Source organism: Talpa occidentalis, unplaced genomic scaffold, assembly GCF_014898055.3.
Source record: "Talpa occidentalis isolate TD23 unplaced genomic scaffold, MPIMG_talOcc4v2.1, whole genome shotgun sequence".
NCBI lineage: Eukaryota > Metazoa > Chordata > Mammalia > Eulipotyphla > Talpidae > Talpa > Talpa occidentalis.
Genome location: NW_026555331.1, coordinates 45,066,096 through 45,130,117, shown reverse-complemented (window position 1 = coordinate 45,130,117; position 64,022 = coordinate 45,066,096). Strand labels below are relative to the sequence as shown.

The following is a 64,022-nucleotide window of genomic DNA, read 5'->3' as shown; positions in this document are numbered from 1 at the left end:
ATTAGCTCCACAGATAGATATTTAAGAGATGGTAGTAACACTGCATCTCGACAATAATATCTCAGATCTGCAGCTCTGGTATGGGCACCCCCAAACTGAACTTGATCATTATATTTAAAATATATTAGATTCATGGGTACAATAGTTTACTATCATAATCAAATTCATAAGAGTGCCAATTCATTATTTTGCAACAGAACATTTATTTAGTGGGATAACCTATCTTGTTTTTGAAGAAAACTTTTTCCTAATGGGGGTATCTACATAAGAGGCCAAATTAAAGAGCAAGTTGTTGGATGAGCATATTATTAGGAATTAGAAATTATCAATAACTATCTGATTTAGTCATTCCCTTGCTTAAGCCTCATTCAGTTTCTCCATTGCTTGCAGGATAAAATCTATGCTCCTTATTGATCTCTCCCTCTCCTTTTCAAATTCCACCTCAAGTATTTCTTCTGTAATGATCCAAACATACCGAGCTACTCAAAATATTCCTATCCTTAAGATAAACTTTCTTTTATTTTGGCAAAGTTCATGTCTGTATTTCATAACCCTGCTCAAAGATCTCTATCTCCCCTAGCAATTCAATTTTTCAAACCCACAAGAATCATTCTATCCTTCATGCTTCCATAGCAATTTGTACATATGTCTATGAACACAGCCATTATAATGATTAATTTCTATCTTCAAGAATTTTTTTTAAAGATTTATTTATTTATGATACAAGAGCTGGGGTACAGGCCAGAGATGCGGGAGGTGAGAGGATTCACCAGAGACAGAGTGGGGAACAGAACAGGCAGAGTGACTGAAATACACTGCTGAGGGGAGCAGCGGGTGAGACAAGAGAGGTCTGCCTTACCATGTGGGTTTCTCTCTGGCTGGCTGGGGATCGAATTCATGCTGCAGAGGCTGCAGATTGCTTCATAGTGCAGTGCTTAACCCCTTGTGCCACCAGGGAGGCCCAAGAATGTTAGTTTCTTAGAAGTTGAAAAAAATCTTATTTGTCTATTAATTCCTAGTGTCTTGGCACACAGTAGAAACCAATATAAAAATTTTAAACTGTTCGCTGGTTTTGTCCATTAAAATGGACTGAATAGTTCGAATATTAAACAGTCATAAAAAGAAAGAAATCATACCATTTGCAACAATATAGACAGACCTTGAAGGAATTACACTAAGAGAATAAAGGCTTAGAGAAATAAATCAAAGAAAGCAAATATCCTATGAGCTCACTCATACGTGTAATCTAAAACAAATAAACAAAAACAAACTCACAGATATAGAAAACAGGTTGGGGCTTGCCAGGGGTGGGAGTGAAGGAGTAGGTGAAATGGGTCAAAGCTGGTCAAAAAATACAAACTTCGAGCTATAAAATAAATAAGTCATGGGGATGTAATGTACAGAATGGTGACTATAGTCAATAATAATATATAATATATTTGAAAGTTACTGAGGGAATAAGTCTTAAATTTCTCATTACAAGAAGAAAATTCTTATAACTATGTATAGTGATGGATGTTAACCACACTTATTATGGTGTTCATTTTGCAACACATACAAATAACAAATCATTATGTTGTAACCTAAAATCAATGTAATGTTCATGTCAATTATACCTTGATTTTTAAAAACTAAAATAAATTTTTAAAAAAGCTATCATCCATTAACATCCTAATTTCCAAAATATGTATCTGATGTCTACACTACCAGATAGGATATAATTTCAGAATATTGGACAGTCTATTAAATTAAAAAACTAACTTTCTGAAAAGTTCTCCAGATTATCTTCAATTTTCATTTCACCACTAATTGGCGAAGAATAGCATTTTGGAAACATTGAACTACAATAGTGTTGTCCCCAAAATGATTCTGAAATAGCAGGCATCCTTTCAAACATTCTTTAAGATAACACTTGAGATATTATCACTGTAAAATCAAATTGCAATGAATATCATTTCTGGAATATTGCAAATATTAATACTGCAAAATAAAGTATCTTCTAAAAAAAATCCATTAGTAGAATTTATATGCTATAATTGCTTAAAACCCCCCATCATTGATGTAAAAATACATGAACATTTGAAAATTTTACATTATTCCTTTATTTCTATTCTACTTCCTCAGTTTTAGAATGCCCTATCCATTATCAATCAATTTAAATCTAATTAAAAAATGTTTATGTCCATGTTATAAATATTCTGAGTTACCATTATAAATATTAGTACACATTTGATGAAAGCAATATATATCAATATTAAACTTAAGGGATAAACATTTATTGGAAAAACATTTCTTGGGCCTCCCAGGTGGCGCAGCGGTTGAGCGCTGGGTTGCGAAGCTGCCCGCAGCTTCTGTGGCGCCGGTTCGATCCCCGGCTGCTCCCCGGCCACCAGAGGAGGGTCCCACATGGCGCTCAGACCTCTCCTGCCGCCCGCTGCTCCCCTCAGCAGTGTGCTTCGGTCCTTCTGCCTGCTCTGCTCCCCGCTCTGGCTCTGGTGAATTCTCTCACCCTCCCGCGCTTCTGACTGTACCCAGTGCATGTATAAACAAAACAAACAAACAAACAAATAAAATAAAACATGCCTCTATTAAAAAAATAAAAAAAAAAATCTCTTAATTTGCTCATTTTTTCAACTAATTAATGTGCATTTCCTAGAATGAGAATTTGCATTCTTTTCTTTCTTCTTCTCTTTTGTATACATGTGAGAACATTTGTTCACAAAAAAATTATGGATGATGGGAATAGAAGGAGTTTTGCTTTAGCTATATAACAAAATTCCTTAAACTCCTTTCAAAGTAGGTAGTAAGAACCATTCATTAATCATATATCACTGCAAATTTTTTTTTAAGATGTATTTATTTATTTATACAAGCACTGGGTACAGTCAGAAGCGCGGGAGGGTGAGAGAATTCACCAGAGCCAGAGTGGGGAGCAGAGCAGGCAAAAGGACCGAAGTACACTGCTGAGGGGAGCAGCGGGCGGCAGGAGGGGTCTGCGCGCCATGTGGGACCCTCCTCTGGTGGCTGGGGAGCAGCCGGGGATCGAACCGGTGCTGCAGAGGCTGCGGGCAGCTTCGCAACCCAGCGTTCAACCGCTGCGCCACTGGGGAGGCCCTACTGCAAATTATTTTTAATGGTAATTGATATTTCACTTACATCAACTTCAGTTTTTTGGAAAGCAAAAGCTGGAGACTATTGGAGCTGCAAAAGTGTCGTTACCAAGTGATTAGGGACACTTTCTCTATTTGGCTCTTGACTCTGGTGCCCCTTTTGTATTCTAGGGCAGTATGTTCTTGATTGTGGCAGTGGTTTCATGGTGCATGCTCACGTCAAGATCTATCAAACTGTGCAGTGATAAAATGTCATTTATACCTCAATAAAGCTATTTAAATAAAACCAAAAAAAAGAAAAAGACTAGGGATGGGTGAAAGGTTTCATTTTTATGGTGATGGGAGAGATGGTTGATTGTGAAAGGGGAGGCAGGAAAGGGAAACAAGTTTGAGAGGAACTTTCCCCAGCAGTTCAGTGTTTGGAAAAAGAGTACATAAAGAAGTTGAAAGCCTGACAACTACTTAGGAAAGACTGATCTATATGCTTCTCTGCAATGCTTACTGCAGTGTTATTTATAATAGCTAAGATGTAGAAACAACCTATGTGCCCACTGATAGAGGATTTGATTGAGAAGACATGGTATATCCACACCATGGAATATTACTTACTCAGCTAGAAGAAAAAAACAAAACATTACCATGTACAGCAAAATGGAAGAAGTTCAAGGGAATTATAGTAAAACAAGTCAGAATGACAAATATTGGACATTTATATAGGAGATGATTTAAAAAAGCAAAATACTTATAAAAACTGGCAGACAAAAGAAAAAATCAAAATCAACAAACAACTATGAACCAGAGACACACTATGGGGGCGGCGGGAAAGGAAGGCTTGGGGTCAAAATAAGGGGGTTGCAATTGTATGGGGAATATAAAAATAAAATAAAAAAAAAACTGGCAGACACTAATAAACAAATTGACGTTTCTGTGGCTAAGAGGGAAGGATTATGGGGGAAGGTCAAAGGGGTATAATGTATGTTAGTAGGGTAAAAAAAAAAAAAATACCACACCAAGGTGCTTACATATTCCTTAGAAATTCTTTATATACCCCAGGGCTAAGCATAACCCCATTTGAAGAATACTGGACTAGAACTGTAAGTAATTGAAGCAGTTACATTCCAGTTCCCTGCTGCACCCTGAACCTTGAACATGTGGGAGAGTCAGAATCACACTAAAGACATCTGCTGGGATGGTGGGGGTTTGGGTAAATACCAATTTCATGATTTCTGCTGATCCTATTAGGCTTGTTTCAATGTGTGGTACCTCACAACTTTGATGACTATGATATTACCTACAAAACGTGGAGGAAGAGAGTAACTTACTTGAAACTTAAGTCCCCTACAAAGCTATTGTGTAGAAAGCCCTCTTTCAGGGTATTTCTTCATAGCCCTGAGCATTTATGGCGTTGCCATCATTCTCCCTTCCAAGTTTTCTCACCTAGTCCTCCTGAAGGTAGCTGCTTTGCATTTGTAAATTTTTGGAAAATGTGGATTAGTGTAAAATCTGGGGCTACTAATCAGCCTAGTTAATCAACCTCTCAGGGAAATGAATCTGTGAACCAAATGGTATCTACGAATTAAATATCAGGGATGGATGTCATACAGAAAACAGAACTGTTATGTAGTTTTAATATTTCAGTTTTTAATGAAAATAAATCTCAAATCCCTACCCCATTATTCCCATTCTTTGTAGCCTATAAATTAATATTGTAAAAAAGATCTATTTTTGTACAAGTCATATTTAAAAAGAGGTCTTTTACTTTTTACTTCGATTATATAGTGAGCTGTGATTAACTAGAATAGAGAAACTGTAATCACAAAATGGGTAGCTATCATTAAATTCAGAATTTTTATATAAAAGATACAGTAATGTTTTATTTGGATTTTTTAATCAATTTAGTAGTTTTACTGGAATTATTTTTATTCATTAGCTATAATTTTAAAATTTTTTGAAGAACAGAAAAGGCAGGTTTTTGGAAATACACTGCTCAAGTAAGTTGTGGGCAAGATGTAAGAGGTCATCTGTCTACCTATAATTTTTTAAAAGTTCATTTTATTTTTTTAAGATTTATTTATTCATGCATACAAGAACTGGGGTACAGGCCAGAAGTGTGGGGGGTGAGAGGATTCACCAGAGACAGCGTGGGGAACAGAACAGGCAGACTGACTGAAAATACACTGGTGAGGGGAGCAGTGGGCAAGGAGAGGACTGCTGTGCCATGTGGGTTGCTCCCTGGCCAGCCGAGAATTGAACTGCTGCTGCAGTGGCTGCAGACAGTTTCATAGGTTGCGTCTTAACACCCTGCACCACCAGGGAGGCCCCAATTTTTTAAAAGTTTGAAACAATCTTGTTCTACCTGTATATTTTATAGAAATGTCTTACATTTATAACAAGCAAATATCCACATCAAAACATATTTCTATTATTCAGTAAAATTCTGACCTATGTTTTAGTCTTTTTTAATATTTATTTTATTTATTTAATGCACACAAGAGCTGGGGTGTAGGCCAGAAGTACGGGGTGGGGGCTGAGAGGATTCATCAGAGACAGAGTAGGAAGCAGAACAGGCAGACTGACTGAAATACATTGCTGAGGTGCTGAGGAGAGCAGTGGGCAGGACGGGAGAAGTCTGCTGCACCATGTGAGTTGGCTCCCTGGCGGGGCAGTGGCTGCAGGTAACTTCATAGTGCTGAGACTTAGCCCTTTGCAGCACCAGGGAGGCCCTGTTTTAGTCTTTTGTTGAAAGAAATTTCAAGATTATGTGTACTTAGTGCTGGAAATTTGCACATGTAGATATATTGATTCACTCAACAAATCCTTACTACCTGCTGTCAGTCATTTTCTAGATGCTGGAAATAAAATACTGAGCAAAACCAGAAATGGTCCCTGCCCTCATGGATCTGTAAGTTTAATGGGATACACAATGAAATAATTATACACTTTTAAAAGCTGCAAATAGGCCTCCCTGGTGGCGCCAGGGGTTAAGCACAGCACTGTGACACTATCAGAAACTTTAGCAGCATGAGTTTGCTCCCAGGCCGGCCAAGGAACTACCCACATGGCACAGCAGACCTCTTGTGACTCGCCCACTGCTCCCCTCAGCAGTGTACTTTCAGTCATTCTGCCTGTTCCGTTCCCCACTCTGTCTCTGGTGAATCTTTCTCATCCCCACCCCCGCACCTCTGGCCTGTACCCCAATTCTTGTATGCATAAATAAATAAATCTTTTTTTAAAAAATAAAAGCTGCAATTACGACAAGTGCTGTAAGGAAAATTTTTAAATGCTAGGAGAATCTGAAACATGATAACTGAATGTTGAGGGTGTGGGTGGTCAGAGAAAGCTGCCCTGAGGAAGTGATCTAAGATGATGGGTTTGCTAGGAGAAGGAAGGGAAGAGCTTTACAAACAGGGAAGATTTTTTGATCAACGTGCAAAGGCCAGACAGGGATCAAAGCAAACAAGGAGGACAGAAGGAGGCTAGTTTCCAGAAGAAAGGGTTGGGGGAAGGAGAGAACCTGGTCTGGGACCAGGCTGGGCTGGTGGAGGGCAGCCAGACCATTCTGGGTTCTACAGGCATTTAAAAATTGTTTTGCCATACAGACTAACAGAAAATAATTTAAACCTTTGTAGGTGGGGTGTGGGTGGGGTGACAAGGTCAGATTTGAGTTTCGTAAAGATTATTGGCTTCACTCTGGAGAATGGATTAGAGGGCAGGGCCAGAATGCCTGGTTTATTGAGATAGATGCTTCCCTATACATATGCATGTAAACTTGAGCCTTTGAAAAATAAACAGTGTCATAAAGGGATTGGAATTTTCTAAGAAAAGAAACACTGGTTTTAAGCCTTTAAGTCTTTTGTGTTTATTGGGGGTAGGGGGTGGGGGGTGTAAAATTAGTTCACATTAAGTAAAGAAAAAGAATGAACAGAACTTCTAGTTCTGAGGAAGAACATGTCACTGAGTATCAAAGTAAACTTTTCTCCCTAAAATGAAATTACCTTTATTGATTTTTTTTATTACTCACTATAAATTATATTCTCAATATGAGACAGTACAGAGTACATATTAAGAAAAACTTTTTAGTGACTGAAATTCTGCTACTTAGATAATTATTGTCTCATTTTGGTGAACATCTTTTAAAACTCCTCTCCATAACTGTATTCACATATTGAATTTATATATGTAAATGCTCTAGGGACCATGGCTATTCTGTTCAGCAACATATAAGCCCAGTGCTTTAAGAAAGTAAATGCTCAATAACTATTAATTGGATAGTTATATAAATTATATTTATATGCTTTTTCTTTTGCCTCATCTAATAACCTCAATCAAATCAGTAAATGTTTTTGTACTTAGATTTCTTCATCTACTAAATGAGGCTAATATAACTCCCCTGACTTAACTCACAAGAATGTTGTGTAATTCACTATAAGCTATGAAATGTTTGCAATTCACTGTAAGCTACATACAAAATAGTGCTAGCATAATTCAGCTATATCATTATCATTGATTTTATTGGCTTACATCCCTTTATTAAGGTATGATAGACATACAAAAAGCTACACACATTTAATGTCCTCAATTTGATGTTTGCAGATAAGTATATACCCATAAAACTATCACAACAATCTGTATTATAAATACATTCACCACCTCCAAGTATCCTACTGCCTTTATTTTGTGTGTGGGAAGAACACCATAAAACCTACTTTCTTAGCAAAATTTTAAGTATACATTGTGGTTAACTATAGGCACTATGCCATAGTGTAGATCTCTAAGACTATTCATCTAACATAACTGAAATTTTTCCCTCTCTGACTAGTACCTCTGGTTTCCCCTTCTAGTCCGTAACAACCAGCATTCCACCAGATTGACTAATTCATGAAATCATTAGTATTTGTTCTTCTGTATCTGGCTTATTTCACTTAGCACAATGTCCTGCAGGATCATCCATGTTGTTGCAAATGGCAGGACTGACTTCTTTTTCCAAGGTTTAGCAATATTTCATTGTATGTACATGGTTTTAATTACTTTTAATATAAATGGAAACATTAGCTCAACACCTTTAAAAAGAATAATTTTTATATAAGAAAAAAAGAAGAAAAAGTTGCCTAACAAAATTGATTACAAGGAAAGATACAACAAATTATTCCACAGACAATAATTGCTCACTATGTGCCAGCTGTAGTGGGCTAGGGTAGTATCAGAGTGAATAATACGCAGTCTCTGTTCGCAGGCACTTTAGTTCTGGTGGATGACCCGTGTCAATCCCATAGACAGAATCACCTACCATTGTCCCTAGAACCTAAAGAAGCAAAGTGCTTCTACCCAGGCAGTAAAGGAAAGCCAAGCTTGACCATAAAAGAGCAGATGAACCAGGCAGAGGAGCTTAGCCTCATCAAAAAATTGTAGTTGGACAGTATTGAAATTAGTGGACAAATTGGTTGCTTAAAGTGAAATTAGTGGACAAATTGGTTGGGGATGCCCCATTCTTGAGGGGTTCCCCTGGTAAGCATAAGGGGGAATTCCCTTAAAGATGGTAGAACCCCAACAGTAAATATAGGGGCTAGAGGGGAGAACAGATCCCACTTTGCTAGCAGGAGACTAGAAGGGGTGGGGGAATTCTTAAAAACTCCATTCACAAAATAGGAGATCCCCTTCTGTACTCAAAGTTCCCTTATACAGGGTATTCTGAAACACTTGTGATTACTATCCTAATGAGTTGTGTTTGATTTTTATCTCCCTTTCGGGTTTAGAGGAATATAACTGAATATATATTTATACATATAAAATGACAAAAATATTGATAGACTCTACAGACTCACACTGTTTCGCTATCAGTTCAGTGACACCCTGCTTTGTACCATCTGAATCTGAGGTCACCCCTTTATAAGTCCACGTTTAAACATAATTTCAGACCAAAGACAGTATGAATTTTATAATATATAAGATAAATGTCTGAGAAAAATGCAGCCCTGACATAATATTATGGCTTAAAAAATTTAAAACTATACAGTGCCTATTATATAATAGGTATATAAGATGAAAAGAAGCAAAGATATGAATTTAACAGTCTGGGAATGAAAACAACCTTTAAAATTAAAATAAAAATTTTTCTGTCCATTTTCATTTCCCATCATTTTAATCCTAGCGGAGCAATTAACTTCAGTAACTCTCTCTTTGTAGGGGAGGCAGCAATGGTCAGAATATAATAAATAATGTATTTATTTGCAAAGTGCTTGGAATTTTACAAACTGCATTTAAGGACATGCCACAGTACTGTTACTACATTCTTCCATCTACTACAAGGAAGCACACATTATATGTGCCATAGGGCAAAATCTTCTCTTTTCTCCAAAGTACAATTGAGGTCAAGGTCAGAGAGTCTACTGTCCTAAACCTAACCACCAAAACAAAGCTGGACAAAAATTTTAAAACCTCACAAACTGTACCAATCTATTTCAGAATTTCAAGCTGGTGATCCCTGGTGGCCGTGTGACAATAAGGATAGGTGACAATATGATCATTAGTGGAAAAATAAAGTCAAAATCTTTTTGTGGCAGATTAGTAGCATCATTCATAATATTAAAATAATATTTCATCTGCAAGGCAGAACTATAATATTTTTTGTTTGATATACAACACTGGCCATTTATTCTGATATTGAAATTTCGGTGAATTAAGTGAGAGTTGCTTTGACTACATCGATAAAATCAATAGTATAGTGTATGTGACTATCAACGTCCATACATCTATTCAGTGCATTTAAAAATATCAAGACAGATGATACTTTATAGTATGTCTGCCAAAATTGATTTTTAAAGTTAATCTTGAAAAACAGACCATCTCCCATATCATGTATTCAAAGTTTTAAATATTTTTCTTATTTTTCAAATAGAAATTTCCGAGGCGAACAAGAATCATGAAACTAGAAGGTCTAACTATTGTCACACAAGCTCTTTATGAAACCTACATAGATTTCCAATATATACGTAGACATATAAAGTTTCTGACACCAGGTAATCTGTAACTATAAAATTTGTATTTATTTTGCTCCTGTACACCCTAATATCTATTAATGTAAAAACATACCCTCCCACATAAATATCCTTTTCCCTAGAACACATATTATGTTAGTTCGTGACTGAACTTTTAACGTATTTCTTAAAAAAGAGTAGAGCCCCTCATGGGCGACCATCTTTTTTTTTTTTTTAACTTGAAAGACATCTGAGTAAAACCAATGCAAGAGTCAATCTACATTTTAAAAGAAGGCGTCTAAACACTTCAGCATTGGCTACATTCGGCAGCTTAAAATTTTCCAAGGCGTGCAGAAGGGCTCTAAGGTGGCAAATCTGAAAAAGTCGGGACTGAGACCGTGCGTTTCAGCTTCTGCTCCAACTGTTCTCCCAGGCATTCCAAATTCCAGGCAATGCCAAGAGTGAAAATGAAGGCTTCAACAAATGAATAGCTTTCAACACACCATCTTCCGAGCCGCACACCACGACCGTAGAAGCGGACTCCTCCCCGCTCCTGGGGAAAACCCTGCCTAATATTTATAACGTTATGACATACTGTAATACTCACAAGGTGGTTGTAGAAGTATAAACACGACTGGCGTTATCTGATTGGCTGCTGGTGATGTAACACCCATGTCAATACTTCCCAGTGAACGCACGTGTTCGACCTTTTATTTAAATTTCCATTTCATCACAGCAATAAGACACTCGGGGCGGTGCATTTTCTGTGAAATGATTATTGCCTCGGGCCCGAGGTTCAGCCTCTCGCAACACAAAGCTGCAGACGAGGAGGTGTCCGCGGTTGGAACCTCCTGGCGTGAAAGGCACCGCCTGGTCCAGTCTTTGTGAAGGAACAAAATAAGTTCACTTCCTTGGCCACCGCCACCCACCCCCAACAAATGACAAGGCTGGCGCGCAGCTCTCCCGGCACAGTTATTTCCAAAGTCCCAGGTGAACTCGTGGCGAGAGAAGGAAAATGCACGTCCCGGGCGCGGGTAGGTGCGTGTGGGCAGCGGGGAGGCGGCCAGACCCTGACACTCGCCAGCTGTTTGTCCTCCGCTTAGCCCGGCCCCGGCCGCACACGCCCGCCCCCTCCCAGAGACCCCCAGCCGGCCGCCCGGCCTTTTGTCCCCCGCCCCTCCGCCGACTTCCTTCCCCGCGGCCGCACCCCCGCCCCCAGGCCGGAGGCGCGGCCCGGCCCCTTTCCCGGTCCCCTGGCGCCCCCACCCCACCCCAGCCCAGCCCCAAGCCCAGCCCCCCTCCCCCAGCCCGGCCCCACCCTTTCCCCCTCCAGCGGTTACTGCTACCCCGGTGCATTGTGGGCGCACGGTCCGTTGTTCATTTGCCATTCGACCTCCGCCAGGGCCTGGTCGGACGGAAACGCTCCGCCGGCTTTATTGTCGGTTCGTTATGTGGCGGAGCCGGGCAGTTTAGCGCGCCGCTCGCCCTCGGCGCCTCGGAAGCCGGCGGCGGAGTCGGGACTCCTCGGCGCGCCGGAGGAAGGATATCTGTTTGGAGGGTCGGTGTGTGCGCGCGCGGCTTTAAAGCGGGGGCAGCGGAGGGTCTCCCCGCACTCCGCCGCTCAACTTCGAAGGCCCCGCGCGCCCCCGGCTCGCTCCTCACCTCCCCGCCGCCCGCCCCCTTCTCCGCGCGGGACGCTGCCCGGAGCGCGGCGGGGCGGGGGTGGAGGACGAGGAGGCGGCCGGAGGCGGCGGCCCGGCGGGCGACGGCGGACGCGTGAGGCAGCCCCGGGCGCGAGCGCGAGCGGGGCGGGAGGGCGAGGCCGGGCCCCGCGAGACCGGAACGCCGGGGGCGGGGGCGGGGGCGAGGCGGAGGGGGAGCGCGCGGGACGCGGCCCGAGGCCGGGCGCGAGCCGGGGCACCGGGCGGCGGCGCGCGCCATGTCGTTCAGTGAAATGAACCGCAGGACGCTGGCGTTCCGAGGAGGCGGGTTGGTCACCGCCAGCGGCGGCTCCACGAACAATAACGCTGGCGGGGAGGCCTCGGCTTGGCCTCAGCAGCCCCAGCCGAGACAGCTCCAGCCGCCGGCGCCGCCGGCGCCTCAGCAGCTCAATGGGCGGGGGGCCGACGAGGAAGTGGAATTGGAGGGCCTGGAGCCCCAAGACCCGGAGGCCTCCGCCGGGGCGGCTGCCGCCGCCGCCGCCGAGGAAACCAAGGAGTTACTGCTCCCCCAAGACGCGGGCGGCCCCACCTCGCTGGGCGGCGGTGGCGCGGGGGGCCCCCTGTTAGCGGAAAGGAACCGTCGGACTCTGGCCTTCAGAGGAGGCGGCGGCGGCGGGGGTCTCGGCAACAATGGAAGTAGCCGCGGCCGCCCCGAGACCTCGGCGTGGCCCCTGAGGCATTTCAATGGGCGAGGGCCAGCGGCGGTGGAGCTGGAGCTGGACGCGCTGGAGGGGAAGGAGTTGATGCAGGACGGCGCGTCCCTGAGCGACAGCACCGAGGACGAGGAGGAGGGGGCGAGCCTGGGCGACGGCAGCGGGGCGGAAGGCGGCAGCTGCAGCAGCAGCAGGCGGTCGGGCGGCGATGGCGGGGACGAAGTGGAGGGCAGCGGTGTGGGAGCTGGCGAAGGAGAGACTGTCCAGCACTTCCCGCTCGCGCGGCCCAAGTCCCTAATGCAGAAGCTACAGTGCTCCTTCCAGACCTCTTGGCTCAAAGATTTTCCCTGGCTGCGGTATTCCAAGGATACTGGCCTGATGTCTTGCGGCTGGTGCCAAAAGACCCCAGAGGACGGGGGATGCGTAGACCTTCCTCAAGTGGGGCACGATGAGCTTTCGCGAGGTACCCGCAACTACAAGAAAACCCTGCTTCTGAGGCACCACGTCTCTACCGAGCATAAACTCCACGAAGCCAACGCCCAGGTACTGTATATCCTGCTCCTACTTTCTCATTTTTTTTTTTTTTTTTTTTAGGAGAGGTTTAGCCGCTACAAACCCCACTTTGCTCGGGGAAGGGCATCGTTCCAGTTGCGGAGAGGTGCAGGGAGCTTGTGCGTGGGGGGTTAGAAAAAAAGCCTGGGAACAAGTTTTCGAAAGTTATGTGTGTTGGGGGGTGGGGTGGGCTGGAAAGACAATTTTCGGATCGTAACGCAGAATTTGTGTTGGTTTTTTTGTGGCTCTATTTGTTAGGGGGTAAGGACCTATAACATGTTCTTTGCTCATCGGATGGAATTAAAAAGCTTAATAAAGCGAGGCTGAGGGGTTTAACCCTAAAAGGTTGGCTTTGTGGTCAAAAATTTTATTAGTTGTGATTTTTAGAAAAGCTGCATTATGTTCATAGTCTGTTAACAACGTGCTGGTGGCAGTCAAATCTGGCAACTCTTGGACGAATGAATTAAACAATAACCTTTGAGGCTACCTCTTTCGGGTAAACATCCAACCAAGAAAATTCTTTATGTCAGGTCAGGATAATGTGAAATAGGAGAGCTGTATATAAATGTGGAGGAAGCTGTTTGGATAACACTCCTTTCTCATGAAAAATTTCATCGAATTCCTCTCCATTGAACTTCTTTTGAACTTTCTTACCAAAGCATGCTCTTGGTAAATTACTGTAGTTTTTACTTATTTCCTTCTACCCAGATTTCTGTGCTGAGATTTTCTGTAATCCCCTTCTCTTTTCAAAAAGTTTCTTACAAATGCAGTTTACTTTAAACTTAGCATATTAGAAATGTTTAATGTGAAGTTGTATCAAGTAGTTGATTTGGACTGGTAGAGAATATATTTACCAAACTCCTTGAAATCCTAAGTCCTTAGTTACAAAACAAGTAAGCTGTACTTTTAGTTCTTAGTTCTTGTTTTAATATTTCCACTCTAAAGATAGTAGTCTTACCATTTTGATAATCCCTTTGCAAGCCAAACAGATGTTGATAAGTTCTCCTTTTAAGACTATCAGACAATGGTGGTTTGGATGGAATTCATTCTTTTGTATTGGCAACTAGTCCTTGGTTGTAAAAAGTCAGCTTTCAGATATTCCCTCCGTGAGTTTGTTTACTGGAACGATCTTGCTGTTCAGAACACTTATACGGGAGTTAATTGGGCACTATCCAATAATCCCATAGCACAGAAGTTTCTCAGAAGCTAAGGCTTTAACTTTAAAGCATGGGGTTATGTATCTCAGTGGACAATGGCAATAGTTTTTTCACAAATTTTGGTTGCCTAAGCTTTAGAAGGAAGGTCACTTAAAGATAGAAAGCCCAGAAAGGTTAAGTAAATTGTCCCAAGTCCTAGAGTCCTTGCTGACGACTGAGACTAGAGCCTATGAGGAATGTTGTAATGGAAAAAGAATGGGTCTCAGAGTAAATCTGGGTTCATATCTTGGCTTTCTACAGTTACCAGCTTTGTGAGCTTGGGCAGGGGGGTGAAGTAGAACTAACATTTCCTTCTCTTCGGTGTGTCAAATACAAATTTGCCTTAACACTGCAGAGTATTTTGTTCCCATTCTACGGAAGAAGAGTCTGAGCCGTTAGAGGGTTATGTACTGTATTGTGGAAGGTATTTAGGAAGATGATGGGGGTGGGGGACTTAACGAAAAATGAGGGTACTTTTCTAAGTAATGACAGGTTGGTTCTGTAGAAACTTACAGAAGACAGTGGATTGCATGAATGTGCAATAGACCAGTTACTCCTGATCAGCATAGTCTCTGTTGGGAAATCTGAATGGGGATGCAAATTATAATTAACTACTTAGTGAACCTGAAGTCAGGTGAAGTCAGATTTAGTTGGATAAATGTATGGTAGGACATGCATGATCTATCTCTAATAGCAGTAAGTCTGAATCAGGGAGTTGGATCCTAGGTAGAAACTTTTCTAAACTTGATCTCTAAATTAGCCTTTCTTATCCCCTTGAAAAACTCTTGTGTAGTCTGGAAGACCACTTGCTTGTAGGACTCTTTTTTTATTATCTTGAGGACTACACAATTTAGTGGGTCATGTTTGTCTGTATATTGGTTCCCTTGATCAGATTTCAGGTGATTCTGATCTGAATTGAACCTAATCATTTATCTATTTTCATGCTAAGTTTAGTTTTGAGTGATACCTTGCTATTGATTCCAGACATATGTCTTTGTTTTGTGATTGAATATGAAGCACAGGTTCAAGAACTGACTTCCATTCAAGAGTTGAGTCATTTTTTTTCCCCCATTGCCCTATTGCCTTTGATTACCTATAGGAGGCAGTACAACACAGCCTGTAAGAGCACTCTGGGGCTTATGGTTGGGGAGACCTGGTCCTAAACCTACTTTCTAGGCAGGCCAAATGAGTTAACTCTGGTTTCCTCATGCATGCAAAGTGTATTTGTCAGCACATAATCATTTAGTAAAGGATAAACATTACTTAATTTCATCACAGATAGCTAGATAGCAAGATTTTTTTGGGGTGTGACCTGGTACCACATGACTCGGTGTTACCAGTTTTATCAGTTTGGAAGTCACTTTCTCTCAGGGAATCAGTATTTGTCAGCATGAACAAATCAGTTCTCCTTTGGTATCTCCAGTTCTTTGAACATTCTGAGACTTTCTTATCATACATACAGGTTTTTTCCCCTAGTTTATAAAGAATATTTTGCATTAGATTTCTCCTGTCTTAAAATACTGAAATGAGAGTTCTGGCAGGAATTCTGTTTGTGACCTGGAGTAGTTTTTTCTTATGTCATTAAAGGTTGCTTTTCTTTGTTTTCTATAAGTAAGGAAAGTTTTTTTCTATTAATTCTATGGTGGTGACTAAAAAATTACAAAATGTTCTATAATTTTGTAAGGTTAAGGTCTGCTGATGAGAGTGTTAATGTTTTCTGAATCTGTTCTGAGCCTTCTATTTCAGAGAGATTTCTGGCTTTGTGAATACAAGGATGTAGAGGCAATATAAATTTTAGCAGTGGTTACCACGGTTATCTTGGTTTGGGCCACTTTATACCCAATTATGAAACCTGCATGGCCTACCTCACACATTCTATCAACCTTTCCAGTTTACTAAAACATGAACTCAAATCTGTTACAAATTTAGTTACCCTTCCTAGAAAGTAAACACTGAATTGAAATCAGTGATCTATTTGAAAATGCTAGTTGGAAAATGTTGATGTCAGCAACTAAAGCAAGGTAAGAGATCTACCAGACTTTGCATTGGACAAAAATAAAAGTCAACAGCTTTATTTTTTTGTTTAACAATTTAGAAAGAAAGTCTGAAAAAACTTTCATGAAGACTGAGAGAAAGATAATTGAACCTCTTATGGCTATTTTGTATAATAATATTTCCATAGGCTTCAACATTCATTTATTGTGTTTGATCCAGTAAGGATTGTTTATTTCCCCTGTGTTTTTCATCGTTTAAATAGTGTGTGTCTTTTACAGTGTGTCTTATGTTGGCGTCTTCCTCTTCAACTTACTTATATTAGGTACTCCATATAAACCTATAAATAAGACCTTTTTCTTTGCCTTTTTTGGAATTTGTAGTTTAGTATAGTAGGACAGATTACAATAAATTCATACCATGTTAGTAGAAGCATGTTCAGGTTACAGTAAAAATAATAAAAGGAGTCATCGATTATCTCTTCAAAGGTTGGGAGAAGCTTGAAGAGCTAGCTTGGAAACTTAATTGTGTTGAAAGCATAGGCGTTGAACTGGAAGGTTAGGGCATTCCAGACACTGCACCTGGAGGCAGCATGAGCAGGATGAATTCGTATCTTGATGTGTCTGAAAAGTGCATAATTTGGTTAGTCAGACAAAAAAATTTAAGTTTCCCTAGGTAACCAACACTTGTGGAATATGTTAGGCTAAATCAGTTCTGTTTTCTGTTGACAAATGGCCCAGCTGTTTAACAGTTTTATGCAGTTGAGACTAAGGGTGAAATGAGTATATATTGCTGTTTGTAGGTTCTTGAGTAGTGTGTAAGGGTTTATAATTTGAGGAGAGAGCTCGTGATAAAGCATAGCCTTGGTATCTCAAATTGACTGAGTATTAATAATCACCTGAAGATTTCCACCCCAGACCTATAGAATTAGAATTTGCAGGGGGTGGTACTTAAATTAGCAAGGGAAGATGCTATCACTCAAGATCTTAGCGGTGATTAGAAAGAAGACTGCAAAAGAGACCTTCCTGTCTTTCTCTACTGGCTATTATTTTAGCCGGTACTGACAAGTATACCACAGGCATATTTGGAATCACTTTTGCTGTGGCATTATTTGCTCTAATTCTAGAAAAGGAATTTGACTTTTCCCCTAAAATTTGGAAATTTATTTATTTATTTTTTTGCTTTCAATATACTTTTCCAGTGGGTTGCTACATGCAACAAAGGTAGTAAAGATTTTTGTTTATAATGCTTTCAGCTTTGATGTTTGTGTTGGAAATGTCTTTATTCTGCTAATCCATTTATCAAAAGGACTATAATTCTGGGTAGGGAAGTAAATACTAATTGTTGGTTTTTAAGTAAGTAGCATTTTCTTATCATTTATGGATTGACTACAGATGAGCTCACTTATTGCCACTGACATTATTATCTCCCACTCTTTCCCTTTGAAGGGGGGGGAACCAGGTGATAGTCTTGGAGTCTCTACAAGTTTGGTGGCTTTATCTAGAAGATTGATAGAATGCCATGATTCTTCTCTCAGCCTCCCTTTCAGTTCTAGTTCTGCTATAACCACTCAAGTTCTACTGACTTTATCTTCCAAATATTTTTCCAGATTCTTTCTCGCCCCTCCCCTCATTAAGATTATGGGTCTTCTCTAGTTAAGGTCCTTGTGTCTTGCAAGTATGTTGCACTATTAACAGTAACTTCCCAAACTGGTCACAGTATCTCCAGTCTTAGTCCTTTGATAGTAATCTTCCACTTGCTGCCACAGTCATCTCTTGTGTCTGCTACTCCAATCAGACCACTTCTACAGCTCTGTGAGGCAATGGTTCTTAATCTTGTGGGATGTTCAAATCTTTTGATAATCTGATGAAAGCTATAGACATATACCTTCAAATAGGTGCATATTTGCATTTCTTGTGCTTTGAATCACCTGGACTTTCTTTTCTTTGATCATGTGGACTGAGGATGCTGCAGTTCCTCTTGGTTCTTTTCCTCATGCTGTCGCATTTAGAATGCTCATCTTCCCATCCTATTCTTAGGTATTTTAAGGCTTTTCTCAGATAACACTTTTCTTCCAAAAAGCATTACCCCTACCTCAAAGTTGTGTTCTGCCCCTCCCACCCTACCCCCACCCACGCAACCATCCTATTTGCTCTCAGAACCCCCTTGTCATACTCTTCAATACTTTCACGACTTATCCTTTAGTGGTAACTTGAGATTGAGAACCTGCTTCCTTTTGTTGGGTCCCCGATGTAGAACCTGACTTAAATAGGCACTCAACAGTAAATAATGAAATAAAGTTGAGGCTGTTAGCTTTTTCCACTGTAAATAAAATACTCTTTTTCATCTTTTCTGGAAATAAATTTGAAGATGAGTATTTTAACTAAAGGAACATTTTTCTAGTCTCCTAAGTTTGGTAGAGTTAATTCTAAGGTCTCTTCCTGATCTAAAATTATAATTTTACAGGCCTCTTCCCAAATAAAAAAATGAAGACATGGTGTATTTATAGAATCACTGTTGTAGCATTGTTGGATTTTTGAAGTCAATGTCCATTTCCTTAAAATCTTCTTGTTTAGCCAGTTTAGACTAATGTCTGGGCTAAGTTGTGCTTTCCTTTTTGAGGAAGGAAATAAGTTTCCCAATATTTTCTAAAAAAACCAGTTTTAGAAATATTTATGCCTTTTCATGGTGCTTTTGCTTATTGGTTTTATCTCTTGTTATCAACATACTAAGAGTGAATGTGGAATGTTGAAGGAGGAACGAAAGTGACAACATGACCTCTTGGGACATAATTTAAGATTTTTGTCTTTAATACTAAGAATTGCTTAATTTGGTTCAGCCAAACAATAGTAATATTGGCTATTTATCTTACTGCTTGTGTGCTTGTTTTGCTTTGTTTTACCCAAATCCTCAAATCCCTTTGAGTACATGTACTTTTGACTTCTAAACCCTTCATTTTGAAGGACTTACTTAATAGCTGCAACAAAAACGCAGGCATGTGCTCTAATCAGTGGTTAAAAAAAGAAATTGCTGGTGTTACTTCTGAAAGCAGGGAACATAACTATTCTTGTATAGTAGTAATGAGAAAAAATTGGTTGAATAGTTGTTTTGATATGTGTAGTTTGTGTTACCGTAGCATGGGTGCATATTTTGGTGGCTAGGCCTTTGTCTGAGTTTTTGGTTTTTTAATTAGAATATTTGGTCTGGTGTTAGCAGAGAATTTCAGAAATTAAGACTGACCCAGTGATCATAACCTAAAATGACTGTTTCTGCTAGCTACAGCTACCTTCTTAAAGTGTGTTGGACTGCTTGATACGCAGTTCTTAACTTGTAAATGGTAATTCACTGCTTCCATAAACACTTCATGGTGTACTGCCAAATTTTGATCAGCATTTAAAATTTTTACTTCTTCAAGTATTCATACTGTTATTGAACTACCTATTTATTAGAACTGTGAACCAAATGTGCTTTGGGCAGATAAAACAAGCCTAGCAAGATTTACTTTCAGGCCTGCACCACAGAAAGATTGGAAATTCCTGTAGAGGGTAGAGAGCATAAATATTTTAGTAAAATGTTTTATTTGAATAGTCTCAAAAAAGGGAGCTCAAGTAAACAGTATGATGTTTTTACTAAAAAAAAAATACATGCTTAGTATATAGTTATTATAGGTGTTTTATTGGTATTGGTTTAGTTCTTTATATTTTCACACATTCTAAGTGTTTTCACTGCCCTTTGCTTAAACGGTTTGAAACTTCACAACACATTGGCTTATATACAGATCTTAGAACATCTGTTTTGCCTTAATTCCTTTCTCCACCCCCAAAAGCAAAAATTTGGGATTCAGTCATGAAAATATATTTTGATTATTCGTAAGTTGGCTAATACCAGTTTCAGTTGAGGATTTTGGGTATTTTATGAAAGGAGAAAGTAACTAATTAGAGCATTGGAACCTTTGGTATGATAGAATGTGGAAGAGAGTTTTGTAAGGGCTTTATGCATTTCAGACACTGTTGGGAGGGGTGGCTGGGGCTGATAGGGCAGCTGTAAAATGTCAATTGAAAGTGAAAAGTAACTTAAATACTTAGCAGTTTTCCTTTTTTAGTGATCATATTCCCCAGATTTGCAGAGTATTTGTACTGTTCCATTGTGGAAAACACTGAAAATGTCCTGAAATTTCTAATTTGGATTCTTCCAGTTGACTTCTCATACCTCAAGTATCACAGAAAATCTTAAATTGACCTTGTGACTTGGTATATTTTCAGAGAATTGGGATTATTGTAAATATGATCTCCTTTGTCAAAGATCTAGAGCTGAAGCTAATATTTTTTTTATAACTTAACCATATCCCTGATAGGTTAAAATGGGGTTTTAGGATTGTTTAGGAATCCCACCACCATTTAGAGTATAGTTTCTGTGAGAATCTTTTGCACTAACAACTGTGTTCTCTACACTCTTTATTTTCTCCTCTAATTTGCTGAGTCTCTCTAGGCCGCCTGTCTTCCCATGTTTGTCTCATACTCATAAAATAGATCTGTATTATTGCATTGTTTTATAGAAATGGCCTATTTGAAGCTAATATTTGTCCCGAAGAAAATATGACAAAAATTAACATCTAAATAAGAACAATATTTTCATTCATCTTTTATACTAGATAGAACTGTCTGAGCAGTTTTTTTATTGGCAAAAAAATGGTGAGGTTATTAAACAGTCAGGTACTAGGGAAGGTGCTGAGGTCACACATCTCTGCCTTTTATGGAGCATACCTATCCTAGTTACTCAGTGAGAAAAGTCAAGAAGTTATTAATTACAAAACATTCAAACTACCGCTTTATGGTTTAAGAAAAAGGCTCAGGAATGGTGACTTGCCCAGGATATAAAGTTACTAACAGACAGCATTTCAGAGTCTAAATCGTACTCCTTTTTTCCTTGCTGTTATATCATACAACTTTTATTGTTTCGTAGGACATTTCCTTAAGTTTAGTGATGCAAATCAGAACTATAATACTTGTAATTGATAAGAGGGGAAACTTTTCAAACTAAAATTTTTGAGTTCAGAAATTTTTACAGTTAATAGTTATGGCACTGAAGAAGTAAGACATTTTTGAAAGTTGGGAAATTAGAAAACTGGACATTTCCATTAGGTGAAGCATTATTTTCTTATTTGGGAGGGTCTTGACTTACTGTAGCTCTACTTAGATTTAATTAACTTTCTGGACCTAAACTATTTGACTCATTTGTTGCCCAGACTTGAGATGAAGTTCAATCAGAAGAGTCTACTGCATTTCTATCAGTTGAAGAGATAATAAGGCAACTAATCTGATTATTATAAATGAAACTTTTTTATAAGGAAATATATGTTCTTTTTATTTTAATTTTAATAATTCTTAATCCATGCCCTTAGCGTACATTTGAAAAGCATAACATTAACATGTGTTATTTTGTAAATCCTGATGATCTTTATTCAAATGTTTGGTTTTTCTTAATAGACTTGGACCAATCTGTTCACTCCTTTACTCTCTAACTTTGAGATTGTGAACAATTCACTTGGAAAGTACATAATGATTACTGAGAAGTTAGTATATATGACTAGTGCTTTTTAAAAATTTGTATTGATGATTTTTGTTTTCCTTGGATTGGGGGCTTTAAAAAAATAAAGTTAATAAATGTTTTCCATCCAATTACAGGAGTCAGAAATACCATCAGAGGAGGGGTACTGTGACTTTAATAGTAGGCCAAATGAGAACTCATATTGCTATCAACTTCTTCGACAACTAAATGAACAGAGAAAGAAAGGTATTCTTTGTGATGTCAGCATTGTGGTGAGCGGAAAAATCTTTAAAGCTCATAAGAACATCCTGGTTGCAGGCAGCCGTTTCTTTAAGACTTTATATTGCTTTTCAAACAAAGAAAGCCCTAACCAAAACAATACTACCCATTTAGATATTGCTGCAGTTCAAGGTTTTTCAGTCATCTTGGACTTCTTGTATTCTGGTAACCTGGTGCTCACAAGCCAAAATGCCATTGAAGTGATGACAGTGGCCAGCTATCTTCAAATGAGTGAAGTTGTTCAAACTTGCCGAAATTTCATTAAAGATGCCTTAAATATAAGCATTAAATCAGAAGCTCCGGAGTCTGTAGTTGTGGACTATAATAATAGAAAACCAGTTAATAGAGATGGTCTGTCTTCATCACGGGATCAAAAAATTGCCAGTTTTTGGGCAACACGGAATCTTACCAATTTGGCAAGTAATGTAAAAATTGAAAATGATGGTTGTAATGTCGACGAGGGCCAAATAGAAAACTACCAAATGAATGACAGTGGTTGGGTCCAGGATGGTTCTTCTGAATTGGCTGAAAATGAATCTGAAACTCAAACAAAAGTGTTTGTTTGGAATAATATGGGCGCCCAGGGAATTCAAGAAACTGGCAAAACAAGGAGGAAAAACCAGACGGCAAAGAGATTTGTTTATAATATACCACCTAATGAAACAAATTTAGAAGATTGCTCAGTGATGCAGCCACCTGTTGCCTATCCAGAAGAAGAGTTGTCATTCATCAAGGAAGAGCCAGGTAAATATTATATATACAAAGGTATCTCAGTTTTCATTCTCACTCTATTTGGGTATAATCTTGACGTGTGTTCTTAAAATTTGGTGTTTTTTTTGTTTTTTTGTTTTTTTTTAGTGTAAAAGTAATTTAGTATGTAATATTAAACTTGTTAATATATAATAGAGGGGGTAAAATCGTTGAAACAAGTAATTTTGGTGTATCTTAATAGATATGTATATGTGAGTTTTTCAAAGGCTGTGTTAATCAGGCATTGCCTATATTATTGCATGGCCCAGAGACTCTACTTCCTATATAGTTCTTTGACTTCCTTGATATTTAGTTTCTGTGCTCCATATTTTTTACCCCCAGTACTTGGAAAGATAAAATCTTCAGTTGTATATAATCTAGACAAAACAAACCATTTTTTACTGTGGGTGTTTTTTTTTTTTGTTTGTTTGTTTGTTTTTTGTATTTAAACCTTTAGATGTCTTATGGGATGTTGCGAAAAAATGATTATTTTCATTTGTCTAGAGCTACTGTTCTGGATTTACCAAAAATCTTGGAAAGAAGCTGGAATATTTGATGTTTGTCCCACTCTCACCTCATTTCCTTTCTCTATTGATTGGTTAGGAGAAGCCTTTCAAACCTTTGTCTTAATATATTATTCCCAAAGGAATGTATATAAGAATCCTAACATCATATTTGTGGTGTGAGTTTTTTAATGAATGGGGTGGTAAACCTTTGTTGTGTAAATAGAAAGATAGAAACTTTTCAGTTTAATTGCCTAATTTAATTTTATTTGAAGAAGCGAACCAGTGGGTTTGAGGTTTTCCTATGCAGATTTCAGACTTGGTGGACCACTGTGACACATGGTTTAATGATTCTTTTGTCCCAAAACATTGTTAATTGTTCAGTGTCTAATATACATGATGATGATCATCCAGGGATGGAATGCTTTCTGATAAAAAGTATTATTGGTTCCCAAAGGGCAAAATGCCATAGTAAATCTGTGAAATGGTTCCTTCTTTTTGGGTTTGGGTTTAATTTTTCATAAATTTTACTTAATGTGAAAATAAGCCTGCATGTATAATGAATACTATTTACTGTTCTTTTTCTTCATGCTAATCAAGTCTTTAGCAATAAAAATCCTGGTGCAGTTTCTTTATTAAAGTAATGGGTAGATTTTTCTCTGCAGTGTTTATTTAGGTTAATTTTTGATTTAGAAGGTCTTGAAGCAAGTCTCAGAAATTAAAGTTACATTTTCTTTCTGCTACATGGTTAATTCTTTAATACTAGGGCAGGAACCCTGTAGTGTTTTTTGTTTGTTTGTTTTTTTAAATACACATGCACATAGTTTAAGGGGTAAGCAGATTTTGGGGTAGCAGTTGATAAAATTAATCAGAGCCAATGTGCTTCCTAAAAAGTAATGCCAACTATAATAGGGAGTAGTTCACAGAAGACAAAAGCATTAATACTGAATCACAATGCATGGTCAGAAATAACATTACTAGGAATTTTCTTAGCAAGCATCTCTAGCTATGCTTATATTGGTCTAAGTCTATCCTACATTAACTTTTGGTAGTTTTAAATACTTTCAGTATGCTTCTGACATCTTAGATAACTTTGTATGTCATTGATATCATTTTTGGTTTCTTCTTGTTTTTTTTAAAGATTTATTTAAGAACTGGGGTGCAGGCCAGAGATGCGGGGGGTGAGAGGATTCACCAGAGACCGAGTCGGGAGCAGGGCAGGCAAATGGACTGAAATACACTGCTGAGGGGAGCAGCGGGTGAGGCAGGAGAGGTCTGCTGTGCCATGTGGGTCAGCTCCCTGGCTGGCTGGGAATCCACTCATGCTTCAGTGGCTGGCTATAGCTTGATAGTGCAGTGTCTTTAACCCCTGCACCACCAGGGAGGCCCCATTTTGGTTTCTGAACCTTGCTTAACTCAGATTTGGTTTGTATCAATGATATGTTTGTACATTCCAGCCATTAAGCTTTTCACAACTTTTTTTAGTATCTCTAAATCTAACTTCATTTAGTGCCAGAAAATGGGTCATATAAGAGCATTCTGGTTAGGACATAGTATGGTATAGAGTAAGGGTTGGCACTTTTTTTACTATAAAAAGACCCAAATAGTAAATATCTTGGGCTCTGCTGGTCACAGGTTACCTAACTGCCATTGTAGCTTGGAAGCCATAGGCGATATGTAAACAAAGCAACATGATGTGTTCCGATAAAACTTTATTGCTAACCCTAGGTATGAGTGGAGCAGTAGGTTTTAGTCATGGCTGCACCTGTACATCACTTACAAACTTTATTTTGTTTTTAATACTAGAGAACAAGATGGAAATTTTAGAACTGAAAACTAAATAACTACCTGATACTCACTTAGAAACTTTGCTAAAGGCCGTAATACTTGGGTCTCTCCTCTGGGGACTTCAATTTAATTGGTCTGCCTAGAAGGTGGCCTGGTGATAGGGATTTTTATAAGCTTTATAGGAGTCAAGGTTGAGATCCATTGATAAAAGTAATGAGCTCACATTGATTCAGGATTTGAAAATGGGCTCTGCCACTTATACCCACTGTGTAACTGATCAAATTAAGATGAACATTTGGCCTCAGTTTTCTCATCTTTAAAATATGGTACTTAGTTCACAGAATTATTATGAAAATTTAATGACAAACCTAAAAGCACAGCAACTGTTGTGATCATCTTTGCTCCCTCCCTTAAAGTCTGGGAGACTATTGAGTAAAATCAGTTTTCTTGTGCACTACGCTTTTTGCAAATTTCTACATAATTGGTCTGGTAGCTTCACCTTAAACTTTTTTTTTTTCACCTTAAACTTTTGTATGAATACTTAGAGTTCTTTTTTTGAGTAATCTGTTCCAATGTGTGGGGTAACTGATTATTAGGAAGCCAAAATTTGCTTCTCTTTAACTTCTTAATTCTGTCATCTTGAGTAGTTTGATCTGAGCCTTACCTAAGCTTTGTAATCTAACTTCCGATATTAGACATTAAAAAAAGAAAGGTCCCCTGCAGTCTGTTTATTCTAGGCTAAGTGCTGTACCTCCTATTTTGTGCATTTCATACCCCTTTCTTACAGTTATTGACAGTTTCTTTGATTCTGAAATTTGGTGCACAGTACTGATGATAAATCTCAGGCAAATTCTGACTAATAAAAAACATGGTGGGTCTGAGTTTAAGGTTAAGGCCTTTCCCAAGGTCATTCAGCTAGTAAAAATAGAGGCAGGTTTCATATTTAGGACTGTCTTACATTAAAACCTTGCAATTGAGCTAGTAGCCCGGTCTTTAAAAAACGAGCCCCTTTTCACTTGAAACATTTTTATGAACTCCACATCATTGGTTATGCTTTAATTTTTACTTACGGAGAAAATAGCTAATATTTTCAACGAAATAAATGCTTTAAATGAATTTAAAGCTTTATACCTAAGCACTTGAAAAGTCATAGTACATTATTAGCTTATAAGTAGTGCTTGGCATATTTGGGTTTGTGGAACTATGTTACTTCCCCAGATTCCTTTTTTTTTTTTTTTAAAGATTGATTGATTGTTTGTTTGTTTATTTATACAAGCACTGGGTACAGTCAGAAGCACGGAAGGGTGAGAGAATTCACCAGAGCCAGAGCGGGGAGCAGAGCAGGCAGAAGGACCGGAGTACACTGCTGAGGGGAGCAGCGGGCAGCAGGAGAGGTCTGCGTGCCCTGTGGGACCCTCCTCTGGTGGCTGGGGAGCAGCCGGGGATCGAACCAGTGCTGCAGAGGCTGCGGGCAGCTTCGCAAACCCAGCGCTCAACTGCTGTGCCACCAGGGAGGCCCTTCCCCAGATTCTTAAGAGCCTGTCTGTAGTAAACAACTCTAAATTATGTCTTCTTGCCATATAATGTTAAAGCTGGTGTGTGGAGTCCTTAAAAATGCTAAGATACTGTGATATGAAGGTAAAGCCGTAATAGGGTTTTTTATTCAAATCATTTTTAATAGAATGTTAGAAAGTAGAACTGAAAAAAGGGTAAAAATTGTACTTTTTTTTTCGTTTTATTGGGGTTTGTGGGATAATTCAAATTGAAAGAAAACTAAATTCTAGGAAATAAAATAGGGGGAAAAGGTGTAATTAATAAGTTGCTCTGATAATGTAAAAATTTCAAATTCTTGTGTTACTGATTCACAACCAAAATACAAATTTCAGCCAAAAAGGTTGATAAGAATTTAAGATTAGAAATTAAGTTGTAGGAGTAAAAATGCCTAAATTGTTTACAAAGTATGTTCACAATTTTTTTTTTTTTTTTTTTTAAATCAAAGCACGACAGTGGTTAGTACCACTTTTATTGTTTCTCTGGGCTCCTGGAATGTTGATTTTTCTGAATCCAGGTTTTTAAATTTCTATAAGTTACACTAGCAAGTTACACCATTGTAATAACTTTACTATGTATATATATATTCTGTTTGTGCATACAAACAAATTCATGTTGACCCTAAAGATTTTGAAACAAAAAGGAAGGTAAAAATTAGCAATAAAACCATGTAGTTATTAAGGGCATTGATATGGTTGTCCCAATTAAGTTTTTAATTGATTCTGAGATATTCAGCACCTTCTCTCAAAAAGAAGAAACACACGAGTTCTGCTGGATGACAGATTTCTGATACTGAATTCTGAAAGGAATTTCTCTAGTACAGTTTTATTGCATAGTTGACACCAAGTAGTGTAACAGTATTTTCTGGTAAATGGAAAAGATTTTGTAATTGATTTTTTTTTTTAATTTTTATTTATGCATACAAGAACTGGGGTGTAGCCCGGGGTGGGGGGAGTGAGGGGATTCACCAGAGACAGAGTGGGGAATAGAACAGGCAGATCTGCTGAAATACACTGCTGAGGGTGAGGCAGGAAAGGTCTGCTGCACCATGTGGGGTTAGCGCCTTGCCTGGGGATCTAACTCATGCTACAGTTGCTGGCAATAGCTTGGTAGTGCTTAGACTTAACGCCTTGTGCCGCCAGGAGGCCGCTAGAATTGATTTTTATTTAATAAAAATTCTGATTATTTGGTAACGATAATATTCTTTGTAGATGATTGAATTTTTCTAAATGCCATATAAATATTTAGATATAAAATTTTATTTAATCAAGAGATATAATTTAAGTTCCTTAAATGTAAAAATTCCTTTATCTCCTATGTACTTGTCATGGGAAGACAGCTTTGCAGCATGGAAATTTTTATTAATCCTTACAAGTAGAGGTGAAATCGCTTTAAGCTTTATGTTTTCCATTTATGTAATTGCCTTTTGACTGAGAGCATGTAATTTGGGCATCTATAAAACAGTTTTGAGAAAAGGACGGTCAAACATAATATACTAAGGCCTCTTAAATGATGTTTGAAGTAATGAATTAGTCTCATTACTGTAAATTCTTTAATTAGAATTATCTACTGTTTAGCACTTGATGACCTTCTGTGTTTTGGGTGAGAATTGATATTTGGCATTACCTTCAGACATTGTAGGATCCCAAAAAGTTTTCTAGATTATTTTTTTTTAATAAGCTTTTTTACAATTTTGAAAATCGGCATTTTGATTGAGTTTCCAATATTTTGACCATTCCATATAAGCTTTTTATAATCAAGTGTTGTAAAATATATTTTAAAATCATGGGAACTTACGACATTTGTAAAGGAGGCAAGGATTTTGAACTCAGTTCTGCCACTAAAGCCTTGAGTGTATCCCACAAATGCTTCTCCAGTGAAAGCTTCCTAATTCTGAAATCTTAAAAGCTGTACTTAACATCTTGGCAACAACACCTGATACTTAATTGACAGCAAGACCAGCTACTTCTTATTTCTGCCTGTTTCCTTAAATATGAACAACTGTATGTTTTGTTGGAGAGATATATTTCAATTATAGAATGCAACCCTAGACCCGCTAGGAGTGTTGTAGTTATGACTGCTAGGAAATCTGAAAGTTTCTGCATTCTCTGTCTTCAGATAATTGATTTATGGACCTTGATTAGTTTTCTTTCTCTTAGAGCAGAACATCTGGAATTCCCTTTTCAGGCTTCCTTTTGGTTAATTGTTATGAAAGATGAACAGAAAATGAAAATGTTTAGTAATTTTTCTCTAGAAATTGTTGCATTCAGGTATTAAATGGTAGTTTGAATGTCTGATCCTCACTTTGAAAAATAAATAACCAATAATAATTATGGTATGTAAAATATACTAATGCTTAAGAATCTTACATATTTACTATAGTCATTGATTTACAACACTTTGTTTTAGGGGTATGTGTTCACACCTCTGTAAATGTAAATTATCACACCACCCTCACTGCAAAAACCCCAATGTTCCACCCTAGTTCTTTGAGCCCTACTCCAACTTTGCTCCCACCCTCCCTTCTTGGTTGTCTGTTCTATAGTCAGATTTCTAGGGTTTGGTTTGTTTTTGTTTTTTTCAGTTCCTTTGCTTTTTTTTCTTATGGAATTGTAAATATTAATCTTACTAATGTTAATCTAATAGTAGGCAACTATAAGGTAGTGGGAATATTTTTTCATCTTTTATCTCCGTTGTATTTGCTCTGCCTAGTGTTTCTTTTTAAGAAAAAAAAGTTTTATTTATGCATATGAGAACTGGGGTGTAGGCCGGAGAAGAAGGGCGTGGGGATTCACAAGAGACAGTGGGGAGCAGAACAGGCAGACCTACTGAAATACACTGCTGAGGGGAGCAGCGGGCAAGACAGGAGAGGTCTGCTGTGCCATGTGGTTTTGCTCCCTGGCCGGCTGGGAATCAAACCCGCGCTGCAGAGGCTGCAGACAGCCTCAAAGCGCTGTGCTCAACCTGCTGCTTCACCAGGGAGGCCCACTAAGAGTTTTTTATAAAACTGACTTCTATTGACATGGCATTAATATTCTGGGGTGACCAGTCTTATCGCTCCAGAAAAAATTAGGTCATAAAATGCTACTTTTTGAGATTCCAAACAATATAGCTTTCTACTTCCTAATAAATTTTTACTCAAATCCCCCAAGAAACTAAGCAACATGTCAGATGATGTTGATATTGATTGATAAGAGTCCTTTACTTGGAATATGTTCACACTAGCATGGCTGTGAGGTAAAAGCTTAACCGGTACATGATAAATGTTAAAAGGAGATATACGGCAAAGTGGGTACCTAAATGCTCAAACGAGTTGGGGAAAGCTTCATAGTGAAGGCGGTAATGAAAGAGCTGGGTCTTGCATAGGAGTTTGACAGGAGACAGAAAGGTATTGACTGACTACAGGTGGCAAGAAATCGGAGTAAGTGGATAAGAGCAAAGGAGTTGTGTCATAGGGAGGGGACGTTGGGTCTCTAAATTAGGGTTATCTTTGTTTGACATGGCAAATGTAAATTTTATTTTATAGTCTCAAAGGTAATGAGAGATTTTTAACCAGAGTTTAAGTCTGTTTATTTGTCTTTAATACAAAAATATTTGGAGGGTGTTGTTCATGGGTTGGAGTGGAGAGGGACCTGGAGGGACCTGTTAGGGCCTGGTCCATGCAGAAATAACAGCCTTCTTTGAATAGTGCAAAGAAGAAACAGTGGGCCTACTCAGTATGACAGGGCAGTCAATGAAGGAGTGAAGGGAAACTACTATTTAAGTTTCTAGACTACTACAGGAACTATCAAGGGTGCTTTTATATAATATATTGGCTACTCTCCACTGAAAGGGGGGGAAAGCTCCCATCACAATGAATGAAGAGGGAAAAAAACGATGCCTATTTATGAAAACAAAAGATGTAACTTGATGCTGCTATAAATTTATATGGAAATTGAGTAGATCTTATTATCTCAAGACTTTTTATAAAGTGGGGGTGTTTAGTTATTTCTAATAGCTCAGTTGCTCATGTCCTCTAATTTCATTCTTTTCAAGAATATTTGTTTTTAGAAATATTGGATCTCTCTGTATTCCCTCATGTTTGGAATTTTGAGAACTAGAAGCAAAATAGTTGGCATGAGCTTCCCAACATAGTTGTCTTTAGCACTTAATAGGAAGGTGCTGTATGTTACTACTTACTAGATGATTTGGAAGGGTAGCTAGCTCACTGGTTCAAGTGAAATGTATAACCACAAGCATCAAGATTAACTACTATCGGGAAAGTTTGTGGAATGGGATAAATATTGCTACTGCTTTCCTTCTAAAGAAGGTAGTTATGATTGTTAAACATTTTGTTTGGCGGAGACTGAGACTTAACACCATTCTTTTAAATATCATTTGCAAAATACATTGCTTAGTAAACAGATTTTTTCAAGCCATGAATAAGATGCCTTTTAAAAAAACATGATTAATCAGTATTATATAAAAACAGGAATTCTGAGGAGGAGATTGCTTCAAATTAGATAGGCAAAAATGTGTTAACTGATGTGATAACTGATAGTAAGTACACTTTTTAGAGGTAAGGCTTATTTTTGTTCATTTGGTAAAACCTTCAGGTATCACTTAAATAATTTTAAGAGTGTACTTTTACTTTTGCATTCTCATTTTCAGATTTGCAAATTGTACTGTTTTTTGATTGCTCATGTGCCAGGGCTATAGGTTTGATGTAATACAGTTAGGTAATAAACAGTGTAGTACTCTGCCACTAGCTTACTTTAGTTTCTTCATAAAGTTGAGCCTAAGAACATTCCTTTTGTTAATGTACTGAAATTAAATGAGGCAGCATATAGAAAAGGACTTGCTGCTGCTTGATGTATAATCTTTTTTTGGTATGGATTTTGGATGGGGAGGGGTCTATTGTTTCCTGTTCACTGGGAGAAAGATATTTGTAAAAATAAGGAAATCGTGTGTGTCTTATCTTTTCATGCTTGTCATTTGAATGGTATTGCATAGCACACATATACCTGTAACCATTTAGAAAAATATTTATCTTCTGAAACAAATGTTTTAATATTAATGGCTCTTCAAAAAGGGCATTTAGCTCTTCCAGAGCCTTCGTCCTTTTTGCTAAGTTTTAAGATTTCTCTAAGAAGGTCACAAAAGCAGGTATAGTAGAGTTTATTGTTTAATCCTATAATTTTAGAGGAAAAGGTGATGGCCAAGAGTTACTGCTCTTGCTTCCTAGTGAAGCAAAGTTCATTCCTGTGTCGAGTGAGTGGTTGGTTGTCTGCCTTCTGTCCCATTGATATGGCTTCTGTCGTATCAATAAAATATAGCAGTGATACGATATATTGATTCCTACATTAAGCCTGCTATTTGTGAAAGCTTACTGTCAGCCTAACCTGAAAGAGCCTCACCTATTTTGAAATGTTACTGATGTCAAGAGCCAAGTGTTTGGTGCCTTTCAAACAAGGTTTAGTATCTGTAGCATGGATATGATTTTGTTTTTAAGAGGAAACATTGTATAACACAAGAAGAGTAAGTTTGCCATTTATTAAGAGTTTAGGGTAAGGTGTTTTAAGTGTCCATGTAGCATTAAAGATCACAAATTAAATTCTAATAATTAAATAATTGGTGTCAGAGACAGGAAATGTCTATTTTAAGAACTAGCTAAGAGGAAAGCTGTAAGCAAATGACTAAACAATGTTATGTAAATAGAAACACCCTGGATTTACAAACCGACTTTGCTGAATTTCAAGACTGTACACTTCAGAATAATAACTTTAAAAAGATGTTGGGAAACCCAGTAAATTTGTTTGGATAAATTTTAAATTTTTATTTTTGATTGTTAAAATTATTTAGTGTTTCAAAGGAAAACAGGGCCAGTAAATATCAGTGTTTAATGAAATTTCATTATTAGTAGTTACTTATTCAATTTATAGATATCTTTTAGTGTAATAATACACAAAAAAACTGAGACGGTATTCTTCAAATACCATTAATTACAACTGAAATTTAATAATATAAGAAAAATCAGAATATTCAAACCAATATTTAATATATGTTGGAAAGTCGTTTGTCATACATTGTGATAAATACAGGAAAAAATAAAACCTAACAATATCAGTACTCTTTTTTTTTTTCCCCAAAGATTTATTTATGCATACAAGAACTGGGGTACAAGCCAGAGATAAGGGCGGTGAGAGGATTCACAAAGACAGAGTGGGGAACAGAACTGGTTGATTTACTGAAATACACTGCTGAGGGGAACAGCGGGCCATTCAGGAGAAGTCTGCTGTGCCACGTGGGTCACCTCTGTGGCTGGGATCGAATTCTGTGCTTCAGTGGTTGGCAATAGCTTGATAGCACCGTCTTTAACCCCTGCGCCACCAGGGAGGCCCCAGTATCACTATTCTTGAAGAACTTTTAAGGACTCTAATTGCTGCTTTTCACATAAACTACTTGTTCATTTTCCTGATTTCCAACCCGTTTACTCTAGTCAATAAAATAACTTTGCATTCTACTATTCTACCCTAACAGAGAAAAGGAAACCGAATGTCCTTAAATGCCGATATATACTGACTGTCTTTGCTGTTTCTCTTAAGTACCCAAACGTGCTTCTAGAACCCTACAATCTTATAAAATGGATCATTCCTTCTCTTTGTGGCATACCATTTTAGTGACTTCCCTTCAGCATTCAAATGTGTTTATAATTTTTACCGTTAAACACAATAAAATTCTTTTCTTTTTCACTTCTTTTACAGCCAGATTTCTCAAAAAATTATACTGTAAATTCATCATCTTTCTTTTGCAACACAAGTCACTCATTCTTTGTACTTGGCTCACTGATCAGCCAATATCATTGTCACTAAGATCACCAGTGACTTCCCAGGTGCTCAGTCTTTATTCAATGAAATGAAAGCAATGCATATTTCAGTTCTCATCTTAATTCTTGGAGGACTTGCCAAAGTACTGCTTGAAGTAACTTTTCCTTGAAAGTCTATATCCTTCCCTAGTTCAAAATGCTAAGATTGCTCAGTATACTTGATCAAAGGTTTTTCCTCATTGTCTCATCTGTTCAGTCCCATTGCATTATTTATCATATCTATTCTGACAATTTAGACATTTTAATATCCACGTCAGATCTATAACCTTTGGTACTAACTTTCTCCACGTGGAAGCTTAAATTAAAAAAATAATAATAATTAAAATTTTGAGCATTTGCTATATGCCAGGCAGTAGCAAAGCACTTTTATTATCTCATAGGATCCTTAAACTCTTTATCTACTTTTATAATAAAATGGTCTTCAATCTTTAGCAAGCATCTGGAACACCTAGAAGGTTTATTAAAATACAGATTAGTGGGCCCTACCTCCCAAGTTCTGATTCAGTAGATTAGGGATAGGACCCCAGAATTTACTTCTAGCAAGCTCTCAGATGATATCAGTATTCTTTTTGGTCTTGGAAAACACTTTGAGGATACTGCATTAGAGAAACAAAATAACCTTTATAAATGTCATGCAGCTGTAAAGTGTAAAGCAGGAATTTGAACCAAGACAAGATCTAGATCTTACTCTCTTAGCCCAGCTCCTACCCTCCCACCTCAAACATATTATGCTGCCTTTTTTGAGGTACATCAGTCTCAGTATGTTTGTAACTAAACTTCCTAAATATCTTTTTCCCTCTAAATCTGGTTTTCATCCAGGGTTCCTTAGCTGCCATTATTACTATTAGACTAGAAACTTAACTCATTACCATCAAACACCTCCCCCCCTCCCCCATTCAGTCTGTCACCAAGTACTATCAGTTCTTCCCACACACCAAGATTAGTTTATATAAAGGCAGATGAAATAATGAGCTCTATAAAATCCTTTTACCACATTTTAGAATAAAGGCCAAAATCCTGACCATGGCTTACAAGGCTCTCTATATGACCCAACCCTCATGCCCACTTGAGGATCATTTTCAATTACTCTTTCTCTGAATCATTATGCAATTTGGTAAATTCTACTGGATTCTTAGTACTTTAGTACCAGTACTAGATCAGTTCAGTGATTTTGCTAAACTGTACTATACTCGCCATGCTGGGTAATATTCTCCTGTATAAATATGCCACAGTTTATTTGCTCACCCCAAGTATTTTACTAATAAATATCTGCTTATGTAAAAGAGGAAATTTTGTTTTGATTTTTTGCTTTTGTTTTACAATTATTAAGGAATCTAGAGATGTACAGGATGGTGGTCCCAAAGATGAATCTTTAATGGGAGGGTAGAGAAGAGATTGTTCATCAAAAGTGGCATTTTAAAAAAATCACAGATTTTTAATGTAATTGAGAGAGTAGAGTAGGTAGTATCAGTTAAATGGTACTAGATCCATAAACAGGAACCTGAATATCATGACACATTGTATTAATAAAAACATTACGGAGTTTAAATTTTATACTACAAACTGGTGAGCCATTGAAGATTTTAAGAAAAGGAGCATGTTAAGATTTTTTTTTTTAGGGAGGTGACTGGCAATGTTGGGAACACTGTATTTTAGAAGCAAGGAGATCAAGACTTTCAGTGGTTTTACTAACTAATCCAGGACAGTAGTAAATGCCTCAGTTTAACAGTGGTAGAGAAGTAGAAGGGATGGAACCAGAGAAAGGAAATTTAGAGCTTGGAACTAAAAATATTCATCTCATTAGTATAACTTTTTCTTTTATGCTCTTTCTATCCTTTCCATATTTCAAGATTAACTGAGGAATTACCTCTTAAATTATTTTATCTAGTAATTTCCACTTCTGAACCACACAGAAATAGTCATGTTGTATATCTCTAGTACTTAGTACTAGTAGTAGCAACTATCTTTTGTGTGCCAGGCATTATAATTGTAATACTTACATGATTTAATTAAATTTCTAAATCAAATATACCATATCGATATATGCATAGGCAGAAACTCAAAGGCACCTGGTCATAGACAGTAACAGATGGAGCTCAAGCACTATATTCATCTTGACTCTTAACACTCATTCCTATTCTGTACACTTCATGCTGTTGTGTGCACTTGTTTTTATGGTTGAAAACATGTCTTATGCTTCTATGCCTCACAGTGTTAAGCACATGTAAGGTATCCAATACTTAAGATATCTTTTTCTATTCAGTCTGCATAAAAATCAGTTCCGAGAAGGGGATTGTGTTTTGAATGATGGCTATGGTATGGTTGTAAATAACAAACTGTTCTACATCTCCTTTTCAGATCTGGATGGTGCTCTACTCTCAGGGCCAGATTGTGATAGAAATGTGAATGCAAATTTATTGACTGAAGCCAGCTCTGGTCAGGATGGAGGTGATGCTGGTAGGTACGGTAGGAATTTAGTAAGAATATATTTAAAAGGATTTGAGGATTGGGAAGTGTTTGTGTGCTTACGTTTATTAAGGACCTACTACAGTTTCTTTCCTGTGGAGGAGAGTGTTATATGTAAATGCTTTAAATCTGTAGTAGGTATGTTTTTGACAGTTGGAAGCTTGGTAAAATATAATGGGTAGTGTTTCTTATTTAAGGGAACCTTTTATTTAGAGGTTTTTAAACTCTTAAAGCACCTAAGTTAATAGTTTGGCTTCCTGCTAGAGTGCAGATGGAATATGAATGGTAATTGTGAATGATTGATTAATGTATGTAAATTAGCTTTAGTGTAAAATAGTATAGTTATTGATGACTATAAAACATTAATTCTAACAAGTACTATGTATCAACTGTACTTGGGGTGGGGAAGCTTTGCTGCACAATAAAAAAAAAACAAACGAATAAAATCAAATGACCTGTAATATTCCAGAGACTAATACACATGTATTATGAGTAAATTAGAGAAAGGGAGGTAACTCTCTTTCATAGAAGAATGCTAAGAATGATTCATTTAGAAAAATACCTATTTTGAAACCTCCACGGGAATTCATTCGTGATCACCAGTATTGCTGTTAATCCCACGATAGTTGGTCAGAGGGTTGTAATAACATCTTTACTTGATCTCAGTGTACTACCCCACAAGTTCCAGTTAAAAAGAGGGGGAAGACACCTTTCCAATAAATTTGAGTTCTGCTGAACATTGCCATAACCAAGTAATTAAAGTAAACTTAGTACTAGTAATAAAAGAAACTGAAATAGCATGCCTACTGACATGATGCATGAACTGGCACATTCCATCACTTAAGCATTATAGTATTTTCATATAGATTTAACCAGTCCAGACTCAAAATGTTAAAGCCATGAAGGAACAGAAGAATCACTAAACTCAAGGAGACCACAGTGTCATTGAACCAGATTCAATGCACAGTGTCATTCTTGATTATATGGAGGGTCAAAAAAAAAAAAAAGAATGTGAAGGCATTTTGGGAAATTGGTGAATGTGTTTAGTATGAGTTAAATGATAGTCTAACAATATTTAATTTTTTGGATGTGATAAAAGTAATATTTAGTTGAGGTTATGTAGAAGAAAGTTTTATGAGGAACATTGTATTTAGGGCTGACATGATTTAAGTACTCAAGTTGTTTCCAAATGGTGCATAAAAGTTTATAGTATACTTGGCCAGAAAGCCTATGTGGCAAAACATTTGTTGAAGATGCATAAAGGAATGTAGATGTTCATTGGTTGAATTTCTGTAGTTTTGAAATTGGGAGAGGTACTCTTTGAAATTGCTTTCAGGGGCTTCTGAATATGGTATACACAATTCAAACCTAAATCATAATCTCAAAAAAATTGCCATAATGTGGTTTCTCATGACAACTGAAAATAATTTACAAACATTGCTGAAATTAGTTTACAGTTGAGATGGGTTGAGTTTTGAATACTTTGTTCACTTACACAGAAAATGGCTAATAGCCCAAGAATTTCAGTTCCATTTGGCGTTCTTGGTTTAGAAATCTGGTTCAATGAAATTCAATGGATTTCATTGTAAAAATTTTAAATGTACACATAAAATATTTCCAGTGTATAGCAGTCCATATAATTTATCTCATTCTCAAAAGAAGCAAATCCTTGATCTAAAGTCATTCCTCTTTAGGGGACATTTTAATCCATTAGGATTTTTGCAACTAAGATCAGCCTTTGTCTTTGGATTTTTATTTCAAAAACATTGCTTTCTTCTTAGTTTGTCCTTATGGGATAATATAACCAGAGGATATTACTAAATAGCAAGCACAGTTTTGAAGTAGATATTTAATGACCTTTAATGGTCTTTCAGTGTATTGACTTTCAAAGGCAATACCTTTGTTCAGACTGCTTTTGTGCTTGATCCAAGTAATCTTTATAGGATATAAGAATTTGGAAAGATGAGAAGTTAGGAAGAGGCTATATTAATTTTCAAAGTATCATTTTGTATTCAAGGTATGGTATGGTGTCTCTGTATCATAGATTTTTTTGTAATTTTACTATAGGTTTCATAGAGAAACATGGAATTTCAAATGGAAATCTAATTTTGTATGTAAATTATCAATTCATAAATTATTTTAGGACTATTCTGTCTTCATTCTGTGTAGTAATAGTTGAGGATATCAGCATATCTAACATGATTTCTGATATTAGTTTTCCCAAGTATTTTGAGCAGGCAAAAAAATACATACATATTAACATTTGCTAGATGTCTTTATTCAGCAAATAATTGAAGAATGCATGTTTTGGACACTAAAAATAAAAAGGTGAGTAATAACAGGCATAGTCCTTGTTCTTTTGCAGTTTAACTCTACTTTGCTTATTTGGACAAGAAATATGCATTACACAGTTCAGTCTTTATTTAGAAATGTGTGAAACTTAAAATTGATAGATCCACTTTCATAGGCTCCCCTCCCCTTCCCAGTTTCCCACAGATATGGTGTCTTGCCTTAGGTTTTTGAAAACTTTCCCTGAAGAGCATTATAGTTAAATTATATAGTAAGATTTTACAGGATTTTTTTTGACATTAAAAAAAGTGTATGAAGGTATTCTAACTACAAAACAATTTTCATTAATAGTCATGAAGTGCAGTTTTTAAGTATCCTAGAAAACTTTCTGCTTGTTGGGCACGTTAATGCTTTCTCTAAAGAGATTTTAAGTTCTTTAATTTTTTTAAAAAGGGAGTGTGTCTGGTAAATAAACAAAAAATAATAGAAAATCCATTTTGGAAAGCACCCTTTTATAAAATTCATGGGTGTCTAACAGAGGAAAATGAATAAATTGCTACCCAGTTATGTGTATATTCTGGAAAGGACTGTTTGGGTGCCATCTGACCATGGAGGAACATCACAGATGAGCATGGTTGGAATGAAGTAATCAAGGGAGTCTTTGGAAACACCTGCAAAATCAGATAAAGCTTTATAGGGCATAGGAAATCTTTGGCACTATATGGTCATACTGCCGTAAATATCCCTGATCTTCTCTGAAAGTTTCTGGTTTTTACTGTGAGTGAGATGGGTACTCATTGCAGACCTTTCCACACAGTAGTGCTGTACTCTGACTTAATGTTTTATAATAATCTCCGATTATTACTTGAAGCATTGAGATGAAACTCTAGGAAGGCAGAGGTAAGAAGTGTGAAACTAAGGCATGACTATTGAAAATTCAGAGGCAAGAGTTGATGGTTGATTATATCAGTGTGGCAGTAGCTTTGGGGAGGATTCTGGATATGTTCATATTACCAATGGATCCCTAGATTCATCCCAAAATGGATGACTATTTAAGGTAGAAGTAAATCTAGAAGAGATAAATCCTATTTTATCTGGTTTGAAGATGTTCAGTCACAAATACCCTAATATGGGTATCTGCTGTTCTGATTCTGCCTTCTGAGTTTTCTTTTATTTCATGGTGTAGTTACAAGTTGTAAGAAGTTTTGATGAACTCCAACAGGACATTCAGTTACCTTGCCCTAATTTTTCTTACAAAACAAACAAGTTGTCTAATAAAACAAGAACTTTAAATGTGTAATTTTCGTTTGGATCTTTCATACTTAGTACATGTTCATGTGCTGATTATTAAAGCAAGATTATGTGACTGTATTGGGCATGGTAAGAAGGCTCTTATTCTACACCTGTGCTTTTTCAGAATGATAGGCTCAAATGATACTTGGGAATAGCAACTTTTAAGGAAGTTCTGTTTTGAATATGTTTGAAACACAGTATTGAAAGGGGTAATTTCATTTGTCTTCCATGCACAATCAAATGTCACTTTACTGAATTTTTCCCCTATAACTGAATTATGTTGTAAGAAACAGATCTTTATTACTATCATTACTTCAAAATCACTTTTCAATTACATTAGGTACTTCACATGATTTCAAGTATAGCCTGATGCCTGGCACGTCAAGCGATTTCAAGTATGGATTGATACCAGGTACTTCAAGTGATTTCAAGTATGGATTGGTACCAGGTGCTTCGAATGATTTCAAGTATGGATTATTGCCTGAATCTTGGCCAAAACAGGATACTTGGGAAAATGGCAAGTATTAGTCAACTAAACAACTACAAGCTTCTCAAAGAATTTTTAGCAATTTAAAACTTCCATATTCAGGGTTTTTAAAAAGTTATATAGTACTACTAGCCTTGTAATAACCCCTGCTCTCAGGGCTTTTGACAGCACATTTTCTGTTTAATATATAATAATTGCTTTTTTGTGTGTGTGTTTTTTCAATTCTCAAGGTGAATCATCTCTAATCATGAACAAGTTAAAATGTCCTCATTGTAGCTATGTAGCCAAATACAGACGAACACTAAAAAGACATTTGCTCATTCACACGGGAGTCCGATCATTTAGCTGTGATATTTGTGGAAAGCTGTTTACTCGCAGAGAACATGTAAAAAGACATTCCCTGGTGAGTAACTTTAAACTGATATTTGAGATAAGCTATATTTGTTAGTGAATGTCAAGATGTTTTTAACAATGTTACCTGTAAATTCAAGGACAGCCGATTATTAAATATATTGCTTTAAACAAAGAATATAATTTAACAGAGAATTGATGCTGAGCTTGATACAGAACAGCAGTGGTAATTTCACTATTAAATGGGTGGTTTGGTTTTGATGCACTTTATTTCCTACTCTATCCTTATACTGGATTTTTCCCCCCTCCAACTAGGTGCATAAAAAGGATAAAAAATACAAATGTATGGTGTGTAAGAAGATCTTCATGTTAGCAGCCAGTGTTGGAATAAGACATGGATCTCGACGCTATGGTGTTTGTGTAGACTGTGCAGATAAATCACAACCAGGAGGGCAAGAAGGTGTAGATCAGGGACAGGATACAGATTTCCCTCGGGATGAAGAATATGAGGAGAATGAAGTGGGAGAAGCTGATGAAGAGTTGGTTGATGATGGAGAAGATCAGAATGATCCATCTCGATGGGATGAATCAGGAGATGTTTGTATGTCTCTAGATGATTAACTGACCTACTCTACTCCTCAAGGATGCTGCATTTGGACATATGAATCGACAATTTGAATTGTTGAACTTGAAGGCTTGCAAAATATGGTACATGCTGGATGGTAGTTATGTTGCTGTGAAAACTGTAGGGTCAAAGCCTTATAGCAAAAAATTTTTTTTATATTTGCACAGGACTGTACAGCATACAACCTTGTGGTTGGATTACATAGAGTCCCCACATCTTCAGTCAGTTATCAAAGTAAAAATATTTTTTATTTATAGGATATACAGTAACTTAACTATTAGGGTCCTATAAAACATAGTACCTGTCCTTAAAGAACTTCCATTCATGTGCCACTTTAGCATGAATGAAGAAAATCCATTTATGAGAGTACAGTGACAGTCGACCCAATCACTCTATCAAACCACACAGACTAGTTTGTACTAGTAGAGTTTTGTTTCTATTTTTATTTTTATTAATTTTATTTTTTTTAATACAGATTTTCAGTGAGGGGCTTTTTCAACCCCATTGGTTCTACTTTTCTGTATTTTCGATTTAATTTGCTACATAACTTAAACCAAGTCTCTTCTAGTCTTAGATATTTCTCAGTTTCGTGCTAATGGGCATGCTTATAAGAACTGGAGAGGTAATTTATTGGTATGAACTGACTTCCTCCATTCCCCCTTTCCTTTTTGACATGAATTTTACTACTTCACAAAATGAAGAATGACGTTGCAAAGTTACCATGGCGAAGTTGACAAATACCACTAAAATGATTATGATTTAGAAGTAACTTTCTCCTGCTGCTCTAATCTGATAAATGGTTACTATATGACCTTTCCTACATGGTATTTGGTTTTGGGTATCTGTTACTTTGGCACTATTCTTGTTTGCCTCTTTATTTTTTGCCAGTGTACTATACCTCAGTCCTATTTGAAAAGACAGAAATCTAATCAGAAGAAAAGTCATAGAAACAATAGTAAAATGATTTGTTTTATAATTTATCCTCCATGTCCAGTTTGGTTAGCTTTGTTATGCAAAATAAGTGAAATATCAGGTTTTTACTCCTGTGCCCTTTTTATCATTAAAATTAACACAAAAAGTGCATTCTCTTTTGTTTCATACTTACTGGGATATTGAGTGTTTTGAAATTATGATAATTTATTTTCCAATTCATTAAAGTCACTATACTTCTGGTAGTCAGCATGATTCAACAATCTGCAAAAATCTTACAAATAAAATATTGTGAGAAGCTTTACAATTTATTAACTAAATTCTTCAGGGTACAAGGGGTGATGTACTAAATTGAAAATGTCAGATTTTATGTAGTGTAATGACAGATGAATTAGCTGATTGTTGAACTTAGCAACATTTCATGTAATAATAACATGCACATTTATCAGGAACATATTGTATATTATATAAGATTGAGGAACTTCATATTTTCAGCTTTCTTTTAAGTAAAATTGAGTTATTTTCCTATTTTTATATCAGGTAACTAAATTATACTAGTCGTGTGGAAAAAAATTGCAGAGTACTCTTTAAGGACCTAATTCTTTTGGTGCTCCATCTGATCAAAGTTGAAAAGTTTAAGAGACAAGTGTTCTCATTGTCTCTGGCTTTCATTAGAATAATGGTGTAATGTTAGACATTGATGTTTCAGCTTGGATAAATCAAAGATAAGTTACAGTTACATGGCTAGATGCATCTTTGGTCATCTAAACTTTATTGTAGTTTTCTACATAACTGTAAAACAAACATGAAGTTTTGGTTTGATTTTGTTTAAGACTGAAGAGTACATCTTATTCTGAATGTTCTAGACAAATGAGTAAAATGTAATTCTGGTAGGGTCCAAAGTAGAAGTTAGCTGGGCAAAGATACTATGAAAAAGTTATTTTAAACTTAAAATGTTCTGCTTTGTGAATATGTAAGTATAGTATAAAGATTTCGTCATCCCATTTATCCCCCTCCTTTAAAATAAACCATAGTTTACAATTGGTAGATCTGTCTATATATAAATATATATTAAAGAGAAAAGATATATATCTGAAAAATCACCTAAATCTGCTTTATTAGACTACAGTCACTTATTGCATAGAAACTGGACTTGGCTTTACATTCTTAATGTGCTTTTCCTTTTCTTCAAGATATGAACTTACTCTCTTTAAACTGAATTTTCTTTTACTACTTAAATGATTTATGTATATCTGGTAAATTATGACCAAATTTTTGTTAGAATGCATACAGTTAATTGAAATACACACTTGGTACACTACGGGATTGTTGTGCTTTTGTTTTGGTCTTAGTTGGAAGCAAGGTTTGATGTAGATGGCTTGTTATTGTTAATTTAAAATATTCTATTAATTGTCCGTTACCTTTTATGTTGTGTTGTGACAGATTTGGCTATATTTTTAGTCAACTGAAATATACTTTAAAAGTTTGTTTTTAGAAAGGTAATCCAAAGGAAAAATGTTTATACTCTTGAAAATATATTAGCCTCAGCCTATATGAAAACTTCTTCTTTAAAGTAAACATTTTACCAGAAACAGAATTGACAGATTTTTCTACTTGCTGACTGCCTAACTTATTTTGTTTCATGATCTCCAAGGGACTGCCTTTTCCCTTTTAGATCTTTTTAAAAGATAGTTTTAGTACTAAGGTATACTACTGGACGTTTCTATTTTTTTAAGTATATTCTTTTTCTGACTTACAGTACAATTTCAGGAAGTTGATAGATACTAAGAACTTATGATTGGTCTCAGAGAGGTAACAATGGAGTATTCATAATTTTGTCTGTGGAGCCTTGGCAGAATTATGTGTTACACAGTCGCTGAATTTTTCTCTTGTAACTTATATTTTAAATGAGAAGTATTTTAGAGCTTTTAATTTTAATGAAGGGGAAGAGAATAAGCTGTTTCCTATTTACTCTGTAGTAACATACCCTCTCATATAAGTCAAGATAATGTATTGTTTTCTTAGGATTCTCAGAGACAGTTACTTCCATATGGTCCCTACTTTGTCATAGTTATTTCCCCTTGTTTTTCATATGAAAAATACTGGCTACTTAGTAAAACTTCACTAAATTTTGTCACCCAAAGCAATTCAGAGGTAAAAGGGAGGGAGAGACTGAACAGTAATGTGTGCAGCTTTCAAATTTGCAGGGGATACACTAACTGGTTTGGGTAGAGCCATCCTGATGGAGAAGAGGAAGATGAATGAGTTAAGTGAGGTAAAGCGCTTAGAACACTGGTACATAATAGAGGCATAATAGATCTTAGTTAATATATGTGCACCTAGAGGAAAAGAAGAAATGAGAATTGGAAATCCAGGAGAAAATAGGAAGTGAAAGCGTCAGGGCTTAGACATTTATATTAATACAATAGAGTGTAAAAGCCCTGAAGATGACTGGATTTCTGTAATGAAAGTGTAATAAAAATAGACTTAAAAAATCACAAGCTGTATTTTTAGGATCTTTCCAACACAGCATGAAGAGATTTATTTTTCTGAACAATGAATTCCTAAAATAACAAATTTTTTTGAGTGCCTACATGTACGATTGCATTTCACATTATCTTATCGATTCCCCTCCAAGGTTAGGTGCTATTATCTCCATCTTCTAGATGAGTAAAGGCTCCAAGAAATTTGCCTAATTTAACTTGCCTAGTGTAACATGCTAAGTGGTAGAGCTGGGTTTTGACCAGATCTGATTCTGACACTCAAGTTCTTTTTTAAAATTGCTGCCTCATTAAGCAACTTTTGTATTTCAGCTCTTTAGAGGAGTCTATGGAGACTTTTTCCCTATAAAACAGCTGTGTTAAGGAATTTGAGGGTCTAATCCTCCCCCAGATAAGTATCCTTATGTCACTTGACTATAAGATATCCAAGCTCAGTGTAGCACATGCTTTTTATTGGCAGTGGCATTTTCCTTTTTTAAAGGATGGTTTTTAACTGAAATAGATTTGAACCCCAATTTTTGTGCCGTTCAGTCACCCAGATCCTTAAACTTAACTATGGTACATAATATACATGCTTAGAAACTGACAGGTGTTTTTTCTTAGTCACTTTAGGATTTAAAATGGAAAGTTTTTTTCCTGCTGTATCCCTGCTTTCAAATGAAGTTGAAGAATTCTAGTTTAAAATGTGTTTGGGATAAGCACACTTTAAAAGATGTTTTCTAGTTCTGAATTTTATGACATCGGGTACTTAAATTTGGAGTACACTGGCTATTGAGAACAAAATTTTGGGTTGAGAGGGATGGTTTGAGGCCATTATGAAATGGGAGAATCAGCATTTTAAACACTGTAAACATAAAAGAACACTTTCTTCTGCCTGCTGTTTGTAAAAGCTCTTTGGAAAGATCTTTTACGAAGACCAATTTTTAATGTAATTTACCTACCTAGTATAAGTGTCCTACGACATGTATGTAAACTTCCAAAAATGTTTTGTCTGTGTATTTAGAAAATACACAAGAATATCAACCCTAAAAATATAAACTTGTGAGCACTAAACTGCTTCTGGCTTTGTGAATTTTGTTGACTGACATTTAATTCAGGATTCTTTGCATTAAAAGTGTACTAATACAGATTAATTGGGGTGAGGGGGATATCTTTGTATTCTTTGACTTATGTATAATTCAGATATCTACTTAAGGTTTACAAGTTTGAACTATAGAATATTATAAGGGTTTTTGGTTTGTATGTTTTTATATGAAGTGCATAAATGACTAAAACTACCTCCTAGTAATGTGTGGAAAACTGCTTTAATAGATAGCAGTGACGTAAAATCATGTTGTCTTTCATCTTTTACTTTTAGGATTTGCTACAGGAGTTAGAAAACATTTTTTAAAAAAATAGCCTTGTTCCCTCCACCAAGGTGTATTATTTCTTAAGAGAATGATTTGGTTTAACAGATTGACTAGAAACTGCTTATAAATCATGAGGTTGAAGGCTAAAATTTTTCACCCCATGTTTACATATTAGCTGATTAATGGATAATAAGTAAACGTAACAAATTTTAGTAAGTCTTTGAGATTGTTTAATAATAGAAAATACAGTTAACTAGTTTTTCAGAGTTTTTGGTGGTTGGTGATAGATAAAAGGAAGTCATAGAATAACCTGGTATCCAGACTTTACAAAAGAAATGAAAGATTCTTTCGGAGAGGTGCAAATTAAGGGGAGTGAGGTGTAGGGGTGGGCTAGTGCCCACATAGCCTATAAAGACACTACCTAGTATCTTTAAACTTGTATTGTGGCAGAAGTTGATATATTCTGTATGGTTCTGAGAGGTTAAGTTTGGAACCACTTAGCTTAATACTTAAAAAAGCAGTTTTTAATAAATGTCCAAAGATGAAATGTGTCAGAATAAAAATAAATCTACAACCACTGTAGATGTTCTAGATGAAAAGCGAAAGATCACCTGATACACATTTTGGCTTAAGGCTAAGGCAGTACCAGCCGAACATTTTTCTATTTCAGATTGTGCTGTCAATTTTATCTGTTTTGCTTAATGAGAACACTTAAAATTATGTGTGCATAAATATGTCATGAAGATGTTTTGACACACAAAAAGGACACAATTGAAATCTATAGATCATGTTTATTAGCTATTTGGAAAAAAATGCTATATGAGCCTTCTTTTTCACTACAAATCATCAGACTTATGTGTGGAGGCTGGTATAGGAAATTTAATTCTTGGATGCTATGATCAGATTAAGAAGTTGTTTGAATCTTAATCTATATCATAACTTTCTGAATTTTGAACTAAAGAAGGAGATTTTTAAAAATGTCGTATAGGGAATCTCTTCATTGATTTAGTGACTAAAAACTTAGTGACCATAGCTACATGATGCCTTACACATTGTTAATGCTTTCTCACCACCAGCCAAATACTGTTTTCTTTTTTCCCAGCAATAGGAAAACTCTCAAAGCATAACTGTATTTTAGAATCTTAGTGAAAGATAAACCTTCGCAAAAGACAATCAACACATATCCCAATAGTTGGCAAAGGAATGATACATAAAATAATTTCAAGGTAATTGTAGATTTTTTAGATTGAAAGAATACTTAACGTATCAAAATGATTCCCAAACAGGTGACTACAATGACTTGCAGTAAGTTTTTGGTCCCAGGCCTTAATGTATGTGCATTTTAGTATACTTCCCTATGTCAAGCTCATTCAATAAATTTGAGAAATTGATTAGGGGAAACCTTGAAATTAAAGAGGCCACAAAGTGTACTCAAATTCTTGACACATACTCTGAGCTCAAAAGTATACACCAAATAAAAGTTTGTGTTGCAGAGCACAAGATGTGTGGCATCACACTGAGCCTCTGGGTCTAGTTTCTCCAGTACACCTGTAGATGAATACACCTGAGAACAATGACAAGACTCAACTATAGCAAATTTTACTATAGAAATAACACAAGTTGTCTTGTGATTTTTTTCACCCATCTCCATAACTTGAAACATTGGGTGATGAGTATTAGCCACTGGGCTGCAATGTAGTTGTTTTAAATTAATGACCACCAACATCTAAATGTCTTAATATTCTGTGTATATAAGGAAGACATGAAAAACTAGAAGGGAAACCCCTAACCTTGATGCAGTTTAGAGTGCAACAATGCATCAGTAAAGATTTTAATCTGATGTTTTAGGATTTTTTGTTTGTGAAGAGGCTTATGGAGTGTTGGCATTTATATTTTACCATGTGAAAGATAACATGGGGCTTAGTACAAGCTCTGTCCCCTGTTGAGTCATCCAGTTGGATTTTTCTAGTACCTAGATTTCTAAATTGGGAAGTGGTGTTTCATTAGAGACCTAGGTAATTATTCAAATCATATTTACCACTCTGATTTTTCAACTGTCAATCATTAAATCCTTTCATTCCAAATAATTACAGGAGTACCAGTCTAGGGCCATATAGCAAAGGGAATCTGAAGGAATTATTTTAAGATTTTGGGTGCAACTAGAGTTTTATATATGTAGGTATGACACTTGTGTTTCATGGATAGTCCTAAATTTGCCACTGGTGGCAATTTTTGGAGCCATTAGTCATAAACTTTTATATCCTATTCTTGCCTTCTGAAGGTAGCCAACTCTGCTACTGTAGTGTATTTGCTGGCCCTTCTTTGTACTACTGGTGACTTATGCCACACTCAGTGTGAACTACCATTTTACTCTTACTTAGTCATACATATATTTTATATATATATATTTTGAATGCCTGAATGAGAAAATGATTACCTGTGATGGATAATGAGATCAAAGTATATATTACGTTTTCAATTCTATTGGAAGCCATTTGGGATAGGATGAAGCACGGAACTTGATCTAATGGCCCTTCGTTTTGGCAATTTTAAAAAAAGCAAGAGTGGTTAGGAGGAATCGATGGATAGAATGATAAAAATATAAAATGGTGCAGATTAAATTTATGCATATACCACCCTTTGTATTGTCCCTTTCTGCATAATTAAAAAAAGAAAAATAATACTTCTACCTTGAAAATACATCTTAATATAAGTCTTTGGGTGAAATTATTTGTTATCCATTTACAATTTAAATGACCTTTATTTTTTTTTGTCTTGATTGGCAAACAAAAATGTTACCCATTTGTATTTTTTTCTGGGCTAGGAATATATCTCTTTGTAGATACCTATAATATATAGGACAGGTCTATAGCATTATTTTCTTCTCAAGACCCATTTTTGTCCGCAGGGAAACTGACACCCTAATGGAGTCTCTTACTACTTTCGGAACCTAGATGGTGAAGGAGCTTTGGTCTAGAGATTTCCTATCCAAGAAACAAAAAGGTTAAGTAAAGTTGCATTCACTTGCTAATGTTCATTTCACATGTTTTAGGGAAAGAGGGTCACTTTTTTTTCATTGATGAAATTACAGACATATCTTTCTTCCCCCCATGTTATCTTAAAGTAGTAGTCTAAGTATCTTTTGATATTTTTTTTTTTACTATAGTGTACTTAAAACTCATTAAAATTAATCTCTTACTATTATCTACTCAGCGTTCAGAATTCTAATAATTCATGTTGCTGAGTGTGTTTTAGAGTTTGTTTTTCAGTCAGGACTCTATAGTAGGAGTAAATAAGCTTTTTCTGTATAGGCCTTTGTCCACAACTACATCTAAAGCAGCCATAGACAATATGTAAATTAATAGTGGCAGTGTTCTGATAAACTTTACAAAAGTAGGCAGTTTGCTGATCCTAATCTATAGGTTCTTGTTTTCTTTCTATCCGTCTCTATTTCTTTTCCAGAATTACAAGTCTGAGGTGGCAACAAGATTTAATATTTTGGCAGCATCATTTTAGCTAAAAAAGGATAGAAACCCCCTTAGCTTTGATTAAACAATAAAACCTTAATAGGAATTCTGTTAAGTGTCATATCCCAGTTATACAAGCTGTTTTCCCCAACCCGATACCTGGTTCCTAAGTGAGGAAGAATACATAAAACTCAAATGTATTCAGAGCTTCATAAGAGGATAAAAATGTATGCCTTTCTAATCTAGACCCTTCTATTGCCACTTGAACCATTTTAAAATTTCTTTTATATTAGGTTTCAGCCTTAATTGAGTACTATGACATTGACTTTTGCATAACTTTTTAAAGAATGGGATACTCCATATCTACATTCATAAAAGATATGTCAGTAAATGAGACTTGTCAGTCATCTTGGATCCAGCTAAAAAAATACAAATCCTGTGAGTGAGTAAACCAAAATAATCTGACCTGAAAATCACTTTCCATCCCATCAACCTCCTGAGGAAAGATGTTACCAAACTGAACTAGGAGAATGTTGTTTCAGACACATTAATTTCCCATTGCAAGCTCTATTGAGGACAATCTTGTGAGTTTTGTGTTGCTCAATTTCATGTGTGGACTCTTTAAGTGTATGTCAAATGAAGCAAATGCTGGACAGTTCTTCATAGTCAGAATTTATTTTTTTTTTTTTGAAGATTTATTTTTATGTATGCATACAGGAATGGCGTGTAGGCCAGAGGTGCAGGGGGTGAGAGGATTCACCAGAGACAGAGCGGGATCAGTACAGGCAGATCCACTGAAATACAGTGCTGAGGGGAGCAACAAGTGAGAAAGGAGAGGTCTGCTGCGTCATGTGGGTTAGCTCCCTGGCCGGGATCAGAACTCATGAAAGCGCTGACTTTCACCCCTGTGCAACCTGGGAGGCCCTATAGTCAGAATTTCTATTTAAAACACAATTTCAGCATTGATATAAAATAGAATAATTTTTTATTAATGGAAAGTTTAATCAGAACAGGTGGTTAAATTTTAAGGGATTTAGAAAAAATTTGTTTCCTATGTCTCATCAGATAATGTTCCATCAAGAGTGACAAACATACTCTTGTTCAGAAAGAACATGTGATAGAGCTCGTAAGAACAGTCATTTAAGAAAGCCTGGTTATTATCTGGGCATCCCATTCACTCCTTAACCTACTGCAATTTGGATTACAACTTCAATACTTGAATGAAACTATCCTCATAAAGGTCACAGAGTAATTGCTAAATGCTTGCTTGATCCCATAAGCACTGGTATTGTCTTAATTCTTTTGCATGTTGTTTCCCTTGGTGTTCTTATTCCATACTAATGATCACAACGAAAAACCTTGGTGACACTTTCATTGCTGACCTCTCAAGAGCTCACATGTAACTTTTAAAAGACACCACACATTGTTAATGTGCAAGATTTTCTGCCACTCCTGATTTGGGACATAGTTCTTCAATTTCCCTTGGACCAACTCAAGTGTCTTTAAATTTACATTTTACTGTATTGTGTTTGGCCGTAAGTTGATATTGCATAGCGTAGTCACCTTTAGAAAAACTCTAACCCTGAATTTTCTGAAAATGTTTTAATACACATCAGCTGTTAGTTGATGAGATGGCGTCTAATTTTAATGTCATATTAACATGTGTCTTGGTTACCTATAATAGACTTATAGACACTTCTGAGGGAATCTTAGAAATAACTGCAAGTTTATCCAGCATCCCCTGAACTTACTCCATAAATACTCGTTTCAGCTCATCACCTCATACAGCAGATAATACTAGCTTGAGTGCCTTTTTTTCTTAAACTGAGTGAAGTTGAAATCTGCTTCCTTATAACTTTGACTACATGATCTTTATTCTACCCCTTGGTGCCACATAGATTCTCATCCTGCCACATAATGTTCTAATGTAACTAGAATTTGGAAGTAGGGGGTACACTCTATTTGAGGAATATTTAAGGCCTTAAAATCTGTCCATTCTTAAACAACTACACTGTGTTTTCATTCTTGTAAGTGTAATATAAAGAACCCTCACTGTCTACCCTTTTCCAGTTTATTGTTGTGCTCTTCATTTTAAGTTTAGGAATCAAATATTTAATATGAAAAATCAACACCCAGAAAGATTTTAAAGACTAGCACCCAGAAATATCTATTAAAATAGGATATTAATTTGCTGGAACTGGTATGTAACACTTATCTTGGAGAAACATGTTTAATCTTGGAAGTTTGTGGGTTAATATGAAAGCTTAAATATTGCTTAAATTTAGGCTTACAAGAATTTCATAATTAATTGATTTCTTAATGTACTGTAATTTTAACAAATAAATTTGATGATTAAGCTCACTTAGAAAATATGTTACAGGAAAGTGGAGTCATTTTTTGCTTTAACTGCATTTTTAGATTACTTTCTAAAAGGGGAAAAAAATTGTTTTTATTATTAAATTCTTCCAGGTCTCAGGCCCAAGTCATTCCTTCCCTTAAACAGGATAGATTAATAATTATTTCTGCTTTATTATTTCTGTGCTTATTTTTAAAAGATGATGAGTATAATCCTAGTGCATTTATGTCACTGAGAAGGAAAAACGGGAGGGAGTGTTGTCCTCACTAGGTAGCCAATTTAAGACCTAAAAATGATTGAATGCTGATTAGCATATTTTTTCTTAGTGGGGATGTAAAATGTATGTGAGGAAATCCCATAATAATAGTCACCAAAAACTCATTTTGTAAGGTTTATTGCATCTGCTTGAAAGCTGTCACCTAATCCTTCATCTTTCTCTCAGCATGAAATCCAAGAATGTGAGAGAGTTGAGAATCCTCAGACATTTTGCCTGGTGGGTGATGAATGTCATTGCCATTTTCAGTTACCTTTGGATATGAGAGGAAGAGAGAGGACATTTTTATTCTAAGCATCATCACTAACACTGTGCCAATTTATTGTAATTTTTATGTTTGATAGAAGCAGTTTCTTTATAGCATCACTGTGACTAATTTAGACCTTAGAAAAATCATTTTGGGAAACAACAGAAACGATGCAGATGTAATATTTTTGGCAAGCAAAAAATGAATAAAAAATAGCATAAATGAATAAAAAATAAATAAAAACTAGCATTACAGTAGCTAGTTTGCTACTGTAAAGGTCCATTTTAACCATATATGATGGAAACGATTTGAAAGAATCAGATTTGAGAATTTTCCAATATATTGTCATTAATGTCCTGCTTTTGAAATAACATCTTTTTTCTTATAGTTCCACCTTTATCAATATCATTCATTGTGGAGATGATTACTGAGGCAACTACAAAGGCAAAATCTGGCACTTTGCATATCCTGAAAGAGGCAGTCAGTTTTATTTTTTACCTACATGAGCAACACACCGAAAGCAGAACCTAATCGTTGCGACTAAAGAAAATAACTTAAGAAATTGAAACTAAAAATTATTGTGTAATTGAGTCGGATTGTAATCTAAGTATATTTAAAGTGTTTTAACTGTGGGATTAATTATCAGAATATGGTATATATTTAAGACCGTTAATGTTTTCGTTTCAGAGTTCAACACTTTCTCAACCTTCTAAAAAGTAAAGTTATGTTAATGTGGCTTTCTTATTCCTGAACTTTGAAGAAGGGATTTTATAGCTCATGAGGCTCAATATATTGAAAAGAGGATTCCTTAAGCAAATGTTTTCTTGATTTGTAGATGTGATTTAGAAAAGTTGCAGATAAACTTTACTTGTTTCAGCGGGTAAATTTGGTGAATATTAAAGAATATGTTCCATTAATGTGGCAGACCATTTGGTATATTAGTTTATTATTCAGGTCACAAATCAGTCTTTCACTCTATTAGAAATCCTTGCAACAATATTCATTTTTAAGATCAATCTAAACTATTTATAATGTGAATTATAAAAGTGTGCTTTGTTTGAACATTTTATTTTCCCTTTTTGCATTTGTGCCTGGCGGGTATTCCACATACTCTTTACCTTCATCTCTTTGTGTTCCTACTTTTAGTCCCTTGCTTACTTTCATCTGATTTTTGACTAACTCCTGGGAATTACTTTTTCTAGCTAAATTCTTTCAACTAAGTCTAACTTTGTTTCAGATACAAACACAAAGCTAAGGATCCACTTTATCTTCATGCTAACCCAAAGTGATTTTTAATCCTATTTTATTTGCAAAAAAAGATCTCAATTAAAATTGTTTTATCATAGGGAAAACCATGTAAATGTATTGCTTGATTTTGAATACCTTATTCCCAGGAGCAGTTTTTTCTTAGTCTCTTTCTCTCTGCCTTAAATTTGGTCATTTTGCCCTGACTATGACCTTTCTTATTTAAGCCTAACTGGCTAACAAATGCAGAGCAGACCTCAAAAGGGGAGCATTGTTTTCACATCTAAATAACCTTCTTCAGGGATTTTCAAACTGTGCTCTGGGCTCCTAGGGGTTCTTTGAAGATGCCTCTCAGAGTGTGGGGTTAGCTGGAGCTGAGTAGGTGGGGCCCTAGGCCTTCAGCCAAACCTCAACTTCAGCAGCTCCACTTTTATCTTATTTGTTATGCTTTCAGGGCCCAGTGCTGTTAAAAAAAAAAAAAAAATTACCACCGCCTTAATTTAAAAACATTTATGTATGATAATGTTAATAATAGTGACTTTTGTTTATGGAGTGCTTATCCTGTGCCAGATCCTGCTTTAAATGTTTTCTAATGTTAATCCATTAATCCTTAAAAAATACCTGTAAGATAAAATATTTTTGTTAATCCTTATTTTACAAATAAGGAAACAGACTTAAAGATTTTAAGTAACTTACCCAAGGGATCACAGCTACTATGTGACTGACTTTGGACTCAAATCTGGATGTGCCAATTAATGTCTTAGTTTAAGAAAGCAATGGCAAATGCAAGGTAGGTGTGCCATCACCCTGTACACCCACACTTGAGGCAGACAGAGCTAATGGCTAAAAATAGTACTTCTCTGTGATCACCAACACAGCCTTAGACCCTTTCTTTAAAAGGTGCTATGGGCAGTCACTCCGAATCCTTTGATGTTGGCATTCAAGATGAGACCTGTTTACTTTTTCTACTTTGAATTAACTGTGACCCCCATACTCCTTATTAAGAAGTCTCCCAGCTCTCAAAGTGCTCCCAATTGCTTGTTTGTATATTAGTGATAGAAAACACCGAATTATCTTTGATCCTAGATATAATCCTTCATGATGCAATTCTATGAACAAAAATTCCTAGTGTATCATCCTATCCCCACCAACTTTTAGTAGAGGATTTTTGTTTCTGTATTTACATATTTGTAATTTGTATAAATTAATAAGTTGATTATGGTAGACACTATGCAAATCTCATAATCAGGATAGTTAAGATTTTGAAACTTCTCTTTGCGTACCCACTACAATAAAGACCTAAAATAATTTATATTCAGAGACCCAATATTTTAGATGTGGAGTGGAGGTGGTGAGGCAAAATGTTTGGGATAAGTCTGCCAATTTCCATATTTTACAGAATTTTGTGGTTTAAATAATCTTCACTATTTCTACTACGAGCATGCCCTGCCCAAGGATGTCATAACCACTGGACTGGGTGGATGCCCAAACATTTAGAAAAGGAACCCACACATATCCACCCTCCAGCTGATTTTCAATTGCTGTTGCCAGGAGGTAACCAGTAGTTTTTGTGCTGATCCCATTCTTGGTGAGGCAAATTGGGTACAATTAAAGTTTTCCTGTTAGGTGCAAGTCTTTCAAAATGACTCATAATAGTTCCTGCTCAAGACATGTCAAAGAGGCCCAAGGCTATATTTCAGAACTTGCTATGAAATTGCCTGTCAGTTTCAATCCATTTTTCCAATACAGTATATATGGAGAGTTGTTAGTAGCACATAATTTATAATTTTTAATACATGAAAAAACCTTCTCGTTTTCTGTCGTCGTAACTGGTATTGAAATCTAGATTTCCTTAAATGAATGGATATCCCTTTCACAAAAGTTATCTACCATTCATTCAGCTTACACATTACTGTTTGAAATGATCTTCATATGACCATTATCATGGAACCCATTAAATCCTTGTTCATAAAATTGTTTTGAATATGTCATGAAATGTTCTCTATATGAATAAAAAGGTTCTTTCTAAAAGCTATTTCTTTTGCATTCTCTTTTTAATTATTTGTAAAATTAGAAATTGCTGAAAAGTGGTAGGATCATAGAGATTGGATCCAGAACACTTGGATAGTAGTACTCACTAGGAATTTCTTTGAGAGTTTAAAGAGCTACCTTCTGCTAGTGAGGGTATTAGACAATTATATGTTTACTGTGTATTTTGAGCTCCACATGCTTCTTTTCTCTAGGATTTTGCTTTTGTCAGATAAGAAAATGGAGTAGTCAGTTTTGAGTTGTCCTACTCCCGGCTGAACAAGGCTTGCTTAAAATAATAATAATAATAATAAATAATAATAATAACCAAAACAATTGAATCAATTACATGAAAGTTTTAATTAACATTAATAGCCCACCTAAAGTAGAGAAAGAAAAGGCAAACGAGCTATGTGATTCTAAATAAGATTCCCAGGAATGTAGAAAGAACACTACAATTAGGAGGAGAGATATTTGCCAAGGTTGTATTAAGTAGTGTATGGTAAGAGTTAAGGTTTGATCAGAAAAGTTCAGTTAGGTCTTTCAAAATGCTGTTCCTCTTGATAGTTCTAAGTCATTGTTTTATGAAAGCATGTAAGCCTAAACATTAAAAGTTAAAGTTACTTTTTGAAACTTCTCTGAAGAGGAAATGTAAATGGCCAACAGGCATATGAAAAAATGTTCAACATCACTTGTAATCAGGGAAATGCAAATCAAAACTACAATGAGATACCATCTCACACCAGTGAGAATGGCACATATTAAAAAAACTAGCAACAACAAATGTTGGTGAGGTTGTGGAGAAAAAGGAGCTCTCCTGGACTGTTGGTGGGAGTGCAAACTGGTCCAACCACTATGGAGAGCTGTGTGGAGATTTCTTGACCTACTAAACATAGAGCTTCCATATGATCCAGCAATTCCACTCCTAGGTATTTACCCAAAGGACACAGAAACAGTAATTCCAAAGGGCACCTGCACGCCTATGTTTATAGCAGCACTATTTACAATAGCTAAGCTATGGAAACAACCCAAATGCCCAAAAATAGATGACTGGATCAAGAAGATGTAGTATATATACACCATGGAATATTACTCAGCATTCAAAAAAGATAAACATGCAATTTGCAGCAACATGGATGGAGCTAGAAGGGATCATGCTCAGCAAAATAAGGCAGAAAGAAAAATACCGATGGTCTCACTCATAGCAGGACTCTAGAAAACTTAAATAAGGGACCAGGAAAAAGAATAACTATAAGAAAGAAAATATCAAAATCAACAAACAACTATGAACCAGAGACACTCTATGGGGGGTGGGGGGCGGGGAAAGGTGGGATTGGGGTCAAAATAAGGGGGTTGTAATTGTATGGGGAATATAAAAATAAAATTTAAATTAAAAATATATTAAAAAATAAAAGTTAAAGTTACTTTTATTCTTTAAAAACTTTCAGTAAAACTTCTGACCTCAATTTATTTCCTGGCTAACTCATAGCATAGTTCTATGATAATAGCTTTTGCCATCAAAATACCATTTATATAGCAAATAACCCTATAAAAATAGTTCACTGTAACTATTCTTCAAATATAAATTAAAACATTTTAGGAAAATAGATGTTATAAAAAGTTACAGTACTCTAAATTGGCAGTTATATGGTGAATTGAAACTGTTGGAACTTTTGGAAGAGACTTCTGGAAAAAAATTTGTAATACACTTCAAGTCATTTAAAATGGCCATGCATTCCAAACCCAAAATGCACCCCTAGAAAACTATCCCAAGGCAGAGATGATTTTTATTCAAAAGTTTCCTTTTTTATAAACAATAGTTTCAAAGTGTTATTTATGAGAGAAAAAAAAACTATATATTTTCAATAATGTAGGAATAAGTAAATTATGCTAGAATCCCATTTTAAGTGCCTATTAATAATATTTTCAAAGAACATTTGATAGTGTAGTATTTTATCTATGTATTAAGAAAAAGACACTTTCCAATAGTACATAAAAATGAATATATACCAAATACTAACTTTTAAGGATGACTTACTTTTTATTCTTTATTGTCAAAATTTTCTTTGATAAGCATTTGTCTTTTTTTCAAATTCTATTTTTTTAAGATTTGTTTATTTATACAAGAACTGGGATACAGGCTAGAAGCACGGGAGGGTGAGAAAATTCACCAGAGACAGAGCAGGGAGCAGAACAGACAGACAGACAAAGACACTGCTGAGGGGAGCAGCAGGCAAGACAGGAGAGGTCTGCCGTGCCATGTGGATATCTCCCTGGCCAGCAGGAATCACACCCATGCTACAGAGGCTGCGGACAGCTTCACAGCGCTGCACTCAACCCGCTGTGCCAGTGGGGAGGTCCCAATAAGCATTTGTCTTAATCAAAAATTATTGAAAAAACAAGGTATTTATTCTTGTTATCTTAAAAAACAACTTTCATGATTTATAGAAATGGTAGTATTTGGTTGATTAGTTGGTTGGCTTCTCCTTCATTTTATTTCATTTTCCAGATAGATATAGATACCTTTTTTCTGATTGTTAAAGTAATAATGCTGTTTTTAAAAATATGAAAATTTAGAAAAGTGTGTGTAAATTTAAAAAGACATTATAAATGCCCCATAATCCTATCAACCAGAGACAGTTATGATTAACATGTGCTATATAGCCTTCTAAATCTAATGTATGCAAAGATGTCTGTATCCAAGGCCGATTTTCAGGGAGATACACTGGAAAATAACCACATCATTCACTAGCAACCAGCAACTGTTCTGATGGTTTGGTGTCCATGCACACTGGTGGCAAAATATGTACCATTCTTTTCTAACCTGTCAAATGATTAGTCAATCACTGGGTTGATCTACTTTATATTTTTAGACGTGATCATATTAAATGCTGTCCTTTTTTATTTAACAATATAGCAACACCTTTTTATATTACTAACAATGTGGGCCTGCCTCCTTATTGTGATAGCTGCAATGTGGCTTAGATAGGCCTCTTACTTCAAAATTAAGATAGCCATCTATATTGTTCTCTATTTAAGCTTATCTTAGCTCAGTGGTCCACAAAATTTTTCTGTAAAGGGTCACATAATAAACATTTTTGTCTTTGTGGGCCATATGAGCTCTATCATTACTGCTCCACTCTCAGTTGTGGTGAGGAAGCAGCTGTAGACAATATGGAAACAAATGGGTGTGGCTGTGTTCCACTAAAATTGTATTTATGCACACTGAGATTTGATTCCACATGATTTTCACATGTCAGGAAATATTTTTTAAAAATTTCTCAACCATTTAAAATGTAAAAACATTCTCCCATTTCTTAGTTACTAGTTAGACAAAAGCAGGTGGCAGGTCAGATTTGACTCTCAGACTGCAGTTTGCCAACTCCTCCAGCTGGAAGCTTCCCTTCAAAGCTCTCACCTGCTGTGAAATGTATCAGTGTCACACCTAAGTTTCCTTCAGTAATGTGCTAACCTTCTTGGAAAATGTTCTTTTGATAGAATATAAAAGCCCTGAGGAATAAAGCAAAAAATCATCGCTCTGATTTAATTTGCTGTCTCTGTTACACATTTTCAATCCAAAACCTAAAAACATAAAATTCAGAGGTAGAATGAGTGCTTTTATTTCTATTTTAGAATCACAACTATTTCACTTTTCCTGAAACTGAACAATCTTCATTGACTACAGTAGTACGTTTTATAAATTCAATTTTTTCTTTCTTTCCTTCCTTGTAAAATTGTCCCATTATTTTTATACTTTTACTGAAACAAAATTGACTTGCTATTGAAGGTGACCTTAGTGTTTTTCTGTGAAAGCCATATTTCCAAACTTCATTATATATTCTTCCTTTTTACAGTTTATATTGCTTAAATATGACTGTATTTTCTTAATTGACAGCCACTAAAGATTTTGATATTGACTATTAATAATGGCCAAATATTTTAGAAGGTTTTTTCCCCAAATACTCTGCAAAGAGTCTAATATACATTATCTCATTTAATCATCATATAAACTTGTGTGGTAGGTATTTAGGCCCATTTCAGAGATTAAAAACTCATAAAGGTAAAGGTATCATAAAGGTAAATGAGTTCCCAGCTAGCAAGTGCAGGCTGAGAATATAAGTACAAAATGTGAGTGTTTGAAGGTCGTGAATGCTCTTAAACGGTGCTAACCCTCATCCCTGTAATTAATGACACCCTAATGAAGTGTAATTTCTGGTATTTTTAAGTAATTGCAAAGATCCATATACTACCCCCAAATAAGTTACAATTAGTTGACCAGCAAGGTGAGAGACCCAGAATGAAGTAAACCTAACAAATTAATTTCATGAAAAAACAACAACATTGATTATAATACACATGTAAAACATTCATTGTTTTATTTATCTCACCTTTCTGTTGGGTAGGTATTTTAATGTAAATGTATAGATATTTTTAACATGTTCAAATCATTTTTATTTCTTTATGATTTCTGCCATTGGGGGCTTGGATAGAAAGGTCTTCCCCAATTAAAAATTACTAAAATAACCACCTATTTTCCTTTCAACATTTCTCTTAAAGTAACCCAGTTTCCAAGCTGTTTGAAAGATTGCTTAGTGATGTCTTTAGAAGAAATTTATGTCAGAGGACTCAAGCTCAATAGGTTTTTTTGCCCTGATTTCAGTCCCAACAAGTAAGTGAGATAAAAATTTTACTATGATATTCTCTTCACCATTACATGTCTCGATATCTGAATTTGTCATGTTCAAATTTCACTTTTCAATAGACTGTTATCTTTGAAACCAACTGTGCTTCATATTTATTAATTGCAGAGAAGCCAGTGAACTGTAGGAGAGAATTCCTATACTTTCTTAAATAATTTCTTAAATTTCTTATTATTTTCCAATGTGAGATAAATTGGATTCTGAAATTGCCTGTCTACATTATCTGCGTACTGTGACACACAAATAGATAATCCATAGGTTGCCCTGTGAAGGAATTGACTAAAATTTTATCTCTCAAACAACTACTAAGTTCTTTATCTGTTTCTGTAATTGAGATTTATAGTCACTAAAGGAGCTCTATTGGCTTGCAGCTAGGAGTTATTCTTTAGAACTACATAGTAGCTTTCTTATTTTTCTTTTTAATGTTTACTGATTCCACAGAGATACTCCACTTCTACACGGCCTTCCTCTTTTGCTCAAAGTGAAATACTACTGAGTGGCATGAACTTAATTTCACTTACATTTCTCACTACATGTTTCCCTAATTAGAAACACAAAACCACAAGATTTGAAAGGTAAATGAGAAAAGAGTAGTATACTTAGCTGAAATAGGTTATGTATTTTGTGAAAAAGAAGAACAAAAAGCTGGAAAGATCAAAATATTTGCAATGGTTTTCCTGAGTGGTGGGATTATGGATGATTTTCAATTTCTTTAGTTTCCTTTTTTGATTTTCATAATTTTTATTTGGGCATATATTACTTTAATATTAGAGAATAATTATTTGGAAAAAAATTAGACTGTTTCCTTGCACTAAAACATCTTGGAATAAACATTTTAAACTGTAATTATAATAAGTTTATTTCTGAGTGAAAACATAAAAATTAGGGCCTCCCCGGTGGCGCAGCGGTTGAGCGCTGGGTTGCGAAGCTGCCCGCGGCCTCTGCGGCGCCGGTTCGATCCCCGGCTGCTCCCCGGCCACCGGAGGAGGGTCCCACATGGCGCGCAGACCTCTCCTGCCGCCCGCTGCTCCCCTCAGCAGTGTACTTCGGTCCTTCTGCCTGCTCTGCTCCCCGCTCTGGCTCTGGTGAATTCTCTCACCCTCCCGCGCTTCTGACTGTACCCAGTGCATGTATAAACAAAACGAACAAACAAATAAATAAATAAATAAAACATGCCTCTATAAAAAAAAAAAAAAAAAAAAAAAAACCATAAAAATTAAAACAGCAAAATATAAAAAATATGAAGCCATTGACTGATTTTCAAACACTGTAGAGGATGAGATGAAGAAAATCTGAGAACATGGGAATGGAAAGTAGACAGGGGATTGAGAAATGCTGGGAAGACAGCAATAATAAGTATTGTTTCACATCTTCTTTCTTTATAGGGAATAGATCTTAGAGCGAGAGAAAAATCATGAAACCCACAAAATTTCTGTGTTTTTTTTAAGAAGTCTGAAATAACTCTGATTACAAGCTGTGATTATAATTTTATCATGATGATTATGACTTTAACCATTTTGAGGAAACTTCTTTATTGAATTAGCATAGATAGGAAAGTGCCCTTAAGGGGGCTCACAAGAAAGCAAGTCAAAACCTAAGTTAACTTACAATATTCAAACATCATTTTTCCTTTCTTGACCTTAGTGATAGCTACATGGGTGTTTTCTCTTTGTAAATATCCATCAAACTCTATACTTAAAATGAGTATCTTTTTAAAAAAAAAAGATTTATTTATTTATACATACAAGAGCTGGGATATAGGCCAGAGGTGCAGGAGGATGAAATGATTCACCAGAGACAGAGTGGGGAGCAGACCAGGCAGATCTACTGAAATACACTGCTGAGGGGAGCAGTGGGCAAGACAGGAGAGGTCTGCTGTGCCATGTGGGCCAGATCCCTGAGAAGCTGGTGATCAAACTCGTGCTGCTGTGGTTGCTGACAGCTTTACAGTGCTGAGACTGGACTCATTGCACCAGCAGGTAAGCCCTAAAATTAGTGTCTTTCTGGGTGCATTACACCTCAAGTAACGTTCACCTGAAAAAAATCTCATCACAACTCTGTTTCTGTCTCCTCAATGCATGGTGGCAACCCCTGTGTTTGGTTCCCCAGAATATTTTCTTCTATTTGAATCAGCTAGTTCTAGTAGCCCAACCCCTGGGCCTGCAATCCATGGCTATGTGTCTGTAACAGAGCCAAAGAGGGTACTTCCTTAAGCCTCTCTTTGCATGTTGGGTTGGGGTCTCCCTACACCTGGGGCTTTTACTGACCTATAACTCAGAGCAAAGGGAGATTATTTTTAAAGTATGTAGGGAGGGCTGGAGTATTTTAGCACTTTTAAAATATCCCTCTAAGATTTTCCTTTGGTTGGGGGGTTTGGCGTTTACAAACAATTGATTATAACAATCCATAATGCTCCCTCATGGGGTGGAAAGGAAATCTGGTAGTCTTCTTTTCTTGGTTAAAACATAAGGTTCTTGGGCCTCCCCTGGTGGCGCAGCGGTTGAGCGCTGCGTTGCGAAGCTGCCCATAGCCTCTGCATCACCGGTTTGATCCCCGGCTGCCAGCACGAGGGTCCCACATGGTGAGCCGACCTCTCCTGACGCCCACTGCTCCCCTCAGCAGTGTATTTCGTCAGTCTGCCTGTTCTGCTCCCTGCTCTGGCTCTGGTGAATTCTCTCACCCTCCCGCGCTTCTGCCTGTACCTAGTGCTTGTATAAATAAATAAATAAATCTAAAAAAAAACCAAACCAAAAAAACCCATAAGGTTCTTTAACTTGCAGACAAGGAAAATGTTCCCCATGACACCTCTTCCCGTATGTGGTCCACGTGAAAGAATGAGCCCTAGATATACACAAGGGAAAAAAAAAAGAAGGCAAGATTAAAAAAAATAGTTTCTGCGGCTCCATTGTCAAACACTGAATTATTAACTAATTGTCACCTATATTTGTGGAATCACTTGCCATAGGCAGAATGAAATTTTTTTTTATTTTTTTATTTTTTAAAACAGTTTATTTTTTTTTTTTTAAAGATTTATTTATTTATTTATACAAGCACTGGGTACAGTCAGAAGCGTGGGAGGGTGAGAGAATTCACCAGAGCCAGAGCGGGGAGCAGAGCAGGCAGAAGGACCAAAGTACACTGCTGAAGGGAGCAGCAGGTGGCAGGAGAGGTCTGCGCGCCATGTGGGACCCTCCTCCGGTGGCCAGAGAGCAGCCGGGGATTGAACCGGCGCTGCAGAGGCTGCGGGCAGCTTCACAACCCAGCGCTCAACCGCTGCGCCACCAGGGAGGCCCGGCAGAAAGAAATTAAATGATGGGACTCAGCCAATTCTTAGGCCTAAGTCCTGCAGCCTATCCTGTAACCTATCCTGAGATTTTTCTTTCTAACCTTTAATCTGGTCTTTAATATGATGATGGTCAAACTGGGAATGATTTATGAAAGGAGCCCTCTGATCAGGACTGTTCAGCTGCGGCACTACCTGTAGGCCTGGAAATAAGCTAATTTATCTATGCTGGGGTTTTTTTTGTGTGCCTTTCTGGATCTTCTTGAAAGGATTCATACCATATAAATATATCAAACCACACATTACTCAATTCTGATTGCTTTCACCAGAGGAAAGAAAAAAGGAAGTAAGGAAAAAATAATAGACCAGGTGCTATGAGTGTCTAATTTTATCTCAGTAAATATTTAATATTTTTGTTATCCTTCAGCATCCTATCTGATCTTGGGAAAAGTATTCATAAATTTCTTAGATTTCATTCACATTTACCTATTGTGGTAGCTTGAATAGATACAAGCATGGAATATTTTATTGATGTATTATGCATTTGCTAGTACCAGGGAAAAGCACATTATATCATCTCCATTATGAATGTTTTATTTAAATATTTAAACACAAAAACACCTAATGCAAGTATGTAAAAGTATATTCAA

The 64,022-nt window shown here is 36.4% G+C and overlaps 1 protein-coding gene across 1 annotated transcript; it reads left to right on the top strand.

The window, feature by feature from the left end:
* The first annotated feature begins 11,435 nt into the window (after positions 1–11,435).
* Positions 11,436–41,811, top strand: ZBTB10 (zinc finger and BTB domain containing 10). The gene is made up of 6 exons (XM_037504915.1): positions 11,436–13,001; positions 21,883–22,768; positions 35,840–35,938; positions 39,870–40,046; positions 40,247–40,419; positions 40,683–41,811. The coding sequence occupies exons 1-6, from the start codon at positions 12,024–12,026 to the stop codon at positions 40,986–40,988; spliced, it is 2,619 nt and encodes an 872-aa protein (XP_037360812.1). The 5' UTR covers positions 11,436–12,023; the 3' UTR covers positions 40,989–41,811.
* Positions 41,812–64,022: the final 22,211 nt, after the last annotated feature.

Excerpts from the sequence above, each read along its gene's own strand:
- ZBTB10 (XM_037504915.1), top strand. The coding sequence starts at position 12,024 with ATGTCGTTCAGTGAAATGAACCGCAGGACGCTGGCGTTCCGAGGAGGC. Across the intron at positions 22,769-35,839 it reads ATTCATCAAGGAAGAGCCAG|ATCTGGATGGTGCTCTACTC; the intron begins GTAAATATTATA and ends TCTCCTTTTCAG. Across the intron at positions 40,047-40,246 it reads ACAGGATACTTGGGAAAATG|GTGAATCATCTCTAATCATG; the intron begins GCAAGTATTAGT and ends TCAATTCTCAAG.